Source organism: Arachis ipaensis, chromosome B1 (assembly GCF_059453495.1).
Source record: "Arachis ipaensis isolate K30076 ecotype BB chromosome B1, ASM5945349v1, whole genome shotgun sequence".
Taxonomy (NCBI): Eukaryota; Viridiplantae; Streptophyta; class Magnoliopsida; order Fabales; family Fabaceae; genus Arachis; species Arachis ipaensis.
In genome coordinates, this window is record NC_142436.1 from 90,179,136 (window position 1) to 90,251,224 (window position 72,089).

Here is a 72,089-nt window from a genome sequence, read left to right on the forward strand (position 1 = left end):
CTTGACTTTAACCGCTCAGTCTCAAGTTTTCACTTGACACATTCACGCTACAAGCACATGGTTAGGGACAGCTTGGTTTAGCCGCTTAGACCAGGATTTGATTCCCTTAGGCCCTCCTATCCACTGATGCTCAAAGCCTTGGATCATTTTTATTACCCTTACCTTTTGGTTTTAAGGGCTATTGGCTTTTTCTGCTTGCTTTTTCTCTTTCTTTTTTTTTTGCAAGCTTTGTATTCACTGCTTTTTCTTGCTTCAAGAATCATTTTTATGATTTTTCAGATTATCAATAACATGTCTCATGTTCATCATTCTTTCAAGAGCCAACATATTTAACATTCAAGAACATCAAATTCCAAAGACATATGCTCTGTTCAGGCATTCATTCAGAAGGCAGAAAGCATTGCCACCACATATAAATAATTAGAATTTCTTTTATTAAAAATTCGAAAAGTATTGCCTCCTTATTCTAAAGAAAATCTTCTATTTTATTCATGTTTAATGATGATGAGAAAAATAAATTATAGCTTAATTGGAGATAAAATAACTACTAATTACTACTATAACTTCTAAGGTAAAACTCAAATAAGAACAATTATCACAGAGTTAAGGCTAAGATTAGAACTCAACAACCTTGAGTTTGGGATGTGGATGTTCCTCTAGTTTGTGGCGTGCTTGGTCCTTCAAGAGATAACTTCTGACGCTTCAGTTCCTTTAAGTCACGCCCTTGCTCTTCTTGTTCCCTGAGCAGTTTGCAGAGCATACTGTTTTGATTTTGCTGTTCTTCCTTTATTTGGTCCATAGATTCTTGCAACTTGGTAACAGATGCTTCAAGCTGTTCCCAATATTTAAACTGAGGGACTTCCGGGAGAAATTCTTGCGCCCTCTTCTTGATGGGGTCATCCTGCACTTGTTGTTTTTCCATTGTGGTTTTAGTGATTGGTTGCTCCACTGAGATGTACTCTGTTATTCCCATCCTTACTCCAGCATCTTTGTAGAGCATAGAGATTAGGCTTGGATAAGCCAACCTGGCAACTTTGGAGTTCTTGTTTGCAAGTATGTAAAATTCAGATGGAATCAGTTGATGAACTTCCACTTCTTTTCCCAACATAATGCAATGGATCATCACTGCTCTTTTAACGGTGACTTCAGAACGGTTGCTAGTGGGCAATATAGAACGCCCAATGAAGTCCAGCCATCCTCTGGCGACTGGTTTGAGATCTTCTCTCTTGAGTTGATTTGGGACACCCTTGCTGCTGGTGGTCCACCTGGCTCCAGGGATGCATATATCCTCTAGAATCTTATCCAGGCCCTTGTTTGTTCTCATCATTCTCTTATTGAAGGAGTCTGGGTCATCTTTCAGCTGAGGTAGCTTAAAGATCTCCCTGATTTTGTCAGGGTGGATGTGGACAATCTTTCCTCTGACCACAGTCCGATAGTCATAGAGGGCAGTTCCAGATATTCTCTGCCTGTTTGTTTGCCACAAATTAGCGTAGAACTCCTGAACCATATTCCTTTCCACTTTTGTTTTAGGATTAGCTAGGACTTCCCAGTTCCTGTTTCGAATCTGCTCTTGGATCTCCGGGTATTCATCTTCTTTCAGATTGAACTTGACTTTCGGGATCACTGATCTTAGACCCATTATTTTGTAGTAATGGTCTGAATGTTCTTTGGTTAAGAACTTCTCTTGATTCCAAAGTGGTTTTGGAATACTCTCTTTCTTGCCTCTTGGAGTGGGTTGTTTTCCTTTAGGAGCCATGATCTTAGTGGGTATAGTTTAGAGATCACAGATAAACACACCAAACTTAGAGGTTTGCTTGTCCTCAAGCAAAAGAAAAGAAAGGAGAGGGATAGAAGGAGAGCTAGTGTCGAATGGTGGATGAGAGAAGGGAGGCCGAATGTGGATTTAAAAGGGAGGGGGGTGGGTTTTCGAAAATTTTAAAAAGATAAGATAGAAGATATGATTTATAAAAAAAATAAGTATGATATGAAAAGATATGAAAGATATTTGAAAAAGATAAATTTGGATTTTGAAAAAGATAATGTGGAGATTTGAAAAAGATATTGATGAGTTGAAAAGATTTTAGAAGGAAAAGAGATAGATTTGTTTTGGAAAATTTGAAAAAGAGTTGGATTGGATTGAAAAACGAATTTTTGTTTATAGATTAAGATACAATTGATATTTTTAAAGTAGGGTTTTTAGAAATTAGGGTTTGTAACATGTTTAAGCAAGAAATCATGAATTGAAACATGAAAATTAAAATTAAAATAAAAAATGTGAAGTAAAAACGAATTTACCTCCTCCCCACCATCCTGGCGTTGAACGCCCAAATGCTGCATGTTTTGGGCGTTTAACGCCCAAATGCTGCTTCTCCTGGGCGTTCAACACCCAGCTTTACTTCTTTCTGGCGTTGAACTCCAGGAACTCCTTTGTCACTGGGCGCTTTTCTAAACGCCCAGGATGCTGTCAATCTGGCGTTGAACGCCCAGAAGGTGCTTCTTTCTGGCATTCAACGCCCAGAAGATGCTTCTTTCTGGCGTTTCATGCCCAGATGGCTATTCTTACTAGCGTTCAACGCCCAGTGGATGCTTCTTTTGGGCGTTGAATGCCCAAAACAGCCTTTTACTGGCGTTTTCTTGCCAGTGAGCTCCTTTTTCCTGTTTTGTGCTCTGAATCCTTCTGTAGCCCAGTGAACTTATGCAATTGATTCTTTACCTTGTTAATATTAAGCTCATGCAATTAAAATAAAAAATAGAATCAAATAACAGAAAAAGTTAGCTAATGGCTGGGTTGCCTCCCAGCAAGCGCTTCTTTATTGTCTTTAGCTGGACATTGCTGAGCTTTTAATCTAGCCTCAGCCTTGAGCACTCTTGCTCAATATTGCCTTCAAGATAGTGCTTGATTCTCTGTCCATTAACAATGAACTTCTTATCAGAATCAATATCTTCAAGCTCCACATAACCGTATGGTGATACACTTGTAATCACATATGGTCCCCTCCACCGGGATTTCAGTTTCCCGGGGAATAGCCTGAGCCTAGAGTTAAACAACAGAACCTTTTGTCCTGGTTCAAAGATTCTAGATGATAGCTTTCTGTCATGCCACCTTTTTTATTTCTCTTTATAAAGCTTGACATTTTCGAAAGTAGTGAATCTGAATTCCTGCTCATTCAGCTGGAGCAATCTTTTTTCTCCAGCTAATTTGGCATCAAAGTTTAGGAATATGGTTGCCCAGTAGGCCTTATGTTCTAGTTCCACGGGCAGGTGACAAGCCTTACCATACACAAGTTGGTATGGAGAGGTCCCTATAGGAGTCTTGAATGCTGTTCTGTAAGCCCACAGAGCATCATCCAAGCTTCGTGCCCAATCCTTTCTACGGGTACTTACAGTCCGTTCCAGGATTCTTTTTAGTTCTCTGTTAGAAACTTCAGCTTGCCCATTTGTCTGTGGATGATATGGAGTCGCCACCTTGTGGCGAATCCCATATCGAACCATGGCAGAGTAAAGCTGTTTGTTGCAGAAGTGAGTGCCCCCATCACTGATTAGTATCCTAGGGACATCAAACCTGCTAAAGATATGTTTCTGGAGGAACTTCAGCACTGTTTTAGTATCATTGGTGGGTGTGGCAATGACCTCTACCCATTTTGATACATAGTCAACTGCCACCAGAATATAAGTGTTTGAGTATGATGGTGGGAAAGGCCCCATGAAATCAATACCCCATACATCAAACAGCTCAATCTCCAAGATTCCTTGTTGAGGCATGGCATAACCATGAGGCAAATTACCAGTTCTCTGGCAACTGTCACAGTTACGTACAAACTCTCGGGAATCTCTGTAAAGTGTAGGCCAGTAGAAACCACATTGGAGGATCTCGGTGGCTGTACGCTTACCTCCGAAATGACCTCCATATTGTGACCCATGGCAATGCCATAAGATCCTTTGTGCTTCTTCTTTAGGCACACACCTACGGATTATGCCGTCTGCACATCTCTTAAAGAGATAGGGTTCATCCCACAAGTAGTACTTTGCATCGGTAATTAATTTTTTCTTTTGTTGCCTGATGTACTCCTTGGGTATGAACCTTGCAGCTTTATAGTTTACAATGTCTGCAAACCATGGTATTTCTTGAATGGCAAACAAATGCTCATCCGGAAAGGTCTCAGAGATTTCAAGAGAGGGGAAGGACGTCCCTTCCACTGGTTCTCTGTTCCTTTTCTGTCTCTTATTTCTATATCAAACTCTTGCAGAAACAACACCCATCTTATGAACCTGGGTTTTGAATCCTTCTTTGTGAGTAGATATTTAAGAGCAGCATGGTCAGTGTACATAATCACTTTTGATCCTACTAAGTATGATATAAACTTGCAATGGCATAGACCACTGCAAGTAATTCCTTTTCTGTGGTTGTGTAATTTTTCTGGGCATCATTTAAAACACGGCTAGCATAATAAATGACATGCAGAAGCTTGTCATGCCTCTGCCCCAGTACTACACCAATGGCGTGATCACTGGCATCACACATTAATTCAAATGGTAATGTCCAGTCTGGTGCAGAGATAACTGGTGCTGTGACCAGCTTAGCTTTCAGAGTTTCAAACGCCTGCAGGCACTCTGTGTCAAACACAAATGGCGTGTCAGCAGCTAGCAGGTTGCTTAGAGATTTTGCAATTTTTGAAAAATCCTTTATAAACCTCCTATAGAATCCTGCATGCCCCATAAAGCTTCTGATTGCCTTAACATTGACAGGTGGTGGTAATTTTTCAATTACTTCCACTTTAGCTTGATCCACCTCTATTCCCTTGTTCGAAATTTTATGCCCAAGGACAATTCCTTCAGTCACCATTAAGTGACATTTTTCCCAGTTTAAAACCAGGTTGGTCTCTTGGCATCTTTTCAGAACCAGTGTCAGGTGATCAAGACAGGAGCTGAATGAGTCTCCATATACTGAGAAGTCATCCATGAAGACTTTCAGAAATTTTTCCACCATATCAGAGAAAATAGAGAGCATGCATCTCTGAAAGGTTGCAGGCGTATTACACAGCCCAAATGGCATCCTTCTGTAAGCAAACACTCCAGATGAACATGTGAATGCTGTTTTCTCTTGATCCTGGGGATCTATTACAATTTAGTTGTAGCCTGAATAGCCATCCAAAAAGTAGTAATAATCATGACCTGCTAATCTTTCTAGCATCTGGTCTATGAATGGTAAAGGAAAATGGTCCTTTCTGGTGGCTGTATTGAGCCTTCTGTAGTCAATACACATGCACCACCCTGTAACTGTTCTTGTAGGAACCAGTTCATTTTTTTCATTATGAACCACTGTCATGCCTCCCTTTTTGGGGACAACTTGGACAGGGCTCACCCAGGGGCTATCAGAAATAGGATAAATAATCCCAGCCTCCAGTAATTTGGTGACCTCTTTCTGCACCACTTCCTTCATGGCTGGATTAAGCCACCTCTGTGGTTGAACCACTGGCTTAGCATTGTCCTCCAATAAGATCTTGTGCATGCATCTAGCTAGGCTTATACCCTTAAGGTCACCTATGGACCACCCAAGAGCTATCTTGTGTGTCCTTAGCACTTGAATTAGTGCTTCCTCTTCCTGTGGATTTAAAGCAGAGCTTATGATTACTGGAAAAGTGTCACCTTCTCCCAGAAATGCATATTTCAGGGATGGTGGTAATGGCTTGAGCTCAGGTTTAGGAGGTGTTTCCTCTTCCTGAGGAAGTTTCAGAAGTCCTTTCAATTCTTCTGAATCCTCCAAATCAGGCTGAACATTCTTAAAGATGTCTTCCAGCTCTGATTCGAGACTCTCAGCCATGTTGATCTCCTCTACCAAAGAGTCAATAAGATCAACTTTCATGCAGTCTTTTGGTGTGTCTAGATGCTGCATGGCCTTGACAGCATTCAACTTAAACTCATCCTCATTGACTCTCAGGGTTATTTATCCCTGTTGGACATCAATGAGAGTTCATCCAGTTGCTAGGAAGAGTCTTCCTAGGATGAGAGTAGCACTCGTGTGCTCCTCCATTTCCAGCACTACAAAGTCAGTGAGAAAGAAGAATGGCCCAACCCTAACAATCATGTCCTCAATCACGCCTGATGGGTATTTAATGGAGCCATCAGCAAGTTGGAGACATATCCGGGTTGGTTTAACTTCTTCAGTTAAACCAAGCTTTCTGATGGTGGATGCAGGTATTAGGTTGATGCTTGCCCCAAGATCACATAAAGCTGTCTTGGTGCAATTACCTTCTAATATGCATGGTATCAGAAAGCTCCCAGGGTCTTTAAGCTTTTCAGGAAAGCTTTTCAGAATGACTGCACTGCATTCTTCAGTGAGGAGAACTCTTTCAGTTTCTCTCCAATCCTTCTTATGACTCAAGATCTCTTTCATGAACTTGGCATAAGAAGGTATTTGCTCAAGTGCCTCTGCAAACAGAATCTTTATTTCCAGGTGCTAATGTCAGTGCTGACGTTAGCCACACTAACGCTACAAGTGTGGCGTTAGTGCTGAAGTTAGTGTGGCTAATGTCACACTTGCTACCCAGTTGGTGTTTTTGGGGCTTAAAAGATTCCCCTTGTTTGTTCTTCAATTTCATGTCCACTATAGAGTATCTTATATCGTTGGAAAGCTCTAAATGTCAGCTTTCTAACGCAACTAGAATCACCATAATTGGACCTCTGTAACTCACGTTATGCTCCTTTGAAGTGGACAAGGTCGCTGGTATAGTCGCTAGCGTTAATGGAAAAAGCGAGTCACAATAACGTTAGCGATCAGGGGCTTAATATTGCCAGGTTCTGGAGCTCAAACTTAATGTCTATCCCATACTATTATATATTTTTAAAAAGCCCTGGATGTCTACTTTCCAACGCCTTTGGAAGCGCATCATTTGGAGCTCTACAGCTCGAGTTATTCTTGTTTGAAGAAGGCATGGTCAGGCTGCCAGTGAGACTTTTGTCCACGTTAGTGTAACTAACGTGGCTACTAAGGTGGGTCTTCCTTTGCTTCACAAACGTTAGTGGCACTCACTTTTTCCACTAACATTGGCGTTTTCCTTTCCTTCCACGTTAGTTCCCACGTTAATGTAACTAACGTGGAAGCTAACGTGGGTCTTCTTGCTTCGCTAGCGTTATTGGCACTCACTTTTGCCAATAACGCTGCTCCTTCTTCAAAGTTAATGCCATTAACTTTCTCACTAATGTTGGGGCTTCTCTTTTCTTCCACGTTAGTGCCCACGTTAGTAGAGCTAACGGGGTCGCTAACGTGGGTCTTCTTGCCCTTCGCTAACGTTAGTGGCGTTAACGTTCTCACTAACTTTCTAAGCTTTCCTTCCTTCCACTTTAATGGCCACGTTAGTGGCACTAACGTAGCCACTAACGTGGCTCTTCTCTGCTTCTTGTTACCTGAAATCAATCAAACAAAGTACATCAAAGTCTTGCTCTTAATCATGAGATCATGCATCATCCATTTTATCATTCAATTCATGCATAATTCTCATGAAATCATTCAAAATTCACAATGTTTGCTTGAATCATGGTATGAATGCATTTTCAACCAAATACTTGCTTATTTTCTAAGAAAATGCATGAAACCAACCTAAAGCATACAAAAAATGGCTAGTAAAACTAGCCAAGATGCCCTGGCATCAATCTGCAGTAACAATAATTTTTTTAAGGAGTACTTTCAATAAGTTACGGTGAAACAAAAATTAAAATATGATAATCTCAGCAAATATGTGTACAATTTAAGCCAGTTGTTAAATAAGTAATCATATATTTGAGTACATTAATTTTTTTTTAATTTATATCATATTGTAATTATTTTATATTTTATTACAATTTTTATGGATCGTTTATCAAAATACTTTATTGTATTATAAAATTTTTGTAACAGATTATAGTATGTTATATTCTATCATAACATTTAATTTTCATAAAAATACATCATTTAATATTAGTATAACGTATTAATTAATTAATTAATACATTAAGTTTTTAAATGTTATAATATTTGTAATATTATATTAATTTAATTAATTAATTAAATTTTTAATTATTAATTATATATAAAAGAGTGGTATGTTGAAAAAAAATCTTAAAAACTATCTCTTTATTCTTTTAAAAACGTAAAATGTTTCATTCTACTAGTCATTGTTGAAAAAATACTTGATACTAATAAACTGCAATATTTCAATTAATCGGGCTAGAACTTTAAGATTTACAGATTTGTACATAAATCGCGGATAGGTTTGCTAGTTACATCTTGGTTAAAATTCGTACTATAATAATAATTTTTATTCATAAATTTATTATTTAACCATGACTAAATATTAAAAATTAACAAATATATAATTTTACAATAATAAAAGTCAACTGTCTTATAATTTTTTTAATATTCTTTTATTAGTTTTATTTTTTACATTTTGAGACTATGTAAAATAAAATTATAATTAAATAGATTCTTCTTATGCTATTTTTTTGGTATTTTCTCACAAGTTTAAAACAAAAGAAACTGTTAATTATAATTTAATTTCGCACTTGTGTAGCAAAACTCTTTTCAAGGAGAACATACAAGCCTCCTTCGACAATTTATTTGTCAGCAATCAACATTTCAATTTACTCTCAGATCCTATGTATCAGTGTTTAACTGAATACATGGATGTAAAGATTTTGACAATGAAATAAGAGGTCCGAATGACGATACACCAAGAGTTTCAGAAATTGGTCCAGATATTAACTCCTCCTTCAAACAGGGTAATGTCTACTTCTGGAGGTGAAGAAGCAAATGGCAATAGGATAATTAATACAAATTAGTTATTTTTGTTTTAAGTATTTTTTAAAGTTTGCCAACTGCGAATTTCATGGTTAATAGTAAGTGAATATAGTAACATATGAACAAAAAAACTGTGTTAAATAAAACTAAAAATGCTCAATAAATAATTATAATTTATAAATTTAATATACAGGCAACTAATTGTGATGGACAATTGTTTGAGTTAGATGTTGGCAAATGTGAAGTTGAAAGGTTGCATTCATTGACAATACCAGTAACAATTAATTTATTAGGATTACGTTCAGCATGAATAATTTGCCTATGATTTCATAATTATTTATATTTCAGTTGATGTTTAAAATCCCTAAAGAAATGCTCGTTAATGAAGAAGAAGCAATGGTAGCTATATATTTATATAATGCTAATGGCTCCCCCGAGTAAGTATCCTATTAATATACATAATGATAAAAGTTGTTAGACATTTTATATCATGTGTTAAGATTAGTTATTTTTTTAGCAACAGCGAGGAAATACTTGTACACGAAGGTGTAGATGGTTGTAGAAGATCATTCGACGCGCTTAAGCCTATGCGACCGATAGATGCTAATGTAAAACTGTAAATTGCACTTCAAATTTTTTATTTTAAACCTCTTATACTAATTTTATTTGATATCTTTAATCTTACTAGATATTAACCATGGTTGCATGCACAATGACTCATGAGAAAAAATTTTGTTTCGGAGGTCCAAAGATATGGTTTCTTCCGCCTAGGGTCTCAGTAAGTCATATGAAGTCAATATTTACTGTATATTGTCAGAAAACAAACAATTTTAATCGCAATTTTTCTTTATTGTAAAACTTGTTAGGAAGAAGTACTTTTGTTTTGCTATCCACCAACAGCTGTGGTAATGGACCATTCATCATATTTGTCTAATGTTAGCAGGTTATCAAAGGTAGCTAATGTATTTGTTTTTAATTTAAAACCTACCCATTTGCTATCATTTGCCAGGATATGTTTTTATACTCTTGTTTTTTTTGTAATTTTCAGATTTATGTACCAATTAAGGACAACTATAAACACTGGTACTTATTATGTGTTGGCGTGAAGAAGAGGAAGTTGATATGTGTAGATCCGATGCAGTAAAGATCAAGAAAAACCGTAAGGGAGCGAAAGATTCGACAACTAGTGAGTTATTCATGATTCTTTTTAAATTTTTTGCCTATAACTCATTTAATTTTCAGCAATAATTACTTATAATTATATTTCCTATCAATGTAGGCAAATTTTATTGACTGGATGATTCATGAACAATTGCTCAATGAGAGATTAGAGGGTAAGTCAGATATGGATGAAGTTGCATATCAACTCGGTGAATTTTGGATCTACTATCCACATAATCTTCCACAATAAGAAAACTCGTAAGATAAGTTACTGTATGAATTTTAAAAAATTCAAATAACTATTTACCAAAACTGAAGCTAATATTTAATACGTATGCATCAGGTTTGATTCTGGAATGTGGATTGCAAAATGGCAACTATATGTTGAGGCCAGAAACTCATTTACCATACTAGTGAGTATAAAAGTATAATTGCTTATATTGTATCCTTATTAAATAAAATCTTTACTAATTTATTAATACATGCAGCCAGTGGACGATACTGCACGCATGCGATTGGCCTTAGATTTAGTGCCGAGCAATTACAATAAGGCTAAAGAAAACACCATCGATGCCGCAAAGAAATTGGTCACCCAAAAATAAATTGAAATGCAGCAATTTGTTATCTTCATGATATAAGTTTTATTAATTTGTCTAAGTTTAAGATATTTTGAATTTCATACATTGACAGTGTTTGTTATTTTATTTTAGTAAGACTTTATATTAAAACCGTTTCCATTTATTTGTTTCTAATCCTGCCATTTTTTGGTAGTATTATTTTATTTCCATTAATTTTACTAAAAAGGTAAAATAAAAAGATGAAATGTTGCAACCTCATAATTGAATGAAGGGTTATTAGACTTTGTTATTATTAATATATGATATATGCAATGATTTTATATTTTTGATGATGATGATAGCGGTTGAATACAAGAAGTAAATGTTGATTGCCCGTGGGATTGATATGTGTGGTTGAAAGAATTTGGATTAGTGATTAGTACCTGTGGATTTAATTAAAGTTTTTGTATGTATTGTGAGTTGTTAGTGGTGAAAAAAGTTAGAAAAATGAAGCACACAAAGCGGTAAAAAAATCTTCTTTAAATATCCGATATTGTTTTAGTTCCCTGTAGAGCGCCAAAGCAGGAATTTTTTCGCAAGAATGCATTGTCAAAATCCAATTCCCTCTCTTCCTCAAAAGAAAAATCGAAGTTTCGGTGATTTTCATCATTGAGAAGACAATCTTCCAAGAGAAAGATCTGCTAATTGCAAAAAAAGAAGAGGCTATTCGAATGCATTCCGCCTCTCCTCGTTACTCTCAAGTCTCACCAAATTTTACCTCCCAAATTGTACCACCCACGTCAAGACAAACAATAAATCCCTCGAGACTCCAATTCTTGCTCTGTTAGTTCACTGAGCACTTACAAATGCAACTTCTTCCTCTGCCCTTTATCTTCGTGTGAACTTGATTAGTGACTTTAGGATCCAAAATCGGAAAATCCCTAATCCGTCGTCACAGAATCTCTTCGAGTCTTCCCTGTTGGTCTTCTCATCTTCTGACCCTTCTCATTGTCTGAACTCAGCTGTCGGCGCTTATTATCTCCGGCACAGCCGGCACACGAGCAGACTGATGGTACTGCAGTTTTGAGACTTCCGCCACCACAACACGCGCGTCACGTATCTGGTCGTAGCTGTCACCTCTTTGGATCGTCGTCGCACCGCCGCTCTGTTTTGCCATCTGGCTTTCGTCGTTGTGGCTAGCTCTATTTTTTTTCTATTCTCTGGGCACCCTCGCCTTTCCTCAAGGTTCTTATCTGTTCTCTGTTCTACCGTCTTCTGTTCTTTGAATTTCCTTTATGGGTAATACCGTTCTAAGGGTGTAGGGTGTTTGAGTTTGTATCTGGGATATTAGCTTTGTGAATTTAGTCAGAATTGATAAACCGGTAACACATACCGTTCCTGAAACAAGTAACTGGGGAAATATATATGCTGCTGAAATGGTAGGTTAGTAAGTGTTGTGGATATGTAGTATTTTATAAATGATCATTTGTTTTATTTACTTTGATGCAGTTATAGAATTGTAGTATATGATATTCCATACACATACGATATAACTTTATTGCATTTGAATGATGACTCTCCTATTATTATCTGTAAATGTAGTTCCTAACAATTTTGAAAATTTATCAAACTAAACAGTGCTGCTATCTCTGCGAATCTTATTTGTAAATATATACACTCCATTGAGTCCCATGATCCTTGCTCATTATGATCTTCGAGTTTAGAGCATTTCTTTGACGCTAACTGGTTAATGAATGTGATTCTTATAGCACAAGAAATTCTATGTTTTTACTTCTTAGTTAGCTGTGCTTGCCAATAATTGAGGTACACGTTGTCATTGCTTGTAAATTCATTGTATCAAATGATTGAATGAGAGTAAATTGTAGAATCTAAGGCCTTTTTAGTATCCACTTTCATTTTAGTTTTGATTAAGTTTTCTTTTGACTTTGGACAACTTCGTTATACCATTGCCCTCTTTACATAACAGCGCATTTTAAATTGGGCAGAACTCTGACTGATAAATTGATTGCTACCAAATTTATCTTGTTGGATCATTTTGTCAAGTCTGTGTTAATTTTAATATGTTGGCATCAAATTGTGAGTTATATAACTTCCTTTACATGGATAGCAAGATTACTGATAGATGTAATATTGAAGCAGCATACATGTCTGCTACTGTTACTTTAAAAAGACTTTAGTATTCATTTTATAGTTAAAAAAATATGATTTGAAAATTGAATTTTCAAAATCTTATTTGAAAATATGATGCCTATATGCTTAGTTTATTATTATAATTTTTAACCGAACATCCTTCTAAGTACTAAGTTAATTGAACATGAGACATTTTTCATGTATTTAAAATTTTATAAGGCAATTAGTTCTTTGTTTCTTTATTAAATAGGAGTATATTAGAAGAATTTCTTAGGAGGATCAATAATTTCTTTTTTTCAAATCTGTAAATGTTTAGGGCTACCAACAGATATTGCCTTCGTTTACAAGCTCATTAGTCTTATTCTTGAAAAGTCCATAAGTATTTGTCACAATATTGCAAGAATCATCTGGATTGTACACTTGAGAATACCTTGTCTAGTTTGTATTTAGCTATCAGCGATCTATTTGATTTGAGCAAAGCTCATGATAATAGGAGCTTTTGTACCCTTATCTTATTTTTGGATTTTTTTGTTCTTTTTTGTGACTATTTAATAATTGGGGTTTCAAAACATATAGGTGAAAACCTTTTTCTGAGTTTGTTGCTGTATTAGTGGCTGCTGATTTAGGATTCCCTCCTCTCCGACAAAACAAATTGCCTATATCAGGTTCAGAGAAGGGTACAAATCAAAGTAATCCCAGTAGTCAGATCGATGAACGAGTTAATACAGCTACCGATCACCAGTTATATAAAAAATCTCAAGAAATATCATTAACTCAGAGACCTATTGATAGTAATGGCAATAAGTGCAACAGAGGAAGTGATCCATTTTCAAAGACAGGTAGCAACGTGGTGCCTGTACACATGAATGGTAGTGAGAGGTGCCAATCACTTTCTTATGCAAAGAATGTGATGGTGTATGTAGGCTTTGAGCATGAGCGCTCCCACGGCTATCGTTTTCGCTTAAATGCATACCATCTAATCGAACTTGGATCTTTGTATTCTGTATCCGAAGAATCTCGCAGATCTTCTTCTATGGACCCTACTGGCAAAAATCAGGCTTATCATGATAAATTCAGCATGAATGCTTCTTGGGGCAAAGTGCATCGACGCTTAAATAATATTCATGGTGCTTTCATAAACAAGGAAAGAGATGTGGCCAAATCAAGAGAAATGATTGCTAACGGTAATTTGACTTCAGATGGCCTAATATATACTTCTGTTCCACCAAATAAACACAAATTGGCATCTGTGGCTGAGTTGGCAAAGGCCCTGATTCATGCAATAGAATTTGGGAGGGATCTTCAAGCTTTTAATATGGATGGTGATGATCTTGCATTCTCGATGTTGAACTGCAACTTGCCTATCTACATGATATATCCGCACTACAAGAATTCTAGGAATAAGAAAGATACACCAAAGGGTAAGTTTGCCAGTGGTATCTCACAGCTCAATAGAATATTCATAGTATGGTTTGCTGCTCAATTAAGCATTTTTAAGTTTCACTTAGCATAATTGATTTTTGTTTCCCCTGCTTTAATTTAATGCATATTAATACTTAACCTTCAATGCTAGTTCCGACTAATTTCTCTCCATGCTGAGCCTCTTTTTGGGTGTAATTCTTATTTTACAAATCAGGATCCTGATCTATGTTATTGCTGCAGGTTACACCTCCATTACATGCGATCGTAGCAACATGCCCTAACATACAATTTGAGGTATGTCTTTTTCGTTTCAGTATGCATGTATGGAAAATCATTAATGTAACTATATAATATTTTGTATGTTTTATATGGTAGGCTTTTGGTAGATAAGAGTGAAATATGACGAGAAATGAGTTTAATGATTGACGAAAATAACCTGTTGTGTAGTTATAGGTCCCAGTGGCCTTGTGGTGCACAAAATTGTGATCTCAGAAAACGGCGCCAAAAACTCTGTACGCACGTCTTAATAAATCGTTTTTCATTCACAACTTCGATACAACTAACCAGCAAGTGCACTGGGTCGTCCAAGTAATAAACCTTACGTGAGTAAGGGGTCGATCCCACGGAGATTGTCGGTATGAAGCAAGCTATGATCATCTTGTAAATCTCAGTCAGGCGGATATAAAATAGTCATGGAGTTTTCGAAAGTAAATAATAAACTAAGGATAGAAATACTTATGTAAATCATTGGTGAGAATTTCAGATAAATGCATATAGATGCTTTCGTTCCTCTGAACCTCTGCTTTCCTGCTGTCTTCATCCAATCAGTCTTACTCCTTTCTATGGCTGGCTTTATGTAAGGACATCACCATTGGCAATGGCTACTTTTGATCCTCTCTGGAAAATGGTCCGATGCGCTGTCACTGCATGGCTAATCGTCTGGAGGCATCACCGTTGTCAATGGCTGCATCCCATCCTCTTGTGAAAATGGTCCAAATGCTCTGTCACAGCACGGCTAATCATCTGAGGTTCTCGATCATACTGGAATAGGATTCACCCTCCTTTTGCGTCTGTCACTACGCCCAGCACTCGCGAGTTTGAAGTTCGTCACAGTCATTCAATCCCAGAGTCCTACTCGGAATACCACAGACAAAGTTTAGACTTTCCAGACTCTCATGAATGCCGCCATCAATCTAGCTTATACCACGAAGATTCTGATTAAGAGATCCAAGAGATACTCATTCAATCTAAGGTGGAACGGAAGTGGTTGTCAGGCACGCGTTCGTGGGGAAATGATGATGATTGTCACGTTCATCACATTCATATTGAAGTGTGAATGAATATCTTAGAAGCGGAATAAGTTGAGTTGAATAGAGAAACAGTAGTACTTTGCATTAATTCATGAGGAACAGCAGAGCTCCACACATAATCTATGGAGTGTAGAAACTCTACCGTTGAAAATACCTAAGTGAAAGGTCCAAGCATGGCCGAATGGCCAGCCCCTCTGATCTAAGAACCAGACATCCCAAGATATCTAATACAATAGTAAAAAGTTCTATTTATAATAAAGTTGCTACTATTGTTTACAGAAGTAAGTAATTGATGCATAAATCCACTTCTGGGGCCCACTTGGTGTGTGCTTGGGCTGAGCTTGAATGTTACACGTGCAGAGGCTCTTTCTGGAGTTGAACACCAGGTTGTAACGTGTTTCTGGCGTTCAACTCTGGTTTGTGATGTGTTTCTGGCGTTTAACTCCAGACATCAGCGTAGAACTGGCGTTCAACGCCCTTTTGCGTCCTCTAAACTTGGCCAAAGTATGGACTATTATATATTGCTGGAAAGCCCTGGATGTCTACTTTCCAACGCAATTGGAAGCGCGCCAGTTTGAGTTCTGTAGCTTCAGAAAATCCATTTTGAGTGCAGGGAGGTCAGAATCCAACAGCATGAGCAGTCCTTCTTCAACCTCTGAATCTGATTTTTGCTCAAGTCCCTCAATTTCAGCCAGAAAATACCTGAAATCACAGAAAAACACACAAACTCATAGTAAAGTCCAGAAATGTGAATTTAACATAAAAACTAATGAAAACATCCCTAAAAGTAACTAGATCCTACTAAAAACATACTAAAAACAATGCCAAAAAGCGTATAAATTATCCGCTCATCACAACACCAAACTTAAATTGTTGCTTGTCCCCAAGCAACTGAAAATCAAATAGGATAAAAAGAAGAGAATATACTATAAATTCCAAACTATCAATGAAACATAGCTCCAATCAGATGAGCGGGACTTTGTAGCTTTTTGCCTCTTGAATAGTTTTGGCATCTCACTTTATCCATTGAGGTTCAGAATGATTGGCATCTATAGGAACTCAGAGTTCAGATAGTGTTATTGATTCTCGTAGTTCAATATGTTGATTCTTGAACACAGCTACTTTATGAGTCTTGGCCGTGGCCCTAAGCACTTTGTTTTCCAGTATTACCACCGGATACATAAATGCCACAGACACATAATTGGGTGAATCTTTTCAGATTGTGACTCAACTTTGCTAAAGTCCCCAATTAGAGGTGTCCAGGGTTCTTAAGCACACTCTTCTTTTGCTTTGGACCTTGACTTTAACCGCTCAGTCTCAAGTTTTCACTTGACACCTTCACGCCACAAGCACATGGTTAGGGACAGCTTGGTTTAGCCGCTTAGGCCAGGATTTTATTCCTTTAGGCCCTCCTATCCACTGATGCTCAAAGCCTTGGGATCCTTTTTATTACCCTTGCCTTTTGGTTTTAAGGGTTACTGGCTTTTTGCTCTTGTCTCTTGGTTTAAGAGCTTTTGGCTTTTTCTGCTTGCTTTTTCTTTTTTTCTATTATTTTTTTTTCTGCAAGCTTTGTTCTTTGCTGCTTTTTCTTGCTTCAAGAATCATTTTTATGATTTTTCAGATTATCAAATAGCATGTCTCCTTGTCATCATTCTTTCAAGAGCCAACATATTTAACATTCTTAAACAACAACTTCAAAAGACATATGCACTGTTCAAGCATTCATTCAGAAAACAAGAAGCATTGTCACCACATCAATATAATTAAACTAAGTTCAAGGATAAATTCGAAACTCATGTACTTCTTGTTCTTTTGAATTAAAACATTTTTTCATTTAAGAGAGGTGATGGATTCATAGGACATTCATAACTTTAAGACATAGTTACTAAATACTAATGATCATGTAATAAGACACAAATATGGATAAGCACTTAACATAAGAAAATGAAAAACAGAGAATGTAAGAACAAGGAATGAATCCACCTTAGTGATGGTGGCGTTTCCTTCTTGAGGAACCAATGATGTCCTTGAGCTCTTCTATGTCTCTTCCTTGTCTTTGTTGCTCCTCCCTCATTGCTTTTTGATCCTCTCTAATTTCATGAAGGATGATGGAGTGCTCTTGATGTTCCACCCTTAATTGTCCCATGTTGGAACTTAATTCTCCTAGAGAGGTGTTGATTTGCTCCCAATAGTTTTGTGGAGGAAAATGCATTTGAGGCATCTCCGGGATCTCATGGTGATGAGCTTCATGCGTCTCTTGAGATCCATGAATGGGCTCTCTTGCTTGCTCCATACTTTTCTTAGTGACGGGCTTCTCTTCCTCAATGGGAATGTCTCCTTCTATGGAAGCTCCAACTGAGTAACATAGATGGCAAATAAGATGAGGAAAAGCTAGCCTTGCCCAAGGAGAGGGCTTTTCGGCTATTTTGTAGAGTTCAAGGGAGATGACTTCATGAACTTCTACTTCCTCTCCAATCATGATGCTATGGATCATGATGGCCCGATCCACAGTAACTTCAGATCGGTTGCTAGTGGGGATGATGGAGCGTTGGATGAACTCTAACCATCCTCTAGCCACAGGCTTGAGGTCCAGTCTTCTTAGTTGAACCGGCTTGCCTTTGGAGTCAATCTTCCATTGAGCTCCTTCCACACATATGTCCATGAGGACTTGGTCCAACCTTTGATTAAAGTTGACCCTTCTAGTATATGGACGTGCATCTCCTTGCATCATAGGCAAGTTGAACGCCAACCTCACATTTTCCGGACTAAAATCTAAGTATTTCCCCCGAACCATGGTGAGATAATTCTTTGGGTTCGGGTTCTTACTTTGATCATGGTTCCTAGTGATCCATGCATTGGCATAGAACTCTTGAACCATTAGGATGCCGACTTGTTGGATGGGGTTTGTTAGAACTTCCCAACCTCTTCTTTGGATTTCATGTCGGATCTCCGGATACTCATTTCTCTTGAGCTTAAAAGGGACCTCGGGGATCACCTTCTTCTTGGCCACAACATCATAGAAGTGGTCTTGATGGGCTTTGGAGATGAACCTTTCCATCTCCCATGACTCGGAGGTGGAAGCTTTTGTCTTCCCTTTCCCTTTTCTAGAGGATTCTCCGGTCTTGGGTGCCATCAATGGTAATGGAAAAACAAAAAGCTTATGCTTTTACCACACCAAACTTAGAATATTGCTTGCCCTCGAGCAAGAGAAGAAAGAATAGATGAAGAAGAAGAAGAAATGGAGAAGAGGGAGAGAGAGAGGTGTTTCGGCCAAGAAGGGGAAGAGAGGGTTGTGTTGTGTGAAGTTGAAGAAGAATGGAGGGCTTTATATAGGGAAGGGAGGGGGGTAAGGTTCTGCCATAAGGGTGGGTTTTGGGTGGGAAATTGATTTTGGAAGGTAGGTGGGGTTTATGAGGTAGGTTTATGGGGAAGAGTGGATGGATGTGAGTGGTGAAGTGGTGATAGGGAAGAGAGATTGAGGTGATTGGTAAAGAGTTTTGGGGAAGAGTGTTTATGGGATTGTGTGAAAGAGGGGTGAGAAGAAGTGAGTGGAGGTAGGTGGGGATCCTGTGGGGTCCACAGATCCTGAGGTGATCCAGTGGGGTCCACAGATCCTGAGGTGTTCAAGGATTTACAACCTTGCACCAAATTAGGCATGCAATATACCCTTGAACACAACTCTGGGCGTTCAGCGCCAGATTGGTGCTTGTTCTGGGCGTTGAACGCCCATTTGTTGCCCATTTCTGGCGTTGAACGCCAGAACCATGCTTGTTCTGGGCGTTCAGTGCCAGCTCTTCTCCAGGGTGCAATTCTGGCGTTCAAATGCCCAGTTGCTACCCATTTTGGGTGTTCAGTGCCAGAACCATGCTCTGTTCTAGCGTTGAACGCCAGCCAGATGCTTCTTACTGGCGTTTAAACGCCAATGAGATCCTCCTCCAGGGTGTGATTTTTCTTCTGCTGTTTTTTATTTTTCTTCAATTTTTTTCAGTTGTTTTTGTGACTCCACATGATCATGAACCTATAAAGACATATAACTAATAAAAATATAATTAAATAAAAATTGGGTTGCCTCCCAACAAGCGCTTCTTTAATGTCAATAGCTTGACAGTGGGCTCTCATGGAGCCTCACAGATGTTCAGAGCATTGTTGAGACTCCCCAACACCAAACTTAGAGTTTGGATATGGGAGTTCAACAACAAACTTAGAGTTTGGTTGTGGCCTCCCAACACCAAACTTATAGTTTGACTGTGGGGGCTCTAGTTGACTCTGTTTTGAGAGAAGCTTACTGTGCCTCTTTTCCATGTTTACAGAAGGATGTCCTTGAGTTTTAAACTCAAGGGAGTCCTCATTCAATTGAAGGACTAGTTCACCTCTGTTAACATCAATCACAGCTCTTGCTGTGGCTAGGAAGGGTCTTCCAAGGATGATGGATTCATCCTCATCCTTCCCAGTATCTAGGATTATGAAATCAGCAGGGATGTAAAGGCCTTCAACCTTTACTAATATGTCCTCTACTTGTCCATAAGCCTGTTTTCTGGAATTGTCTGCCATCTCTAATGAGATTTTAGCAGCTTGTACCTCAAAGATTCCTAGTTTCTCCATTACAGAGAGTGGCATGAGGTTTATTCCTGACCCCAAGTCACATAGAGCCTTCTCAAAGGTCATGGTGCCTATGGTACAAGGTATCAGGAACTTTCCAGGATCCTGTTTCTTCTGAGGCAATCTCAGTTGATCCAGATCACTTAGTTCATTGGTGAACAAGGGAGGTTCATCTTCCCAAGTCTCAATACCAAATAATTTGGCATTCAGCTTCATGATTGCACCAAGGTATTTGGTAACTTGCTCTTCAGTAACATCCTCATTCTCTTCAGAAGAGGAATACTCATCAGAGCTCATGAATGGCATAAGGAGGTTTAATGGAATCTCTATAGTCTCTAGATGAGCCTCAGATTCCTTTTGTTCCTCAGAGGGAAACTCCTTATTGATCACTGGACGTCCCAGGAGGTCTTCCTCCTTGGGATTCACATTCTTCTCTCCTCTTGTGGGTTCGGCCATGATGGTCAATTCAATGGCCTTGCACTCTCCTTTTGGATTTTCTTCTGTATTGCTTGGGAGAGTACTAGGAGGGATTTCAGTGATCCTTTTACTCAGCTGGCCCACTTGTGCTTCCAAATTTCTAATGGAAGACCTTGTTTCATTCATGAAACTCACAGTGGCCTTAGATAGATCAGAGACTAAGTTTGCTAAATTAGAAGTGTTTTGTTCAGAGTTCTCTGTCTGTTGCTGAGTGGATGATGGAAAAGGCTTGCTATTGCTAAACCTGTTTCTTCCACCATTGTTAAAGCCTTGTTGAGGCTTTTGTTGATCCTTCCATGAGAAATTTGGATGATTTCTCCATGATGGGTTATAGGTGTTTCCATAAGGTTCACCCATATAATTTACCTCTGCTATTGCAGGGTTCTCAGGATCATAAGCTTCTTCTTCAGAAGATGCCTCTTGAGTACTGTTGGATGCAGCTTGCATTCCATTCAGAATCTGAAAAATCATATTGACTTGCTGAGTCAATATTTTATTCTGAGCTAATATAGCATTCAGAGTATCAATTTCAAGAACTCCCTTCTTCATAGGCGTCCCATTATTCACAGGATTCCTTTCAGAAGTGTACATAAACTGGTTATTAGCAACCATGTCAATGAGTTCTTGAGCTTCTGCAGGCGTTTTCTTTAGGTGAATGGATCCACTTGCAGAAGTATCCAATGACATTTTAGCTAATTTAAATAGACCATCATAGAATATATCCAGGATGGTCCATTCTGAAAGCAAGTCAGAAGGACACTTTTTGGTCAGTTGCTTGTATCTTTCCCAAGCTTCATAGAGGGATTCACCTTCTTTCTGTCTGAAGGTTTGAACATCCACTCTAAGCTTGCTCAGCTTTTGAGGAGGAAAGAACTTGGCTAAGAAAGCCGTGACCAGCTTATCCCAAGAGTTCAGGCTATCTTTGGGTTGAGAGTCCAACCACACTCTAGCTCTGTCTCTTACAGCAAAAGGGAAAAGCATGAGCCTGTAGACTTCAGGATCTACTCCATTAGTCTTAACAGTATCACAGATCTGCAAAAATTCAGTTAAGAACTGAAAAGGATCTTCAGATGGAAGTCCATGAAACTTGCAGTTCTGCTGCATCAGAGAAACTAATTGAGGTTTCAGCTCAAAATTGTTTGCTCCAATGGTGGGGATGGAGATGCTTCTTCCATGTAAATTGGAATTAGGTGCAGTAAAGTCACCAAGCATCCTCCTTGCATTATTATTATTTTCGGCTACCATCTCCTCTTCCTGTTCAAAAATTTCTGAAAGGTGCTTGCTGGATTGTTGTAATTTAGCTTCTTTTAGTTTCCTCTTCAGAGTCCTTTCAGGTTCTGGATCTGCTTCAACAAGAATATTCTTGTCTTTGCTCCTGCTCATATGAAAAAGAGGGAACAGAAAAATAATAATAATAGGGATCCTTTTTACCACAGTATAGAGGTCCCTGTGTGAGTAGAAGAAAAAAAGAAGAAAAGAATGTAATGTAAGGAAAGAAACACAAAGGTGAGGGGAGCAGAGATGTGAGATGAAGAGAAGTGTTAGTAGATGAATAGGTAAATAGAATGAGATGAGAGAGAGAGAATTTTCTAAAATTATTTTTGAAAAAGAGTTAGTGATTTTCGAAAATAGTTTTTGAAAAAGGTTAGTAATTTTTGAAAATCAAAAATTAAAATAATTAGTTAATTAAAAAGAATTTTTGAAAAAGAGGGAGATATTTTCGAAAATTAGAGAGAGAGAGAGAGTTAGTTAGGTAGTTTTGAAAAAGATAAGAAACAAACAAAAGTTAGTTAGTTAGTTGAAACAAATTTGAAAATCAATTTTTTTGAAAAGATAAGAAGATCAGAAGTTAGAAAAGATATTTTAAAATTAAATTTTTGAAAAAGATATGATTGAAATTAGTTTTGAAAAAGATTTGATTTTTAAAATCTCAATTAATGACTTGATTCACAAGAAATCACAAGATATGATTCTAGAACTTAAAGTTTGAATCTTTCTTAACAAGCAAGTAACAAGCTTGAAATTTTTGAATCAAAATATTAATTGATGATGTTATTTTCGAAAATTATGTGATAAAGATAAGAAAAAGATTTTTGAAAAATATTTTTATGACTTTCGAAAATAGATAAGAAAAATGAAAAAGATTTGATTTTTGAAAAAGATTTTGAAAAAGATAAGATTTGTAAATTGAAAATTTGATTTGACTCATAAAAACAACTAGATTTTAAAAATTTTTTGAAAAAGTCAATCCAAATTTTCGAATTTATGAGAAGAAAAAGAGAAAGATATTTTTTTGATTTTTGAATTTTTAATGATGAAAGAGAAAAACATGAAAAAAGATGCAATGCATGAAAATTTTGGATCAAAGTATGCGATGAATGCAAGAACACTATGAATGTCAAGATGAACACCAAGAACACTTTGAATGTCAAGATGAACATCAAGAACTTATTTTTGAAAAATTTTATATGCAAAGAAAACATGCAAGACACCAAACTTAGAAATCTTTCATGTTTAGACTCTATGGATGCAAGAATGCATATGAAAAACAAGAAAAGACACAAAACAAGAAAATATCAAGATCAAACAAGAAGACTTACCAAGAACAACTTGAAGATCATGAAGAACACTATGAATGCATGATTTTTTCGAAAAATGCAAGATGAACATGCAATTGACACCAAACTTAAAATCTGACTCAAGACTCAAACAAAAAACACAAAATATTTTTTATTTTTATGATTTTCTAATTTTTTTTGGTATTTGTTTTTCGAAAATTAATGTGAAAAAGAAAAAAATAAGGATTCCAAAATTTTTAGTATGAATTCCAGGAATCTTGTGTTCTTAGTCTAAAGCTCCAATCTGAGGGTTAGACATGGCTTAATAGCCAGCCAAGCTTTAGAAGATATTGATACTTTCCATGTATAGAGCAACTAAGTGTGTGAGAATCAACAAGCTCTTGTGATGATAAGTTGAAACCCCAGTCCAACAGATTAGACATGGCTTACAGCCAGCCAGGATTCAACAAATCATCATGAAACACTAGAATTCATTCTTAAAAATTCTAAAGAAAAATATATTTTTGAAAACATTTATTTTAAAATATATTTTTGAAAACAATCCCCGGCAACGGCGCCAAAAACTTGGTGCACGAAATTGTGATCTCAGGCAACGGCGCCAAAAACTCTGTACGCACGTCTTAATAAATCATTTTTCATTCACAACTTCGATACAACTAACCAGCAAGTGTACTGGGTCGTCCAAGTAATAAACCTTACGTGAGTAAGGATCGATCCCACGGAGATTGTCGGTATGAAGCAAGCTATGGTCATCTTGTAAATCTCAGTCAGGCGGATATAAAATAATCATGGAGTTTTCGAAAGTAAATAATAAACTAAGGATAGAAATACTTATGTAAATCATTGGTGAGAATTTCAGATAAACGCATAGAGATGCTTTCGTTCCTCTGAACCTCTGCTTTCCTGCTGTCTTCATCCAATCAGTCTTACTCCTTTCTATGGCTGGCTTTATGTAAGGACATCACCATTGGCAATGGCTACTTTTGATCCTCTCTGGAAAATGGTTCGATGCGCTGTCACTGCATGGCTAATCGTCTGGAGGCATCACCATTGTCAATGGCTGCATCCCATCCTCTTGTGAAAATGGTCCAAATGCTCTGTCACAGCACGGCTAATCATCTGAGTTTCTCGATCATACTGGAATAGGATTCACCCTCCTTTTGTGTCTGTCACTACGCCCAGCACTCGCGAGTTTGAAGTTCGTCACAGTCATTCAATCCCAGAGTCCTACTCGGAATACCACAGACAAGGTTTAGAATTTCCGGACTCTCATGAATGCCGCCATCAATCTAGCTTATACCACGAAGATTCTAATTAAGAGATCCAAGAGATACTCATTCAATCTAAGGTGGAACAGAAGTGGTTGTCAGGCACGCATTCGTGGGGGAATGATGATGATTGTCACGTTCATCACATTCATATTGAAGTGCGAATGAATATCTTAGAAGCGGAATAAGTTGAGTTGAATAGAGAAACAGTAGTACTTTGCATTAATTCATGAGGAACAGCAGAGCTCCACACTTAATCTATGGAGTGTAGAAACTCTACCGTTGAAAATACAGAAGTGAAAGGTCCAGGCATGGCCAAATGGCCAGCCCCTCTGATCTAAGAACCAGACGTCCCAAGATATCTAATACAATAGTAAAAAGTTCTATTTATAATAAACTAGCTACTAGGGTTTACAGAAGTAAGTAATTGATGCATAAATCCACTTCCGGGGCTCACTTGGTGTGTGCTTGGGCTGAGCTTGAATGTTACACGTACAGAGGCTCTTTCTGGAGTTGAACGCCAGGTTGTAACGTGTTTCTGGCGTTCAACTCTGGTTTGTGACGTGTTTCTGGCGTTTAACTCCAGACAGCAGCGTAGAACTGGCGTTCAACGCCCTTTTGCGTCCTCTAAACTCGGCCAAAGTATGAACTATTATATATTTCTGGAAAGCCCTGGATGTCTACTTTCCAACGCAATTGGAAGCGCGCCATTCTGAGTTTTGTAGCTCCAGAAAATCCATTTTGAGTGCAGGGAGGTCAGAATCCAACAGCATCAGCAGTCCTTCTTCAACCTCTGAATCTGATTTTTGCTCAAGTCCCTCAATTTCAGCCAGAAAATACCTGAAATCACAGAAAAATACACAAACTCATAGTAAAGTCCAGAAATGTGAATTTAACATAAAAACTAATGAAAACATCCCTAAAAGTAACTAGATCCTACTAAAAACATACTAAAAATAATGCCAAAAAGCGTATAAATTATCCGCTCATCACCTTGATATAAGTAGTATTTTCTATTGTCTCATTTTTGCAAATGGTAGGAACACTACCACCAAAACATTATTCAGTCAGCAGAGGACCAGAAAACCCTTGGAGTTACTTCTTTCTTTTTAGTATACTATCCCTGAAAGGCTGCATTGGTGAAGTTAGATTAATAAGGTGATGGTGTTTGATTAAATCCAGTTGTGCATTGTCATTACCTCTTTCCCCAGCATTTTTATTGGACTTCTATTATTATGTTGTGATCGTTGTACATTCTGCTAAATTTGGTATTATTCTCCTTGTAGACGGATATTGCAGTCTAGCCTTGGATGTCAAGTGATCCTACCACCAGACAGTTTCCTTACCATTAAATTACCATTTATGTGGAGTGTGCAGCTTCATAATGGAATCAAATATCCTCTTAACCCATTTGAAATACAAACAGAAATGACTGCCTGGATTACCAAGGGTACAGTACTGTAGATCTTTTCCAAGGGGATCAATGATAAGAGCACTCAAACACAGTAAAAGCTTGTTAAAATCTTTGGGCGGTGGTGCACGAAATTGTGATCTCAATAGTGCCAAAAACTTGGTACGCATGATTGTAATCTCAACTCCTTTTCACAACTCCGCACAACTAACCAGCAAGTACACTGGGTCGTCCAAGTAATAAACCTTACGTGAGTAAGGGTCGATCCCACGAAGATTGTCGGCTTGAAGCAAGCTATGGTCATCTTGTAAATCTCAGTCAGACAGATTCAATTGGTTATGAGGTTTTGATAATTAAAATATAAATAAAATATAAAATAAAGATAGAAATACTTATGTAATTCATTGGTGGGATTTCAGATAAGCGTATAGAGATGCTTTGTTCCTTCTGAATCTCTGTTTTCCTACTGTCTTCATTCAATCATTCATACTCCTTTCCATGGCAAGCTGTATGTTGGGGGATCACCGTTGTCAATGGCTACCGTCTGTCCTCTCAGTGAAAATGGTCCAAATGCACTGTCACCGCACGGCTAATCATCTGTTGGTTCTCACTCATGTTGGAATAGGATTCATTGATCCTTTTGCGTCTGTCACTACGCCCAACACTCGCGAGTTTGAAGCTTGTCACAGTCATCCCATCCCAGATCCTACTCGGAATACCACAAACAAGGTTTAGACTTTTCAGATCTCAAGAATGCTGCCAATTGATTCTAGCTTATACCACGAAGAGTCTGATCCTTCGGAATGGAGGCTAAGAGATACACATTCAAGCTCTTTTTCATGTAGAACGGAAGTGGTTGTCAGGTATGCGTTCATAGGTAAGAATGGTGATGAGTGTCACATAATCATCACATTCATCATGTTCTTGGGTGCGAATGAATATCTTAGAATAAGAATAAGCTTGAATTGAATAGAAGAACAATAGTACTTTTCTTTAATTCATAAGGAACAGCAGAGCTCCACACTTTAATCTATGGGGTGTAGAAACTCCACCGTTGAAAATACATAAGTAATGAAGGTCCAGGCATGGCCGTGAGGCCAGACTCCATGGTCTAAGAACTTAACATTCCAAAGATGGTCAAAATATGTAAAATAAATCACTAAAAGTAGTTTTTATACTAAACTAGTAGCTAGCGTCACAAAAAATAAGTAACTAAGTGCAGATAGTGCAAAAATCCACTTCCGGGGCCCACTTGGTGTGTGCTTGGGCTGAGCATTGAAGCTTTCATGTGTAGAGACTCTTCTTGGAGTTAAACGCCAGCTTTGGTGCCAGTTTGGGCATTTAACTCCAGCTTGTAACTCAGTTCTAGCGATTAACGCCAGAATAGGGCAGGAAGTTGGCGTTTAAACGTCAGGTTGCGTCATCAAAATTCGGGCAAAGTATAGACTATTATATATTGCTGGAAAGCCCAGGATGTCTACGTTCCAACGCAATTAAGAGCGCACCAATTGGGTTTCTGTAACCCCAAAAAATCCATTTCGAGTGCAGGGAGGTCAGAATCCAACAGCATCTGCAGCCTTTTTTCAGCCTCTGAATAAGATTTTTGCTCAAGTCCCTCAATTTCAGCCAAAAAATACCTGAAATCACAGAAAAATACACAAACTCATAGTAAAGTCCAGAAATGTGAATTTTGCTTGAAAACTAATAAAAATATACTAAAAAGTAGCTAGATCCTACTAAAAACTACCTAAAAACAATGCCAAAAAGCGTATAAATTATCCGCTCATCACAACATCAAACTTAAATTGTTGCTTGTCCCCAAGCAACTGAAAATCAAATAGGATAAAAAGAAGAGAATATACTATAAATTCCAAAATATCAATGAAACTTAGCTCCAATTAGATGAGCAGGACTAGTAGCTTTTTGCCTCTGAACAGTTTTGGCATCTCACTTTATCCTTTGAAGTTCAGAATGATTGGCATCTATAGGAACTCAGAATTTAGATAGTGTTATTGATTCTCCTAGTTCAGTATGTTGATTCTTGAACACAGCTACTTTATGAGTCTTGGCTGTGGCCCTAAGCACTTTGTTTTCCAGTATTACCACTAGATACATAAATGCCACAGACACATAGTTGGGTGAACCTTTTCAGATTGTGACTCAGCTTTGCTAGAGTCCCCAGTTAGACACATAGCTTGTACCTCAAAGATTCCCAATTTCTCCATTACAGAGAGGGGCATGAGGTTTATCCCTGACCCCAGGTCACACAAAGCCTTCTCAAAGGTCATGGTGCCTATGGTACAAGGTATGAAGAATTTTCTGGGATCCGGTTTCTTCTGAGGTAATGTCTGCCTCATTAATGCATTCAGTTCATTGGTGAACAAAGGGGGTTCATCCTCCCAAGTCTTAGTACCAAATAACTTGGCATTCATCTTCATGATTGCTCCTAGATATTTAGCAACTTGCTCTTCAGTGATGTCTTCATCCTCTTCAGAGGAAGAATATTCATCAGAGCTCATGAATGGCAGAAGGAAGTTCAATAGAATCTCTATGGTCTCTGTATGAGCCTCAGATTCCTTTTGTTCCTCAAAGGGAAACTCCTTTCTGTCCAGAGGACGTCCCATGAGGCTTTTCTAACTGGGACTCACATCCTCCTCACTCTCTCCAGGTTTGGCCATGTTGGTCATGATTATGGCCTTGCACTCTCTCTTGGGATTTTCTTCTGTATTGCTTGGGAGAGTATAGGGAGGAGTTTCAGAAATCTTCTTACTCAGCTGACCCACCTGTGCCTCCAAATTTCTAATGGAGGACCTTGTTTCATTCATGAAACTTAGTGTGGTCATGGATAGATCAGAGACTATGGTTGCCAGGCCAGAATGGCTCTGTTCAGAATTTTTTGTCTGTTGCTGAGAAGATGACGGAAAAGGCTTGCTATTGCTAAACCTATTTCTTCCACCATTATTATTGAAGCCTTGTTGAGGCTTCTGTTGGTCCTTCCATGAGAAATTTAGATGATTTATCCATGAAGGATTATAGGTGTTTCCATAGGGTTCTCCCATGTAATTCACCTCTGCCATTGCAGGGTTCTCAGGATCATAAGCTTCTTCTTCAGAAGATGCTTGATGAGCGGATAATTTATACGCTTTTTGGCATTGTTTTTAGTATTTTTTTTAGTAGAATCTAGTTACTTTTAGGGATGTTTTCATTAGTTTTTATGTTAAATTCACATTTCTGGACTTTACTATGAGTTTGTGTGTTTTTCTGTGATTTCAGGTATTTTCTGGCTGAAATTGAGGGACTTGAGCAAAAATCAGATTCAGAGGTTGAAGAAGGACTGCTGATGCTGTTGGATTCTGACCTCCCTGCACTCAAAATGGATTTTCTGGAGCTACAGAACTCAAAATGGCGCTCTTCCAATTGCGTTGGAAAGTAGACATCCAGGGCTTTCCAGAAATATATAATAGTCCATACTTTGCCCAAGTTTAGACGACACAAACTGGCGTTCAACGCTAGCTCTCTGCCCAATTCTGGCGTCCAGCGCCAGAAACAAGTTGCAAAGTAGAGTTCAACGCCCAAACTGGCACAAAAGCTGGCGTTCAACTCCAAGAATAACCTCTCCACGTGTAGACTTCAAGCTCAGCCCAAGCACACACCAAGTGGGCCCCGGAAGTGGATTTATGCATCAATTACTTACTTCTGTAAACCCTAGTGACTAGTTTATTATAAATAGAACTTTTTATCATTGTATTCGGAGTCTTGGTTACTCTGGTTCCCCTCTGGGGCCGAGACCAATGAACTCCATTATCACTTATGTATTTTCAATGGTAGAGTTTTTACACTCCATAGATTAAGGTGTGGAGCTCTGCTGTTCCTCAAAGATTAATGCAAAGTACTACTGTTTTCTATTCAATTCATCTTATTTCGCTTCTAAGATATTCATTCGCACTTCAACCTGAATGTGATGAACGTGACAATCATCATCATTCCCTATGAACGCGTGCCTGACAACCACCTCCGTTCTACCTTAGATTGAATGAGTGTCTCTTAGATCTCTTAATCGGAATCTTCGTGGTGTAAGCTAGAATGATGGCGGCATTCAAGAGAATCCAGAAAGTCTAAACCTTGTCTGTGGTATTCTGAGTAGGATTCAATGATTGAATGACTGTGACGAGCTTCAAACTTGCGAGTGCTGGGCGTAGTGACAGACGTAAAAGGAGGGTGAATCCTATTCCAGCATGATCGGGAACCTCAGATGATTAGCCGTGCCGTGACAGGGCATCTTGGACCATTTTCACAAGAGGAGGGGATGTAGCCACTGACAACGGTGATGCCCTTGCATAAAGCCAGCCATGGAAAGGAGTAAGACTGATTGGATGAAGACAGCAGGAAAGCGGAGGTTCAGAGGAACGAATGCATCTCCATACGCTTATCTGAAATTCTCACCAACGATTTACATAAGTATTTCTATCCTTCTTTTATTATTAATTTTGAAAACTCCATAACTATTTTATATCCGCCTGACTGAGATTTACAAGGTGACCATAGCTTGCTTCATACCAACAATCTCCGTGGGATTCGACCCTTACTCACGTAAGGTATTACTTGGACGACCCAGTGCACTTGCTGGTTAGTTATGCGAAGTTGTGAAGATATGTTTAAACCATGGTTCTGTGCATCCGTTTTTTGTGCCATCCCCAGGGAATCAATTTCGAACAATAATTCACAACCTGAGTAGCAATTTCGCATACGAAGTTTTTGGCGCCGTTGCCGGGGATTGTTCGAGTTTGGACAACTGACGGTTCATCTTGTTGCTCAGATTAGGTAATTTTCTTTTTGTTTTATTTTCAAAAATTCTTCAAAAATATTTCAAAAATTTCTCATTTGTTTTCGAAAAAATTTTAAAATAAAAATGTTTTCAAAAATATATTTTTCTTCAGAATTTTTAAGAATGAATTCTAGTGTTTCATGAAGCATGTTGAAGCCTGGCTGGCTGTAAAGCCATATCTAATTCCTCTGTAGGGCATGTTAGGCTTGTCATGTCTGAGTTACATACTAAAGCTTGGCTGGCTATTAAGCCATGCCTGACCCTTTGATTGGAGCTTTAGACTAAAGAGCATAAGATTCCTGGAATTCATATTAAAAATTTTGGAATCCTTATTTTTCTTTTTCAAATGATTTTCGAAAAAATTAAAAGAAAATATAAAAAAAATAAAAAAAATCATAAAAATAAAAAATATTTCATGTTTCTTGTTTGAGTCTTGAGTAAAGTTGAAAGTTTGGTGTCAATTGCATAATCATCTTGCATTTTTCGAAAAATTCATGCATTCAGAGTGTTCTTCATGATCTTCAAGTTGTTCTTGGTAAGTTTTCTTGTTTGATCTTTGCATTTGCATGTTTTATGTCTTTTCTTGTTTTTCATATGCATTCCTGAATTCTCTATGTCTAAGCATTAAAGAATTCTAAGTTTGGTGTCTTGCATGTTTTCTTTGCATTAAAATTTTTTTTCAAAAATGTGTTCTTGATGTTCATCTTGATCATCATAGTGTTCTTGGTGTTCATCTTGACATTCATAGCATTCTTGCATGCATTCATTGTTTTGATCCATAACTTTCATACATTGCATCATTTTTCTTGTTTTTCTCTCTCATCATAAAAATTCAAAAATCAAAAAAATATCTTTCCCTTTTTCTCTCTTAAAATTTCGAAAATTAGATTTGACTTTTTCAAAATTTTTTTTTTAAAATCTAGTTGTTTTTATGAGTCAAATCAAATTTTCAATTTAAAAAAATCTTATCTTTTTCAAAATCTTTTTCAAAAATCAAATCTTTTTTTTTTTAATTTTTTTAGTTATTTTCGAAAATTTCAAAAATATTTTTCAAAAATCTTTTTCTTATTTTTACATCATATTTTCGAAAATAACATCATCAATTAATGTTTTGATTCAAAAATTTCAAGTTTGTTACTTACTTGTTAAGAAAGATTCAAACTTTAAGTTCTAGAATCATATCTTGTGATTTCTTGTGAATCAAGTCATTAATTGAGATTTTAAAAATCAAATCTTTTTCAAAAACTAATTTCTATCATATCTTTTCAAAAATATCTTCTTATCTTACCTTTTTCAAAAAAGTGATTGCAAAATATCTTTTCTAACTTCCTAACTTCTTATCTTTTCAAAATTTGTTTCAACTAACTAACTAACTTCTTGTTTGTTTTCAAAACTACCTAACTAACTCTCTCTCTCTCTCTCTAATTTTCGAAAATATCTTCCCTCTTTTTCAAAAATTCTTTTTAATAAACTAATTATTTTAATTTTTGATTTTTTATTTTCGAAAATTACTAACCTTTTTCAAAAAAACTATTTTCGAAAATCACTAACTCTTTTTCGAAAATTATTTTCGAAATTCTCCCTCTCTCATCTCATTCTAATTATTTATTCATCTACTAACATCTCTTCCTCACATCACTCACCAAATTCGAACCCCCTCTTCCATCTGTGTTCGAATTTTTTTTCTTCTTCTTTTCTTCCACTCACCTAAAGGGAACCTCTATACTTGGGTAAAAAGGATCCCTATTATTATTATTTTTCTGTGCCCTCTTCTTTGTCATATGAGCAGGAGCAAGGACAAGAACATCCTTGTTGAAGCAGATCCAGAACCTGAAAGGACTCTGAAGAGGAAACTAAGAGAAGCTAAATTGCAACTATCCAGCAAGCACCTGTCAGAAATTTTCGAACAGAAAGAGGAGATAGCAGCCGAAAATAATAATAATGCAAGGAGGATGCTTGGTGACTTTACTGCACCTAATTCCAATTTACATGGAAGAAGCATCTCCATTCCTACCATTGGAGCAAACAATTTTGAGCTGAAACCTCAGCTAGTTTCTCTGATGCAGCAGAACTGCAAGTTTCATGGACTTCCATCTGAAGATCCTTTTCAGTTCTTAACTGAATTCTTGCAGATCTGTGATACTGTTAAGACTAATGGAGTAGATCCTGAAGTCTACAGGCTCATGCTTTTCCCTTTTGCTGTAAGAGACAGAGCTAGAATATGGTTAGACTCTCAACCCAAAGACAGCCTGAACTCTTGGGATAAGCTGGTCACGGCTTTCTTAGCCAAGTTCTTTCCTCCTCAAAAGCTGAGCAAGCTTAGAGCTGATGTTCAAACCTTCAGACAGAAAGAAGGTGAATCCCTCTATGAAGCTTGGGAAAGATACAAGCAGCTGACCAAAAAGTGTCCTTCTGACATGCTTTCAGAATGGACCATCCTGGATATATTCTATGATGGTTTATCTGAGCTATCAAAGATGTCATTGGATACTTCTGCAGGTGGATCCATTCACCTAAAGAAAATGCCTGCAGAAGCTCAAGAACTCATTGACATGGTTGCTAATAACCAGTTTATGTACACTTCTGAGAGGAATCCTGTGAGTAATGGGACGCCTATGAAGAAGGGAGTTCCTGAAATTGATACTCTGAATGCCATATTGGCTCAGAACAAAATATTGACTCAGCAAGTCAATATGATTTCTCAGAGTCTGAATGGAATGCAAGCAGCATCCAACAGTACTCAAGAGGCATCTTCTGAGGAAGAAGCTTATGATCCTGAGAACCCTGCAATAGCAGAGTTAAAATACATGGGTGAACCATATGGAAACACCTACAATCCATCATGGAGAAATCACCCAAATTTCTCATGGAAGGATTAAAAGCCTCAACAAGGCTTTAATAATGGTGGAAGAAACAGGTTTAGCAATAGCAAGCCTTTTCCATCATCCACTCAGTAACAGACAGAGAATTCTGAGTAGAATCCATCTAGCTTAGCAAATTTAGTCTCTGATCTATTTAAGGCCACTGTGAGTTTCATGAATGAAACAAGGTCTTCCATTAGAAATTTGGAAGCACAAGTGGGCCAGCTGAGTAAAAGGATCACTGAATCCCTCCTAGTACTCTCCCAAGCAATACAGAAGAAAATCCAAAAGGAGAGTGCAAGGCCATTGAATTAATCACCATGGCCGAACCTGTGAAGGAAGGAGAGGACATGAATCCCAAGGAGGAAGACCTCCTGGGACGTCCAGTGATCAATAAGGAGATTCCCTTTGAGGAACCAAAGGAATCTGAGACTCATCTAGAGACCATAGAGATTCCATTGAACCTCCTTATGCCATTCATGAGCTCTGATGAGTATTCCTCTTCTGAAGAGAATGAGGATGTTACTAAAGAGCAAGCTGCCAAGTTCCTTGGTGCAATCATGAAGCTAAATGCCAAATTATTTGGTATTGAAACTTGGGAAGATGAACCTCCCTTGTTCACCAATGAACTAAGTGATCTGGATCTACTGACATTGCCTCAGAAGAGACAGGATCCTGGAAAGTTCATAATACCTTGTACCATAGGCACCATGATCTTTAAGGCTCTGTGTGACCTTGGTTCAGGAATAAACCTCATGCCCCTCTCTGTAATAGAGAAACTGGGAATCTATGGGGTGCAAACTGCTAAAATCTCATTAGAGATGGCAGACAATTCAAGAAAATAGGCTTATGGACAAGTAGAGGACGTGTTAGTAAAGGTTGAATGCCTTTACATCCCTGCTGATTTCATAGTCCTGGATACTGGAAAGGAAGAGGATGAATCCATCATCCTAGAAAGACCTTTCCTAGCCACAGCAAGAGCTGTGATTGATGTGGACAGAGGAAAATTGATCCTTCAATTAAATAAGGACAACCTTGTGTTTACAACTCAAGGATCTCTCTCTGCATCCATGGAGAGGAAGCAGAAAAAGCTTCTCTCAAAGCAGAGTCAACCAAAGCCCCCACAGTCAAACTCTAAGTTTGGTGCCAAACCCCCATATCCAAACTCTAAGTTTGGTGTTGGGAGGTCTCAACAAAGCTCTGCACATCTGTGAGGCTCCATGAGAGCCCACTGTCAAGCTATTAACATTAAAGAAGCGCTTGTTAGGAGGCAACCCAATGTTTATTTATCTAATTTTATTTTTGTTTTTCATGTTTTCTTAGGTTCATGATCATGTGGAGTCACAAAATAAACGAAAAATTTACAAACAGAATCAAAAACAGCGGAAGAAAAATCACACCCTGGAGGAAGCACCTGTCTGGCGTTCAACGCCAGAACAGAGCATGGTTCTGGCGCTGAACGCCCAAAATGGGTAGTATCTGGGCGCTGAACGCCCAAAATGGGCAGCATCTGGGCACTGAACGCCAGAATTGCACCCTGGAGAAGAGCTGGCGCTGAACGCCCAGAACAAGCATGGTTCTGGCGTTCAACGCCAGAAATGGGCAACAAATGGGCGTTGAACGCCCAAAATGGGCACCAACCTGGCGCTGAACGCCCAGAGTTGTGTGCAAGGGCATTTTACATGCCTAATTTGGTGCAAGGTTGTAATTCCTTGAACACCTCAGGATCTGTGGACGCCACAGGATCCTCTCAGGATCTGTGAATCTCACAGGATCCCCACCCACCTCACCCTCTCTCTCTCCATTCATGGTCATCCCTTCTGTTTTCCATTCACCACTCACATCCATACACACATCCCTCTATCTCCTCCATATCTTCTTCTTCTTCATCTATTCTTTCTTCTCTTGCTCGAGGGCGAGCAATATTCTAAGTTTGGTGTGGTAAAAGCATAAGCTTTTTGTTTTTCCATTACCATTAATGGCACCTAAGGCCAGAGAAACCTCAAGAAAGAGGAAAGAGAAGACAAATGCTTCCACCTCTGAGCCATGGGAGATGGAAAGATTCATCTCACAAGCCCATCACTAAGAAAAGGATGGAGCAAACAAGAGAGCACTTTCATGAGTCTCAACAGGCACATGAAGAAGCTCATCATCAAGAAATCCCTGAGATACATCAAGGGATGCACTTGCCTCCACAGAAATTTTGGGAGCAAATCAACACCTCCCTAGGAGAATAAAGTTCCAACATGGGACAATTAAGGGTGGAACATCAAGAACACTCCATCATCCTTCATGAAATTAGAGAAGATCAAAAAGCAATGAGGGAGGAGCAACAAAGACAAGGAAGAGACATAGAAGAGCTCAAGGACATCATTGGTTCCTCAAGAAGGAAACGCCACCATCACTAAGGTGTATTCATTCCTTGTTCTTATTTCTTCTGTTTTTCGTTTTCTATGTTATGTGCTTATCTATGTTTGTGTCTTCATTACATGATCATTAGTAGTTACTAACTTTGTCTTAAAGTTATGAATGTCCTATGAATCCATCACATCTCTTAAATGAAAAATGTTTTAATTCAAAAGAACAAGAAGTACATGAGTTTTGAATTTATCCTTGAACTTAGTTTAATTATATTGATGTGGTGACAATGCTTCTTGTTTTCTGAATGTATGCTTAAACAGTGCATATGTCTTTTGAAGTTGTTGTTTAAGAATGTTAAATATGTTGGCTCTTGAAAGAATGATGACAAGGAGACATGTTATTTGATAATCTGAAAAATCATAAAAATGATTCTTGAAGCAAGAAAAAGCAGCAAAGAACAAAGCTTGCAGAAAAAAAAATAGGCAAAAAAAAATAGAAAGAAAAAGCAAGCAGAAAAAGCCAAAAGCTCTTAAAACCAAGAGGCAAGATCAAAAAGCCAATAACCCTTAAAACCAAAAGGCAAGGGCAAATAAAAAGGATCCCAAGGCTTTGAGCATCAGTGGATAGGAGGGCCTAAAGGAATAAAATCCTGGTCTAAGCGGCTAAACCAAGCTGTCCCTAACCATGTGCTTGTGGCGTGTAGGTGTCAAGTGAAAACTTGAGACTGAGCGGTTAAAGTCAAGGTCCAAAGCAAAAAAAAAAAAGAGTGTGCTTAAGAACCCTGGACACCTCTAATTGGGGACTTTAGCAAAGCTGAGTCACAATCTGAAAAGGTTCACCCAATTATGTGTCTGTGGCATTTATGTATCCGGTGGTAATACTGGAAAACAAAATGCTTAGGGCCACGGCCAAGACTCATAAAATAGCTGTGTTCAAGAATCATCATACTGAACTAGGAGAATCAATAACACTATCTGAACTCTGAGTTCCTATAGATGCCAATCATTCTGAACCTCAATGGATAAAGTGAGATGCCAGAACTATTCAAGAGGCAAAAAGCTATAAGTCCCGCTCATTTGATTGGAGCTATGTTTCATTGATAGTTTGGAATTTATAGTATATTCTCTTCTTTTTATCCTATTTGATTTTCAGTTGCTTGGGGACAAGCAACAATTTAAGTTTGGTGTTGTGATGAGCGGATAATTTATACGCTTTTGGCATTGTTTTTAGTATGTTTTTAGTAGAATCTAGTTACTTTTAGGGATGTTTTCATTAGTTTTTATGTTAAATTCACATTTCTGGACTTTACTATGAGTTTGTGTGTTTTTCTGTGATTTCAGGTATTTTTTGGCTGAAATTGAGGGACTTGAGCAAAAATCAGATTCAGAGGTTGAAGAAGGACTGCTAATGCTGTTGGATTCTGACCTCCCTGCACTCAAAATGGATTTTCTGGAGCTACAGAACTCAAAATGGTGCGTTTCCAATTTCGATGGAAAGTAGACATCCAGAGATTTCCAGCAATATATAATAGTCCATACTTTGCCCAAGTTTAGACGACGCAAACTGGCGTTCAACGCCAGCTCTCTGCCTAATTCTGGTGTCCAGCGCCAGAAACAAGTTGCAAAGTGGAGTTCAACGCCCAAACTGGCACAAAAGCTGGCGTTCAACTCCAAGAATGACCTCTCCACGTGTAGACTTCAAGCTCAGCCCAAGCACACACCAAGTGGGCCCCGGAAGTGGATTTATGCATCAATTACTTACTTCTGTAAACCCTAGTGACTAGTTTATTATAAATAGAACTTTTTATCATTGTATTCGGAGTCTTGGTTACTCCGGTTCCCCTCTGGGGCCGAGACCAATGAACTCCATTATCACTTATGTATTTTCAACGGTAGAGTTTCTACACTCCATAGATTAAGGTGTGGAGCTCTGCTGTTCCTCAAAGATTAATGCAAAGTACTACTGTTTTCTATTCAATTCATCTTATTTCGCTTCTAAGATATTCATTCGCACTTCAACCTGAATGTGATGAACGTGACAATCATCATCATTCCCTATGAACGCGTGCCTGACAACCACCTCCGTTCTACCTTAGATTGAATGAGTGTCTCTTAGATCTCTTAATCGGAATCTTCGTGGTGTAAGCTAGAATGATGGCGACATTCAAGAGAATCCGGAAAGTCTAAACCTTGTCTCTGGTATTCCGAGTAGGATTTAATGACTGAATGACTGTGACGAGCTTTAAACTCGCGAGTGTTGGGCGTAGTGACAGACGCAAAAGGAGGGTGAATCCTATTCCAGCATGATCGGGAACCTCAGATGATTAGCCGTGCCATGACAGGGCATCTTGGACCATTTTCACAAGAGGAGGGGATGTAGCCACTGACAACGGTGATGCCCTTGCATAAAGCCAGCCATGGAAAGGAGTAAGACTGATTGGATGAAGACAGCAGGAAAGCGGAGGTTCAGAGGAACGAATGCATCTCCATACGCTTATCTGAAATTCTCACCAACGATTTACATAAGTATTTCTATCCTTCTTTTATTATTAATTTTGAAAACTCCATAACTATTTTATATCCGCCTGACTGAGATTTACAAGGTGACCATAGCTTGCTTTATACCAACAATCTCCGTGGGATTCGACCCTTACTCACGTAAGGTATTACTTGGACGACCCAGTGCACTTGCTGGTTAGTTATGCGAAGTTGTGAAGATATGTTTAGACCATGGTTCTGTGCATCCGTTTTTGGTGCCATCGCCAGGGAATCAATTTCGAACAATAATTCACAACCTGAGTAGCAATTTCGCATACCAATGCTTCTTTAGTACTGTTGGATGCATCTTGTAATCCATTCAGACTCTGGAAAATCATATTGACTTGTTGAGTCAATATTTTGTTCTGAGCCAATATGGCATTCAGAGTATCAATTTCAAGAACTCTCTTCTTCTGAGGCGTCCCATTATTCACAGGATTCCTCTCAGAGGTGTACATGAACTGGTTATTTGCAACCATTTCGATGAGTTCCTGAGCTTCTGTAGGGGTTTTTAGATGAAGAGATCCTCCTGCAGAATGGTCCAATGACATTTTTTACAACTCAGATAGACCATCATAGAATATACATATGATGCTCCATTCTGGAAGCATGTCAGTAGGACACCTTTTGATCAATTGCTTATATCTTTCCCAAGCTTCATAGAGGGACTCACCTTCCTTCTGTCTGAAAGTTTGGATTTTCACACTAAGCGTGCTCATCTTTTGAGGTGGAAAGAATTTGGCCAGGAAAGCACTGACCAGCTTTTCCCAAGAGGTCAGGCTTTCCTTAGGTTGTGAATCCAACCAATTTCTAGCTCTGTCTCTCACAGCAAAAGGGAAAAGCATAAGCCTGTAGACCTCGGAAGCAACTCCATTGGTCTTGACAGTGTCACAGATTTACAAGAATTCAGCTAAGAACTGATGAGGATCTTCCAATGGAAGTCTATGAAACTTGCAATTCTGTTGCATTAGAGAAACTAATTGAGGCTTAAGCTCAAAGTTGTTTGTTCCAATGGCAGGAATTGAGATGCTTCTTCCATAGAAGTTAGAATAGGGTGCAATAAAGTCACCAAGCATCTTCCTTGCATCTCCACCATTGTTATTGGGTTCGGCCATGTCTCCTTCTTTTTCAAAAATTTCTGTCAGGTCCTCTCCAGAGGGTTGTGCTTTAGCTTCTCTTAGTTTCCTCTTAAGAGTCCTTTCAGGTTCAGGATCAGCTTCAATAAGAATGTCTTTATCCCTGTTCCTGCTCATATGAAAAAGAAAAGAACAGAAGAGAAGAGGAATCCTCTATGTCACAGTATAAAGATTCTTTTATGTGAGTAGAAGAAGAGAAGAATAGAAGAAGGAGAAGAGAAAAATTTGAACACAGAGAAGAAGAGGGGGTTCGAATTATGAGTAGAAGAGAAGTGTTAGTAGATAAATAAATAAATAGAAAGAGATGAGAAGGGAAAGAATTCAAAAATTAAATAAAATAAAATAAAAATATTTTTGTTTTTATTTTAAATATTAGTTATAATTCGAAATTTAAAAGAGAAATAAAATAAAATTAAATTAAAATTTAAAACAATTAGTTAATTTGAAAGGAATTTTGAGAAAGTGGTAAGGGATTTTCAAAAGTTAGAGAGAGAAAAGTAGTTAGGTGGTTTTGAAAAAGATATGATTGAAATAGAAAACTTTTTTAAAATCAAACAAAAAGTTAAGTGGTTAATTGAAAAAGAGTTGAAAATCAAATTTGAAAAGATAGGAAGTTAGAAAAGATTTTGAAAATTAATTTTTGAAAAAGATATGATTGAAAATTATTTTGAAAAATATTTGAAAAAGAAATTTAAAAATATTTGATTTTTAAAATTAAAGTTAATTACTTTACTAACAAGAAACAAAAAGATATGATTCTAAAATTTAAAGATGGATCCTTTCTTAATAGGCAAGTAACAACTTGAAATTTTTAAATCAAAATATTAAATGCTAGCGAAGAATTCGAAAATATGAGATAAAATAAGAAAAAGGTTTTGAAAATTAATTTTAAAAATTTCGAAATTATTAAGAAGAAAATTGAAAAAGATTTGATTTTTGAAAAGGATTTGAAAAAGATAGAATTTTTGAATTGAAAATTTGACTTGACTCATAAGAAACAACTAGGTTTTTAAAATTTTTGACTAAGTCAACTCAAATATTCGAAATTTATGAGAAGAATAAGGGAAATATATTTTTTTGATTTTTGAATTTTCAATGAAGAAAGAGAAAAACAACAAAATGACTCAAAACATGAAAATTATGAATCAAAACAAGAAAAATATGCAAGAACACTTTGAATGTTAAGATGAACACCAAGAACACTTGAATGTCAAGATGAACATCAAGAACATGTTTTTGAAAATTTTTAAGAAAAGAAACACATGCAAGACACCAAACTTAGAAATTTTCAATGTTTAGACACTAAAAAATTGAAAATGCATATGAAAAACAAGAAGAGACACAAAACAAGAAAATACAAAGATCAAACAAAGGAAATCATCAAGAACAACTTGAAGATTATGAAGGACACATGCATGAGTTTTCGATTATTTTAATGAAAATTAAAAATACGCAATTGACACCAAACTTAAAATTTGACACTCTACTCAAAGATGAAACACAAAATTTTTTGGTTTTTATGATTTTGTTATTTTTTTTATTTTTTGAAAATTATTTTGGAAAAAGAAAAATAAGGATTTCAAAATTTCTAATGAGAATTCCAGGAATCATGCAATGTTAGCCTAAAACTCCGGTCCAGGAATTAGACTTGGCTTACTAGCCAGCCAAGCTTTCAGTAAAAGCCCCGGTCCAAAACACTAGACATGGCCAATGGCCAGCCAAACTTTAGCATATCATTACGTTCAACAGCAAGATTGATAGAAATCAACAAGCTCTTGTGATGATAAGTTGAAACCTCGTTCCAAAAGATTAGACATGACTTCACAGCCAGCCAGACTTCAACAAATCATCATGAAACTCTAGAATTCATTCTTAAAAATTCTGAAGTCATAGAATAATTTATTTTTTTGAAAATTTTTCGAAAATAAAAATAATAAAAACAAAAAGCTTAAAATTAAAATAAAATTACCTAATCTGAGCAACAAGATGCACCGTCAGTTGTCCAAACTCGAACAATCCCCGGCAACAGCGCCAAAAATTTGGTGCACGAAATTGTGATCTCAACGGCGCCTGATGAGCGGATAATTATACGCTTTTTGGCATTGTTTTTACATAGTTTTAGTATGATTTAGTTAGTTTTTAATATATTTTTATTAGTTTTTAAATAAAAATCACATTTCTGGACTTTACTATGAGTCTGTGTGTTTTTCTGTGATTTCAGGTAATTTCTGGCTGAAATTGAAGGACTTGAGCAAAAATCTGATTTAGAGGCTAAAGAAGGACTGCAGATGCTGTTGGATTCTGACCTCCATGCACTTGAAGTGGATTTTCTGGAGCTACAGAAACCCAATTGGCATGCTCTCAATTGCTTTGGAAATTAGACATCCAGGGCTTTCCAGCAATATATAATAGTTCATACTTTGCCCGAGTTTAGATGACGCAAACTGGCGTTTAACGCCAGCTTTCTGCCCTATTCTGGCGTTTAACGCCAGAAACAAGTTGCAAAGCAGAGTTAAACGCCAGAAACAAGTTAAAAATTGGTGTTTAACTCCAAGGAAGACCTCTACATATGAAAGCTTCAATGCTCAACCCAAGCACACACCAAGTGGGCCCGGAAGTGGATTTCTGCATCAATTACTTAATTCTGTAACCCTAGTAACTAGTTTAGTATAAATAGAACTTTTTACTATTGTACTAGGGGTCTTTTTCCCTATTTTTCGAATTCATATGCCATTTGGGGAGGCTGGCCATTCAGCCATGCCTAGACCTTGTTCTTATGTATTTTCAACAGTGGAGTTTCTACACACCATAGATTAATGTGTGGAGCTCTGCTGTTCCTCGAGTATTAATGCAAAGTACTATTGTTCTTCTATTAAATTCATGATTATTCTTATTCTAAGATATTCATTCGCACACAAGAATATGATGAATGTGATGATTATGTGACACTCATCACCATTCTCACTTATGAACGCGTGATTGACAACCACTTCCGTTCTACATGAAAACAAGCTAGAGTGTGTATCTCTTGGATTCCTGGTCCACGATGCATGCTTGCCTCTCTTGACAACAGAGCTTTCCATTCCGTGAGATCAGAGTCTTCGTGGTATAAGCTAGAATCAATTGGCAGCATTCTTGAGATTCGGAAAGTCTACACCTTGTCTGTGGTATTCCGAGTAGGATCTGGGATGGGATGACTGTGACGAGCTTCAAACTCGCGACTGTAGGGCATAGTGACAGACGCAAAAGGATAGTAAATCCTATTCCTACACGATCGAGAACCAACTGCTGATTAGCCATGCGGGAAACCGTAGAGGACCATTTTCACTGAGAGGACGGGAAGTAGCCATTGACAACGGTGACACCCAACATACAGCTTGCCATAGAAAGGAGTATGAAGGATTGGATGAAGGCAGTAGGAAAGCAGAGATTCAGAATGAACAACGCATCTCCATACGCTTATCTGAAATTCTCACCACTGAATTACATAAGTATCTCTATCTTTATTTTATGTTTATTTATCTTTTTAATTATTAAAACTCTATAACCATTTGAATCTGCCTGACTGAGATTTACAAGGTGACCATAGCTTGCTTCAAGCCGACAATCTCCGTGGGATCGACCCTTACTCACGTAAGGTTTATTACTTGAACGACCCAGTGCACTTGCTGGTTAGTTGTATCAAAATTGTGAAAAAGAATTTAAGATTGCAAATGTGCGTGCTGAGTTTTTGGCGCCGTTGATGGGGAACGAATAATCACGATTTCGTGCACCAAGTTTTTGGCGCCGTTGCCGGGGATTGTTCAAGTTTGGACAACTGATGGTTCATCTTGTTGCTCAGATTAGGTAATTTTATTTTAATTTTAAGTTTTTGTTTTTATTCTTTTTATTTTCGAAAAATTTTCAAAAAAAAATATATTTTAAATTATTCTATGTTCTTCAGAATTTTTAAGGATGAATTCTAGAGTCTCATTGTGATATGTTGAATCCTGGCTGGCTGTTAAGCCATGTCTAACCTTTTGGACCGAGGTTTCAACTATCATGAGAAGAGCTTCTTTGTCTTTTTCAGCAATTTAGCGGTTGTATGTAATGTTCTGCTGAAGCTTGGCTGGCCATTGGCCATGTCTAGTGTTTTGGACCGGAGCTTTCACTGAAAGCTTGGCTGGCTAGTAAGCCATGTCTAATTCCTGGACCGGAGTTTTAAACTAACATTGCATGATTCCTAGAATTCTCAAAAAAAATTTTGAAATCCTTATTTTTCTTTTTCTTTTTCCATTCTCTTGTTTGAGTCTTGTGTCAGTTTTTAAGTTTGGTGTCAATTGCATATTTTTAATTTTCACTAAAAAAATTTCAAAAAAAAAATTCATGCATGGTGTTCATCATAATCTTCAAGTTGTTCTTGATGATTTCCCTTGTTTGATCTTTGCATTTTCATGTTTTGCATCTTTTCTTGTTTCTCATATACATTTTCAATTTGTTAGTATCTCAACATTAAAAGTTTCTAAGTTTGGTGTCTTGCATATGTGTCTTTTCTTAAAAATTTTCAAAAATAAATTCTTGGTGTTCATCTTTATCTTCAAAGTGTTCTTGGTGTTCATCTTGACATTCAAGGTGTTCTTGCATGTATTATGTGTTTTGATTCATAATTTCTATGTTTTAAGTCTTTTTGTTGTTTTTCTCTCTCCTCATTAAAAATTCAAAAATAAAAAAAATATCTTTCCCTTATTCTTCTCATAAAATTCGAATATTTGAGTTGACGTTTTCAAAAAATTTTAAAATCTAGTTGTTTCTTATGAGTCAAGTCAATTTTTCAATTTAAAAATCCCATCTTTTCAAAACATTTTCAAAAAAATCAAATCTTTTTCATTTCTCTTTTATGATTTTCGAAAATTTTAAAAAATTATTTTCAAAATCTTTTTTTTCTTAATTTCATTTCACAATTTCAAAACTTTTACTAACAATTAATGTGATTGGTTCAAAAATTTTAAAGTTTGTTACTTGCCTATTAAGAAAGGTTCAATCTTTAAATTTTAAAATCATATCTTTTAGTGTCTTGTTAGTCAAGTAATCAACTTTAATTTTTAAAATCAAATCTTTTTAAATTTCTTTTTCAAATCTTTTTCAAAATGATTTTCAATCATATCTTTTTCAAAGATCAATTTTCAAAATCTTTTCTAACTTCTTATCTTTTCAAAATTGATTTTCAAAATCTTTTTCAATTAACCACTTAACTTTTTGTTTGATTTTAAAATTCTTATCTTCTTCAAAACCACCTAACTAATTTTGTCTTTCTAATTTTCGAAAAACTCCTCCCCACTTTTTCAAAATTCCTTTTAATTAACTAATTGTTTTAAATTTGAATTTAATTTTATTTCTCTTTTTAATTTTCGAATAATAACTAATATCTAAAATAAAAACAAAAAATATTTTTTTTATTTTATTTAGTTTTCGAATTATTCTCTCTCTCATCTCTTTCTATTTATTTATTTCTCTACTAACACTCCTCTACTACTCAAAATTCGAACCCCCTCCTCTCCTTCTTCTATTCTTCTCCTCTTATACTTACATAAGGAATCTCTATACTGTGACATAGAGGATTTTCTTTTCTGTTCTCTTCTTTTTCATATGAGCAGGAACAAGGAAAAGAACATTCTTATTGAAGCTGACCCTGAACCTGAAAGGACTCTGAAGAGAAAGCTAAGGGAAGCTAAGGCACAACTCTCTGGAGAGGACCTGACAGAAATTTTTGAAAAAGAAGGAGACATGGTCGAACCTAATAACAATGGTGGAGATGCAAGGAAGATGCTTGGTGACTTTATTGCACCCTCTTCCAACTTCTATGGAAGAAGTATCTCAATTCCTGCAATTGGAGCAAACAACATTGAGCTTAAGCCTCAATTAGTTTCTCTAATGCAGCAGAATTGCAAGTTCCATGGACTTCCAATGGAAGATCCTCATCAGTTTTTAGCTGAATTCTTGCAAATCTGTGATATTGTCAAGACCAATGGAGTTAATCCCGAGGTCTACAGGCTTATGCTTTTCCCTTTTGCTGTAAGAGACAGAGCTAGAACATGGTTGGATTCACAATCTAAGGATAGCCTAAACTCTTGAGATAAGCTGGTCAGTGCTTTCCTGGCCAAATTCTTTCCACCTCAAAAGATGAGCAAGCTTAGATTGGAAATCCAAACCTTCAGACAGAAGGAAGGAGAGTCCCTCTTTGAAGCTTGGGAAAGATATAAGCAACTGATCAAAAGGTGTCCTACTGACATGCTTCCATAATGGAGCATCATAAGTATATTCTATGATGGTCTATCTGAGTTGTGAAAAATGTCATTGGACCATTCTGCAGGAGGATTTCTTCACGTGAAAACCCCTACAAAAGCTCAGGAACTCATTAAAATGGTTGCAAATAACCAACTCATGTACACCTCTGAGAGGAATCCTGTGAACAATGGGACGCCTCAGAAGAAGGGAGTTCTTGAAATTGATACTCTGAATGCCATATTGGCTCAGAACAAAATATTGACTCAGTAAGTCAATATGACTTCTCAGAGTCTGAATGGATTGCAAGCTGCATCCAACAGTACTAAAGAAGCATCTTCTGAAGAAGAAGCTTATGATCCTGAGAACCCTATAATAGCAGAGGTGAATTACATGGGAGAACCCTATGGAAACACCTATAATCCTTCATGGAGAAATCATCCAAACTTCTCATGGAAGGACCAGCAGAAGCCTCAACAAGGCTTCAATAATAATGGTGGAAGAAATAGGTTTAGCAATAGCAAGCCTTTTCCATCATCTTCTCAGCAACAGACAGAGAATTCTGAACAGAGCCATTCTAGCTTAGCAACCATAGTCTCTGATCTATCCAAGACCATACTAAGTTTCATGAATGAAACAAGGTCCTCCATTAGAAATTTGGAGGCACAGGTGGGTCAGCTGAGTAAGAAGATTTCTGAAACTCTTTCCAGTACTCTCCCAAGCAATACAGAAGAAAATTCCAAGAGAGAGTGCAAGGCCATAACCTTACTTGGTATGGCCGAATGCCCAGAGGAGGAAGAGGACGCGAATCCCAGTGAGGAAGACCTCTTGGGATGTCCTCTGGACAGAAAGGAGTTCCCCTATGAGGAACCAAAGGAATCTGAGGCTCATACAGTGACCCTAGAGATTCCATTGAACCTCCTTCTGCCATTCATGAGCTCTGATGAATATTCTTCCTCTGAAGAGGATGAAGATACCATTGAAGAGCATGTTACTAAATATCTAGGAGCAATCATGAAGTTGAATGCCAAGTTATGTAGTACTGAGACTTGGGAGGATGAACCCCCCTTGTTCACCAATGAAATGAGTTCATTAATGAGGCAGACATTACCTCAGAAGAAACCGGATCCCGAAAAATTCTTCAAACCTTGTACCATAGGCACCATGACCTTTGAAAAGGCTTTGTGTGACCTGGGGTCAGGGATAAACCTCATGCCCCTCTCTGTAATGGAGAAATTGAGAATCTTTGAGGTACAAGCTGCAAGAATCTCACTAGAGATGGCAGACAAATCCATGAAACAGGCTTATGGACTTGTAGAGGACGTGCTAGTGAAGGTTGAAAGCCTTTACATCCCTGCTGATTTTATAATCCTAGACACTGGGAAGGATGAGGATGAATCCATCATCCTTGGCAGACCCTTCCTAGCCACAGCAAAAGCTGTGATTGATGTTGACAGAGGAGAGTTGGTCCTTCAATTGAATGAGGGCTACCTTGTATTTAAGACTCAAGGTTCTCCTTCTGTAACCATGGAGAGGAAGCATGAAAAGCTTCTCTCAATACAGAGTCAAACAAAACCCCCATATTCAAACTCTAAGTTTGGTGTTGGGAGGCCATAGCCAAAATCTAAGTTTGGTGTTGAGAGGCCCCAACATTGCTCTGAATTTCTGTGAAGCTCCATGAGAGCTCACTGTCAAGCTATTGTCATTAAAAAAGTGCTTGTTGGGAGGCAATCCAATGTTATTTAATTATATCTAATTATTTTCCATTACTATTCTGTGTTTTCTTTAGGTTGATGATCATGTGAAGTCACAAAAACAATTGAAAAATCAAAAACAGAATGAAAAATAGCATTAAAAATAGCTCACCTTGGAGGAAGAGCTTATTGGCGTTTAAACGCCAGTAAGAAGCATCAAACTGGCGTTTAACGCCAGAAAGAAGCATCAAGCTGGCGTTAAACGCCAGAAACAAGCACCAGACTAGCGTTTAACGCCAGAACAGAGCATGGAATTGGCGTTTAACGCCAAGAATGGGAGAAAAGATGGCGTTAAACGCCAGAAACAAGCAGCAAGCTGGCGTTTAACGCCGGACATGCATTCTAAGGGCGTTTTGCACGCCTAAATGGAGCAGGGATGCTAAGTCCTTGGCCCCTCTAGATCTGTGGACCCCACAGGATCCCTTCCTACCCCACCTCTTCTTCTCTCCTCTTCACACCTTTTCATAACATTTTTCCCCAAATACCCTTCACCAATCACCTCCATACCTCTTCCCCAAATACCCTTAACCACTCACATCCATCCACTCTTCCCCATAAACCCCACCTACCTCCAAAATTCAAATTCTTTTCCCTACCAAACCCAACCCTAATGGCCAAAACCTACCCTTCCCCCACCCCTATATAAACCCCTCAACACTACTCCATTTTCACACATCACAAACACTACTTCTCTCCCATGGCCGAATACACATTCTCCTTCCATCTCCTCCATTTTCTTCTTCGTCTACTACTTTCTTTCTTCTTTTGCTCGAGGACGAGCAAACCTTTTAAGTTTGGTGTAGTAAAAGCATTGCTTTTTATTTTTCCATAACCATCAATGGAACCTAAGGCCATAGAAACCTCAAGAAAGAGGAAAGAGAAGGAAATTGCTTCCACCTCTGAGTCATGGGAGATGGAGAGATTCATCTCAAAGGTCCATCAAAACCACTTCTATGAAGTTGTAGCCAAGAAAAAGGTAATCCCTAAGGTTTCTTTTAAGCTCAGAAAGAGCGAATATCCGGAGATCCGACAAGAGATTAGAAGAAGAGGATGGGAAGTACTCTCCAATCCTATTCAACAAGTCGGAATCTTAATGGTTCAAGAGTTCTATGCAAACGCATGGATCACTAGGAACCATGATCAAAGTATGAACCCAAACCCAAAGAATTGGCTTACAATGGTTCGGGGGAAATACTTAGATTTCAGTCCAAAAAATGTAAAGTTGGCGTTCAACTTGCCAATGATGCAAGAAAATGCACGCCCCTACACTAGAAGGGTCAACTTTGATCAAGGGTTGGACCAAGTCCTCATGGACATATGTGTGGAAGGAGCTCAATGGAAAGTTGACTCAAGAGGAAAACCGGTTCAATTGAGAAGACCGGACCTTAAGCCTGTGGCTAGAGGATGGTTGGAGTTCATCCAACGCTCTATCATTCCTACTAGCAACCGATCCGAAGTAACTGTGGATCGAGCCATCATGATCCATAGTATCATGATTGGGGAGGAAGTGGAAGTTCATGAGATTATACCTCAAGAACTCTACAAAGTGGCTGACAAGTCCTCCACTTTGGCAAGGTTAGCCTTTCCTCACCTTATTTGCCACCTCTGCAATTCGGCTGGGATTGACATAGAGGGAGATATCCTCATTGATGAGGACAAGCCCATCACTAAACTAAGGATGGAACACCAAGAGCACTCCATCATTCTTCATGAGATTAGAGAAGATCAAAGAGCTATGAGGGAGGAGCAACAAAGACAAGGAAGAGACATAGAGGAGCTCAAGAACACCATTGGTTCTTCAAGAGGAAGAAGACGCCACCCTCACTAAGGTGGACCCGTTCCTTAATCTCCTTGTTCTTATTTTTCTGTTTTTCATTTACTATGCTCTATGTTTATTTATGTTTATGTCTTTATTAAATGATCACTAGTGTCTAAGTCTCTATGTCTTAAAGCTTTGAATGTCTGTTGAGTTAAGAAATTAATTAATAGAATTGATGATGACAAACATTTGATTAGTAGGCTAATCACCCAATTAGTTTTAATTATTTTTTATAAGTGATGTAGGCTAAAAACAAGTGTTGCAATAGCCCAACATCAAATAAAAGATATATGCTAATGGGCTGAATGGTAAGTGAAAATAAAGACAAGCCCAAGTCATTCATCTCAAGCAAAAATTCTTCAAAGAAGCAAAGCAAGGCACCAACGGGTTGTTGAATGGAAAACCAATCCAAGCCCGTATCCATCCCACAAAGCTTCTCTTGTAAGATTGAAGTCTTCTCTCTTTCAAAGTGCAACGTTCATCTCTCTATGACCAAGTCAAATCAGCTTCAGAAAAGTAAGAAAGAGAAAGAGAGAAAGAGCTTCTTCACCAAGATAGTCACCAAAGAAGCAAGAAAGAGAAACTAAGCTTGAAAGGCAGAAGTCATCTCAACAAATCCAAACCAAATCAAGCTTAGGTTATAGGTAAATCTTTTCCTCATACATGCAACTTGGTTACATCTCTTCTTCCCAACTCTCTGCTCTATCCGAAATGGGATACAAGGGAAAGAGGATTTCTGTTCTTCCCTGCTGTGTATCTACGATCTTAAACAAGACTTGGGGACCAAGTTGGTTTTCAAGGGCTCAGATCAAGTTGACCTTTGGAAGATTTCTATGGTTGCTGTTTCATGGATTTCGGTCAAGATGAGGAAGTCAGAAGGAAAGTTTCCTCTCTAAGGATTAAGGTGAAAAAGTGATTCTGTGGGTTGGTGAAGCTCAAGGCTCAAGGTGTTGACCTTGGAAGAAGAACCAAGCAACATGCAAGGAGATAAAAGAAGCTTGCTGCTCATTCAGAAGGCAAGGAGAAAAAACCAGAGTGTGTGAACAGTGTTATGTTTAGAAGTTCCTCTACATGGATAATGCTTTCTTTCAAAGAAGCATTCGGCCAATACTGAAGAACTGCATTTGAGGTTTGCGAATCTGGTTTTGCACATAGCAAAGAGGCTGCTGATGAAGTCAATCTCCTTCATGTTTTACTGATTGTAATGTACTTTTCTAAGTTTATCTTTCTGTAATTTCTTGTGAGAAAAGACATTGTGAGAAAGCTCAAGTAAAAGCCATGAGTAGAAAAAGGCTGAGTGATACACTTGAGAGAAAAGCCTAGAGTTATTTTCAGATTTCTTTAGGTATGTTTATGTCTTGTATCTTGTACCTGTGAGGTATCCCTTTCTTAGTTGGGTTAGCACTAAGAGTGATTAGTTAGGTATTAACATAGCCAATGTCAAGTTAGGTTAGAACTTGAGTGTGAAAGGATTGGGTCAATCCTTTGAAATTGGTGTATGTAATACTGTTAACTATAGTGAAATTCTTCCATAGTTGTGGAGGAGACTGGATGTAGGTTGCATAGCACAAGGCAACCGAACCAGGATACATGCTGGTGTTAGCTTTTCTCTTCTCTGCTGAGTTCTGTTTTCTGATATTCATGAGACAAAAATAAATTGTTTCATAAATTTCCGCTGCTGAGTTCAAACAAAACCTAAATTGAAAGTTCATATTAAAAGGGTAATAACTGCAACTTAAAAGGAAGGCATAGATTCAACCCCCATTCTCTAATCCTACCACAACCTTCAATTGGTATCAGGAGCTAAGGTCTCAAGAATCAAGCTTAACCGCTTGGAGCAAAGATCCAATGGCGAACAACTTGGGCACAACCACAGTTGCCTACACCCTCACTAAAGGCCAGTCAAACAACCGGCCACCTTTCTTCAACGAGAAGAACTACTCCTACTGGAAAGAAAGGATAAGGTTTTTCATCCAATCCATTGACTACAACATATGGAAGATTGTTGTGAGCGGTCCCAAGATCCCAACAAAAACAAGTGCTGATGGAGTGGTGACTCCAAAAGAAGAAGCTGAATGGAATGAAGATGATAAGAAAAATAGAGCTGAATGCTAAAGTAATCATCCTTCTTCACTGTGCTATCAGCTTTGAAGAGTACCGGAAGGTGTCTAGATGCAAGACAGCCAAAGAAATCTGGGAAAAGCTCCAGGTTACACACGAAGGCACCAAACAAGTAAAAGAAACGAGGATTGATATGCTGCGAAAAGAGTACGAGATGTTTAGCATGAAGGATGGAGAAAGCATTGATGAAGCGTTTGATAGATTCTCAATCATAATCAACAACCTTGATGCTATGGGTACAAACTATGCAGAACAAACCTTGGTGAGAAAACTCCTTAGAAGCCTCACAAAAGAATGGAAAACCACTGCCACTGTCCTAACCGAAAGTAACAACCTAAGTCCCATAACCTATGATGAGCTGAGAGGAAAACTCCTTGTCTATGAAGCCACACACACAAACACAGACTCAAAGAAAAAGGGAATAGCCCTCAAGTCACAAATAGAACCGAAAGAGAGTGAGTCTAGTGATGGTATTTCAGATGACGAGCTTTTGTTTTTTGCTAGGAGATTTAGAAGGATGATGAAGAACAAGGGCAAATACAAAGGTTCAAGTTCAAAGGAGCACAAGATCGACTTGAGCAAAGTGACGTGCCATCACTGCAAGGAGGCTGGACACTTCAAGCTAAACTGTCCAAAGCTCAAAAAGGAGGACAAAGGAAAGAAGGAAAGGAAGAGAGTACTCATGGCAGCTTGGGAAGATCTTGAGAATGACTCAAATGAAGAAGAAGAATCTGAAGGAGATGACAAAGACTACTTCATGGCTGGAAACAACAATCTTGATGAGGTAAACTATTATGATTTGACCATTGAGGACTTGCATGCTATTATTGATGATCTCACTTTAAACACATCAAAACTGCTTGATAAATACAATGAATGCAGATCTGAAAGAGATGTGTTAAGAGCTGAAAATGATTTTTTAAAAGAAAAAGTGAAGGAAACTGAATGTGCTTTGGACATCATTGAAGAAAACAGATTTCTAAAATCTGAACTTGAAAAATTAAAAGAAAAGCACATTGTGGATCCTTCTCATGAGTTAATTGCTGAAAATGAAAGATTAAATGATATGATTAAAAGGCTGAATAGTGACTTAGCAAAATTTGCTCAAGGTTCTAGCAACTTGGACAAATTAGTTGCAAGTCAAAGACCATTGGTTGAAAAATCTGGTTTAGGCTGCATAGCCAAGGAAGATGCAGTTTCTAATACTTTCTCTATAAAATTTGTGACTTCTTCATCAAATACCAAATCCATACCAAGCAAATCAGGTATCGGATATGTTTCAACTTGTGAAGAAAAATTTGATGAAGCATACACAAGTGAAACTGAGCCTTCACCAAGAACTAGTCCGAGTTCAAACAAGCCAGGTTTGGGTTACATTTCGAAAAATGAGGCTGTTTTCAAGAAACCACCATTTTACAACAAAACCTCATATTCGAAAAGTAAAAATGTTCAAAGAAATTCTGGTGAAAATGCTTTTGCAAAGAGGAACAACTTTAATAAAAATTAGTTTGTCAAAAGAAATGCATCTCCTCCAAAAACCAGAAAATTTCAACACTTTAATCATTTCAAGCAATATAACTCACCTCAATTTCAGCGACACACATCTAAAAATCATTGTGTCAATTGTAAGAAATTTGGTCACTCATATGAACAATGTTTCATTGAAAAAAAAGTTGTTGGAAACAAAGTTTACAATGTTGTTTGTGATTTCAATGCACTTGGGCAACCAAGATGGATTAACTTTAAAGGATCCAAATTAATTTGGATACCTAAGGCTACTTGAAACTCTTCATGCAGATTTGCCTAGCATCCAAGAACAAAAAGGACATGTGGTACTTGGATAGTGGATGTTCAAGGCACATAACTGGAAGGTCAACTTACTTCATCAAACTAAATAAGTATGATGGAGGTTTTGTGACCTTTGGAGATGATGGTAAAGGTAAAATCATTACTATTGGAAAAGTAGGTAACGAGCAATCTACTTTCATTGATGATGTACTTTTGGTATGTGGTTTGAAGCACAATCTCTTGAGTATAAGTCAGCTGTGTGATTTAGGATATTTAGTTATCTTCAAAAAGCTTGAATGCTGTGTTGCTGTGTTGTCAATGAAAAGACAAATGAAGTGATGTTTGTTGCCAAGCATTTTAATAATATGTATGGACTTACTCTTGATGAACTAAAAGATCAAAATGTAGCTTGTCTTCACTCTAAAGAATCTGGAAAGTGGTTATGGCACAAGAGATTGGGCCATGCAAGTATGTTTCAAATAAACAAACTTGTAAAGAAAGAATTAGTAAGAGGTCTTCCTTTAATAAAGTTTGACAAAGACATCACTTGTGATGCTTGCCAAATGGGAAAACAAACAAAAAGTTCTTTTAAACCAAAGGAAGACATCTCTACTAAAAGACCACTTGAGTTGCTACACATTGATTTATTTGGTCCAACAAGAACTCAGAGCCTAGGTGGTAAACATTATGGTTTAGTAATTGTGGATGACTATACTAGGTTTGGTTGGGTTTTATTTCTTGCACACAAAAATGAAGCCTTTTCGGCCTTTGAACCTTTTTGCAAGAAAATTCAAAATGAAAAGGATTTGAAAATCTCTTCTATAAGAAGCGATCATGGAACTAAATTTGAAAATAATTTATTTGAATCCTTTTGTGAGGAATTTGGAATATCTCACAACTTCTCTTGTCCAAGAACTCCACAACAAAATGGTGTTCTGGAAAGAAGAAATAGAAGCATACAAGAGATGACAAGAGCTATGCTTTGTGAGAGTAATGTTCCAAAATTCCTTTGGGTTGAAGCGGTTAACACGGCTTGCCACATTTTGAATAGAACAATCATAAGAAAATTTTTGAAGAAAACCCCTTATGAACTTTGGAAAGGCTACCCACCAAACTTAGATTACTTACACATCTTTGGATGCAAATGTTTTGTCTTAAATAACAAGGAAATTTTGGGTAAATTTGATCCAAAGGCTTATGAGTATTTGTTTGTAGGATATTTCACAACTAGTAAAGCATATAGGGTTTATCATCAAGATGCTAGGATTATTGAGGAGTCCATACATGTTACATTTTGTGATACTAACTTTGTACAAAGCATTTTGGAAGATTGTGATGCAGGAAATCAATCTCAAAAGGAAGATGAAGCTGCTCAAAATCATGAAAAAGAAAATTCTGGACAAGCTGAACCAGAAACTGCAAATGCTGAAAATTCAAGAGACAATTCCATTTTGTCTCATGAATCTGAAGGAAATCCTGCAGCCAGCAGCGTTCAGAATCCCTTAGTGACTGAATCTGCCTACAAGTCCACTAGACCTCGTGGATGGAGATTCTTGAAGAATTATCCTGAGGAATTTGTCATTGTGGACGTATCTCATGGAGTGCAAACAAGGTCTTCCACTAGAAAGGCAAATGAAGGATCAAACATTGCCCTTCTTTCACAAATAGAGCCTCAAAACGTCAAGGAAGCACTTAGTGACCCTTCTTGGGTTAAAGCCATGGAGGATGAGCTTCTTGAGTTTGAAAAGAACCAAGTATGGACTTTGGTTCCAAGGCCAAGTGGAAAGAAAGTGGCCGGCACCAAGTGGATTTTTCGGAACAAGTTGGGAGAAGATGGTAGCATTGCAAGAAACAAGGCAAGGCTAGTGGCACAAGGATATGACCAAGAAGAAGGAATAGACTTTGATGAATCCTTTGCCCCTGTTGCCCGAATGGAAGCCATAAGACTTCTCTTAGATTATGCTGCATTTTGTGGTTTTAAATTATATCAAATGGATGTGAAATATGCATTTTTGAATGGAGTAATAGATAGAGAAGTGTGTGTGGAGCAGCCTCCTGGTTTTGAAAATAAAGAGCATTTTGATCATGTTTTCAAATTATCTAAAGCTTTCTATGGTTTAAGACAAGCTCCTAGAGCTTGGTATGAGAGACTTAGCTCTTTTCTTTTGAAAAATGGTTTTCAAAGAGGCACCACTGACACAACTCTATTTATTAAGAACTCTAATGATTCCTTTATTCTAGTCGAAATATATGTTGATGACATTATTTTTGGATCTGCCAATGAATCCCTTTGTTCTGAATTTGGAAAACTCATGACAAGTGAATTTGACATGAGTATGATGGGTGAACTTAATTTCTTCCTTGGGCTGCAAATTAAACAAACTGAAAAAGGTATTTTCATTCATCAAGAAAAGTATGCCAAGGAATTAGTTAAGAAATTTGGTATGGATAATGCCAAACCCATGGGAACTCCCATACATCCTAGTTCTAAATTAGATAAGGGAGAAACTGAGAAAGATGTTGATGAAACTAGGTATAGAGGAATGATTGGGTCTCTTATGTACTTAACTTCCTCTAGACCCGACATTGTGCAAAGTGTTGGATTATGTTCTAGGTTCCAATCCAAACTGAAAGAGTCACATCTTTTTGCAGTTAAAAAGATCATTAGATATGTTCATGGCACATCCAATTTTGGTCTATGGTATCCTAAGATTGATGACTTTTCTGTAGTTGGTTATTGTGATACAGATTTTGCTGGTGATAGAGTTGATAGAAGGAGCACTTCAGGCCTATGTTGCTTCCTTGGAAAATCCTTAAATGTCTGGTCGAGTAAGAAGCAACCAACAGTGGCCTTATCCACTACAGAGGCTGAGTATATAGCTGCTTCTTCTTGTTGTTCTCAGCTTTTATGGTTAAAAACACAGCTTACTGATTACAAATTAGATGCTGAAAATATTCCCTTGATGTGTGATAATATGAGTGCCATTAATATTTTTAAAAATCCAGTTTTGCACTCTAGAACTAAGCATATTGAAGTAAAATTTCACTCAATAAGAGAACATGTCCAAAAGGGGGATATTTGCATTCAATTTGTTAAATCAGAGGAGCAATTAGCAGATATTATTACAAAACCATTAGCTGAGGATAGATTCTGCATGCTTAAGGATAGTCTAGGAATTCTGAGTTATGATTCTTTGTTTGAAAAATGCTAATGTATTTGCTGGAGCTTTTTGTCTCATAAACAGGCATGAGACAATTCTGGGCAGGTGATGAACGTTTCCCTCAAGTCAGCATGTTCTGGGCTTGTTTCAAGTGAAACTCAATCTGGGCCAACTTCAAAATTCAGATCAAGAGTGGTCCAAATGTGTTTCATTAAATCCATATCACCTCAAGGCCCAAATATGAATGTTACAATTCTTTGCTAAAAATTTTTTTTGGTTGGCCTGTGTGTTTAATTTTGTTTAAGGGTTCTTTTAATATTTTTGTCCAAAAAGATTTTCAGTTTGATTTATTTTTTAATTTTAAGGATTTCGAAAATTTAAAATTTAAAATTTCTTTGTTTTTTTTTAAATCAAATCAAATCTTTCTTTTATGAGGTCATGTCTTTTCAAGTCTTTTCAAATGGTAATGCAGTTGCATGGTTTTGGAAATCCACTTTTGGGTATGGTTACCAACACTCCCTCTCTTCCCTCCATAACTTCTCCTCACACTCTTCGGTTTCTTCCCACTTACTTTACTGCTTCTCTTCCCTCAAAAGACTGAAACTAACCAAATGAGGAAGAAAACCATTGCTAAAAGGCCTCCTCGTGAAAAAGTTTACAAACTTCCCTCAAAATCTTCCACTCGCTCCCAAGACCGGACCTTTACTCCATCTCCTTCTCCACCTACCTCTCCTCCTCGCTCTGTTCCCATGGCGCGAACCAAAACCACTCCAAGGTACCCTGCTCCTGCCAAGCTAACGCCACCACCTAAGACGACGCCCTCCAAACCAAGTTCTTCGAAACCTGACTCATCCAAGGGGAAGCGTCCTGCTGTTGAAGAATCTGTTCCTGAGACAGCAAAACCTAAGTCAAGGTCTGTCCCTGTTCGATCACAAAGAGGTAACCCTCATCGCCCTCTCAAATCTGTTAGAGAACCAGACATTGATCCTTTTGCTCACAAATCACACTACATGACATCTCACTCTGACTTTAACCCCATCGTTTCAAATTTGCCATGAACCATGATTTTTATGAGGGAGTTATCCAGTATCGTACTCTATGTCCATCTTTTCTGGCTGATTTACCTGATTTGAAAAAGAAAGGTTTTTATTTTGTTGAAAATTTGGAATTTTTAGACTGGAATCACCTTTTCAAAATCAAAAAACCTGTATATCCTCAGTTGGTCAAAGAATTTTATGCAAACATGACTTACCATAAAGGAAGTGTGTATTCGTATGTTAAGGACAGAGACATTATCTTGAATAATGAAACTATCAGTGACTCCTTGGAGTACACTGATGTTGGGCCGTGTGCTTATACATATGTAAAGTGGGATGATGGGGTTGGTATCTCTTACCATGATGCTTTGGCTCACATTTGTGAACATGTTTCCTTAATTGATGGCATCACACCCACTCACAAAGCCCTAGGATATGAACGTGCTCAGTTGCACTGAATTGTTAATCACATCTTGATTCCTCAAAGTGGTTCATATCAAAGGGTCTCTTACACGAACACACTTGTTTTGTATGCCCTAATCACTAAAACAGAAATCTCTTTTTCCTATTTGATGGCTAGATACATGTTTGATTCTGTTAGAAATGTGAAAGATAAATCACTACCTTATGGCATGTTTTTAACTTGCATATTTGAGAATTTTGGTGTTGATCTGTCAAATGAGGCTTATGAAAACAGACATTCATACCTAAAAGGGGGTGGTTCAGTGAAACAGCAAAAAGGACCAACTAGATCTGAGAGAGTGGTTCTAGATGATGATGATGAAGAGTTCATTCCAGATAACTCTCCTCCTCCTTCCACCGAGGGTACTTCCATCTCCACTGGGAAGAAATCTGCTCTGCTGAATGTGGTCAAGGATGTCGCTCAAGAGTTTGTTTCCCAATCAAATCACATGATTGCCATGAGCAAGGAACAAAGGAAGCTAGCTAGCAAGCATGAGAACTTTCTGAGAAAATTAAGGGACAGGGTGGCTGTGCTCATGACCTTCATTGATAACCTTCACAATGATGAAGACATTGCCACTGATGTTGATGAGGAAGCTGCTTCGGAGGGGAATGGTTCTGATGCCTAGGATTTGTCTCATAAAAACTGCTGCTGCTCTCTTTTTTGTCTGATGAATTCTATTTCTTTAGCTACTTTTGAACTGTTTCATTTTGGATGACTGTAATAACTCTAGATATTGCTGCACCTTTGGTAGTTTAGTCAGTACTTTACACTATGGACTAACTCTTTTCTGCAGGATGTAAGACTTTGTTTTTGTTGGTCTTGCTTATTATCCACCCTTGATGACAAAAGGGGGAGTAATAGCAATAGTATAGTTTGAGTATAGTTTGCATCATTAATACTTGATTTCACCTGCTGATGATATTAGCTTAATGTTGGGCTGATTATATAGTGTTGTTTGTTTGATATCCCTTAGACAAGATAATTGTGAATAGCTCTCTATTGTGTTATCTTTTAGTACAATATAAAACAGGAATAAAGCAGAAAGCATAATTCCAGGAGGAGCTAATCTTGAAAAGGAAAGGGGGAGCAACACTAAAGCAAGAAACATCAAAGGGAAGTTTTCTAACCTTACTAAAAATTTTAATTCCTTTGATCATTGATTGATTATGTTTGTCATCAAGGGGGAGATTGTTGAGTTAAAAAATTAATTAATAGAATTGATGATGACAAACATTTGATTAGTAGGCTAATCACCCAATTAGTTTTGATTATTTTTGATAAGTGATGCAGGCTAAAAACAAGTGTTGCAGCAGCCCAACATCAAACAAAAGATATATGCTAATGGGATGAATGGTAAGTGAAAATAAAGACAAGCCCAAGGCATTCATCTCAAGCAAAAATTCCTCAAAGAAGCAAAGCAAGGCACCAACGGGTTGTTTAATGGAAAACCAATCCAAGCCCATATCCATCCCACAAAGCTTCTCTTGTAAGATTGAAGTCTTCTCTCTTTCAAAGTGCAACATTCATCTCTCTATGACCAAGTCAAATCAGCTTCAGAAAAGTAAGAAAGAGAAAGAGAGAAAGAGCTTCTTCACCAAGATAGTCACCAAAGAAGCAAGAAAGAGAAACTAAGCTTGAAAGGCAGAAGTCATCTCAACAAATCCAAACCAAATCAAGCTTAGGTTATAGGTAAATCTTTTCCTCATACATGCAACTTGGTTACATCTCTTCTTCCCAACTCTCTGCTCTATCCGAAATGGGATACAAAGGAAAGAGGATTTCTGTTCTTCCCTGCTGTGTATCTACGGTCTTAAACAAGACTTGGGGACCAAGTTGGTTTTCAAGGGCTCAGATTAAGTTGACCTTTGGAAGATTTCTATGGTTGTTGTTTCATGGATTTCAGTCAAGATGAGGAAGTCAGAAGGAAAGTTTCCTCTCTAAGGATTAAGGTGAAAAAGTGATTCTGTGGGTTGGTGAAGCTCAAGGCTCAAGGTGTTGACCTTGGAAGAAGAACCAAGCAACATGAAAGGAGTTAAAAGAAGCTTGCTGCTCATTCAGAAGGCAAGGAGAGAAAACCAGAGTGTGTGAACAGTGTTATGTTTAGAAGTTCCTCTACTTGGATAATGCTTTCTTTCAAAGAAACATTTGGCCAATACTGAAGAACTGCATCTGAGGTTTGCAAATCTGGTTTTGCACATAGCAAAGAGGCTGCTGATGAAGTCAATCTCCTTCATGTTTTACTGATTGTAATGTACTTTTCTAAGTTTATCTTTCTGTAATTTCTTGTGAGAAAAGACATTGTGAGAAAGCTCAAGTAAAAGCCATGAGTGGAAAAAGGCTGAGTGATACACTTGAGAGAAAAGTCTAGAGTTATTTTCAGATTTCTTTAGGTATGTTTATGTCTTGTATCTTGTACCTGTGAGGTATCCCTTTCTTAGTTGGGTTAGCACTAAGAGTGATTAGTTAGGTATTAACATAGCCAATGTCAAGTTAGGTTAGAACTTGAGTGTGAAAGGATTGGGTCAATCCTATAAAATTGGTGGATGTAATACTATTAACTATAGTGAAATTCTTCCATAGTTGTGGAGGAGACTGGATGTAGGTTGCATAGCACAAGGCAACCGAACCAGGATACATGCTGGTGTTAGCTTTTCTCTTCTTTGCTGAGTTCTATTTTTTGATATTCATGAGACAAAAATAAATTGTCTCATAAATTTCCGCTGCTGAGTTCAAATAGAACCTAAATTGAAAGTTCATATTAAAAGGGTAATAACTGCAACTTAAAAGGAAGGCATAGATTCAACCCCCCTTCTCTAAGCCTACCACAACCTTCAATGTCCTATGAATTCATCACCTTTCTTAAATGAAAAATGTTTTAATTACAAAAGTACAAGAAGTACATGAATTTTGAATTCATCCTTGAAATTAGTTTAATTATTTTGACGTGGTGACAATACTTTTTGTTTTCTGAACGAATGCTTGAACAGTGCATATGTGTTTTGAATTTGTTGTTTATGAATGTTAAAATTGTTGGCTCTTGAAGAATAATGAAAAAGGAGAAATGTTATTTGATAATCTGAAAAATTATATAATTGATTCTTGAAGCAAGAAAAAGCAGTGAAGAACAAAGCTTGCACAAAAAAAAAAGAAAAAGAAAAAAAATTGGCGAAAAAAATATAATAATAAAGAAAAAGAAAAAGCAAGCAGAAAAAGTCAATAGCCCTTAAAATCAAAAGGCAAGGGTAATAAAAAGGATCCAAGGCTTTGAGCATCAATGGATATGAGGGCCCAAAGGAATAAAATCCTGGCCTAAGCAGCTAAACCAAGCTGTCTCTAACCATGTGCTTGTGGCGTGAAGGTATCAAGCCAAAAGCTTGAGACTGAGCGGTTAAAGTCGAGGTCCAAAGCAAAAAAAAAGAGTGTGCTTAAGAACCCTGGACACCTCTAATTGGGGACTCTAGCAAAGCTGAGTCACAATCTGAAAAGGTTCACCCAGTTATGTGTCTGTGGCATTTATGTATCCGGTGGTAATACTGGAAAACAAAGTGCTTAGGGCCATGGCCAAGACTCATAAAGTAGCTGTGTTCAAGAATCAACATACTGAACTAGGAGAATCAATAACACTATATGAATTCTGAGTTCCTATAGATGCCAATAATTTTGAACTTCAAGGGATAAAGTGAGATGCCAAAACTGTTCAGAGGCAAAAAGCTACTAGTCCCGCTCATTTAATTGGAGCAAAGTTTCATTGATATTTTGGAATTTATAGTATATTCTCTTCTTTTTATCCTATTTTATTTTCAGTTTCTTGGGGACAAGCAACAATTTAATTTTGGTGTTGTGATGAGCGGATAATTTATACGCTTTTTGGCATTGTTTTTACATAGTTTTTAGTATGATTTAGTTAGTTTTTAATATATTTTTATTAGTTTTTAAATAAAAATCACATTTCTGGACTTTACTATGAGTCTGTATGTTTTTCTGTGATTTCAGGTAATTTCTGGTTGAAATTGAGGGACTTGAGCAAAAATCCAATTCAGAGGCTGAAGAAGGACTGCAGATGCTGTTGGATTCTGACATCCCTGCACTCAAAGTGGATTTTCTGGAGTTACAGAAACTCAATTGGTGCGCTCTCAATTGCGTTGGAAAGTAGACATCCAGGGCTTTCCAGAAATATATAATAGTCCATATTTTGCTCGAGTTTAGACGACGCAAACTGGCGTTTAACGCCAGCTTTCTACCCTCTTCTGGCGTTAAACGCCAGAAACAAGTTGCAAAGCAGAGTTAAACGCCATAAACAAGTTACAAACTGGCGTTTAAATCCAAGGAAGACCTCTACATGTGAAAGCTTCAATGCTCAGCCCAAGCACACACCAAGTGGGCCCGGAAGTGGATTTCTGCATCAATTACTTAATTTTGTAACCCTAGTAACTAGTTTAGTATAAATAGAACTTTTTACTATTGTACTAGGGGTCTTTTTCCCTATTTTTCGAATTCATATGCCATTTGGGGAGGCTGGCCATTCGGCCATGCCTAGACCTTGTTCTTATGTATTTTCAACAGTGGAGTTTCTACACACCATAGATTAAGGTGTGGAGCTCTGCTGTTCCTCGAGTATTAATGCAAAGTACTATTGTTCTTCTATTCAATTCATGATTATTCTTATTCTAAGATATTCATTCGCACACAAGAACATGATGAATGTGATGATTATGTGACACTCATCACCATTCTCACTTATGAACGCGTCATTGACAACCACTCCCGTTCTACATGAAAACAAGCTAGAGTGTGTATCTCTTGGATTCCTGGTCCACGACGCATGGTTGCCTCTCCTGACAACAGAGCCTTCCATTCCGTGAGATCAGAGTCTTCGTGGTATAAGTTAGAATCAATTGGCAGCATTCTTGAGATCCAGAAAGTCTAAACCTTGTTTGTGGTATTCCGAGTAGGATCTGGGATGGGATGACTGTGACGAGCTTCAAACTCGCGACTGTAAGGCGTAGTGACAGACACAAAAGAATAGTAAATCCTATTCCTACATGATCGAGAACCAACAGCTGATTAGCCATGCGGGAAACCGTAGAGGACCATTTTCACTGAGAGGACGGGAAGTAGCCATTGACAACGGTGACACCCAACATACAGCTTGCCATAGAAAGGAGTATGAAGGATTGGATGAAGGCAGTAGGAAAGCAGAGATTCAGAATGAACAACGCATTTCCATACGCTTATCTGAAATTCTCACCAATGAATTACATAAGTATCTCTATCTTTATTTTATGTTTATTTATCTTTTTAATTATTAAAACTCTATAACCATTTGAATCCGCCTGACTGAGATTTACAAGGTGACCATAGCTTGCTTCAAGCCGACAATCTCCGTGGGATCGACCCTTACTCACGTAAGGTTTATTACTTGGACGACCCAGTGCACATGCTGGTTAGTTGTATCGAAATTGTGAAAAAGAATTTAAGATTGCAAACGTGCGTGCTGATTTTTTGGCGCCGTTGATGGGGAACGAACAATCACGATTTCGTGCACCAGCGCCAAAAACTTGGTACGCACGATTGTAATCTCAACTCCTTTTCACAACTCTGCACAACTAACCAGCAAGTGCACTGGGTCATCCAAGTAATAAACCTTACGTGAGTAAGGGTCGATCCCACAGAGATTGTCGGCTTGAAGCAAGCTATGGTCATCTTGTAAATCTCAGTCAGGCAGATTCAATTGGTTATGAGGTTTTGATAATTAAAATATAAATAAAATATAAAATAAAGATAGAAATACTTATGTAATTCATTGGTGGGATTTCAGATAAGCGTATGGAGATGCTTTGTTTCTTCTGAATCTCTGCTTTTCTACTGTCTTCATTCAATCATTCATACTCCTTTCCATGCAAGCTGTATGTTGGGGGATCACTGTTGTCAATGGCTACCGTCCGTCCTCTCAGTGAAAATGATCCAAATGTGCTGTCACTGCACGACTAATCATCTGTTGGTTCTTACTCATGTTGGAATAGGATCCATTGATCCTTTTGTGTCTGTCACTATGCCCAACACTCACGAGTTTGAAGTTCGTCACAGTCATCCCATCCCAGATCCTACTCGGAATACCACAGACAAGGTTTAGACTTTCTGGATCTCAAGAATGCTGCCAATTGATTCTAGGTTATACCACGAAGACTCCGATCCTTTGGAATGGAGGCTAAGAGATATGCATTCAAGCTCTTTTTCATGTAGAACGGAAGTGGTTGTCAGGCACGCGTTCATAGGTGACAATGGTGATGAGTGTCACATAATCATCACATTCATCATGTTCTTGGGTGCAAATGAATATCTTAGAATAAGAATAAGCTTGAATTGAATAGAAGAACAATATTACTTTGCTTTAATTCATGAGGAATAGCAGATCTCCACACCTTAATCTATGGGGTGTAGAAACTCCACCGTTGAAAATATATAAGTATTGAAGATCCAGGCATGGCCGTGAGGCCAGCTTCCAAGGTCTAAGGACTAAACATTCCAAAGATGGTCAAAATATGTAAAATAAATCACTAAAAGTAGTTTTTATACTAAACTAGTAGCTAGGGTTACAGAAAATAAGTAACAAAGTGCAGATAGTGCAGAAATCCACTTCCGGGGCCCACTTGGTGTGTGCTTGGGCTCAGCATTGAAGCTTTCACGTGTAGAGACTCTTCTTGGAGTTAAATGCCAGCTTTGGTGCCAGTTTGGGCGTTTAACTCCAGCTTGTAACTCAGTTTTGGCGTTTAACGCCAGAATAAGGCAGGAAGTTGGCGTTTAAACGCCAATTTGCGTCAGCAAAACTCGAGCAAAGTATGAACTATTATATATTGCTGGAAAGCCCAGGATGTCTACTTTCCAACGCAATTGAGAGAGTGCCAATTGGGTTTCTGTAGCTCCAGAAAATCCACTTCGAGTGCAGGGAGGTCAGAATCCAACAGCATCTGTAGTCCTTTTTCAGCCTCTGAATCAGATTTTTGCTCAGGTCCCTCAATTTCAGCCAGAAAATACCTGAAATCATGAAAAAACACACAAACTCATAGTAAAGTCCAGAAATATAAATTTTGCTTGAAAACTAATAAAAATATACTAAAAAGTAGCTAGATCCTACTAAAAACTACCTAAAAACAATGCCAAAAAGCGTATAAATTATCCGCTCATCAGGCGGCATTACTAGAATGAAAAGGAAACGATGTCCATAGCTTCTCCAAAACTCAGGTGAAGTTCAACTCCCATTTTAACTGGCAGAAAAATTTATGGGCAAAGTATACCGAGTTGGGCATCAAATGTTAAGTCATTAATGCAGTTTTTTCATTGATAAAATTAATTACTGTTTCAAATGAAATTATTGTCTGTGACTTTCCCAGGATATTGTTTATATTCTACTGTGCCTTGAATTAATATGTCATGTATGATTTACAATATACTTGCTACATGATATGCATACCAAGTTATGAGGGAGATGTCCTTGCAGGACAAGAGACTTTGTGGATGATGAATGTGGTTAAAGAAAGTGCTTTCAGGTGCTGCAGAAAGTAGGAGTTAAAAAGACAACCTGAAGTGATGGGAAGTTATGTTGAACTTTCTCCATAGTTACTTTAACTTTTCGCTAAAAATTACTTTTAAATTAAGCGCACTTTAAAATTTTAAATCTTAAAATTGTTTAGGTCGTTTTTTAAGTTTCTTTCATCTTAAAAATATTTCTCCCTATTATACTGTTTACTATCTACTAAATATACTTTATATTATTTTAATTTGGTTATAATATTTATTTATTTATTTGTTTTTGTAATGGTTCAATATGATTAAAAATTTAAGTTTAAATTTAAATTTTAAGCCCGTAATGTTTTTATCTTTAATTTTTATTATAATAACAATAAATAAACAAAAAACCACCCTAATAAATATATGACCTTCGCAATTCCTCATTTCTCGCAGATTCAAACAATACACTATTATTTAATTATTTACTTATTATGCACGAAACAATGTAATAAAAGTTGTACATTAAGTCAATTTTGTAAATATTTTTACCTGAAAATTTTAATGTTTAATAAATTTTAATTACTAAGTGAGTTACTAAAATTTTATTTTGTTAGATAAAATAACTATCACATAAAATTGTTATAAGAAGTTTTACAAATCAATTTCTTTGTTACTTAATAAAATTATGAACTTTTATACAAGTGCGTAATTACTCATAAATTAATTAGTATTAATTTTCTTTTGACCAAAAATACTTCTAGAATAATTAATTAATAATATATATCAATTAAATAATTGTATATATAAATATTTAATTTATAATTTTACAAAATAATTTTTAAAAAGATAATTATGTATATACTAAGAGTACAGTACTCACAAAGATACGTAGTGAGTACTAAATCATGTAAATAAAGACTATTTTTTTGTTAAGTTATCCTCATTTTCGAAATCTAACAAATGATAAAATAATTTATTTTTATTAAAAGATTTACTGGAAATTTTTTTTTCTACTCAAAAACTACTGAACTTTTTATTATCTATCCAAATTATATTATTTTAGCTAAATAAATTTTATCTTTTTATGTAGCTCAAATATTAGAATGTTTGAATTATCTTTATAACTTTTTATCTTATCTATATTTATTTTTTTATAATTTTAGATTTAATTTCAAAAATTTATGTTAATGTTAGAATATTTAAAAAAATAATATTATAGCTTAAGAAATTTATTAAAGATAGGTCGGCTATGGCACGTCAACGTGAGACAGGGAATACGCAGAGAAAATAGAGTTAGAAGAGTATAAACATCGAATTCAAAGGATATAAAAAATATTGTTTGTGGCAGAAGGTCAAATTTTAGCCACTATGACCACGTTTGGTGATAAATAGAAGACACGCTCATTTATTTTTATCACGATTTAGCTTCGTAGTTAAAATTTGGTGGCTAAACTCTATTTTTACGATAGTGTACGTGATAATTATTTTAGTAACATTTTAAACATCATATTTTTATTCTAAATGTCTTAGTTTGTCCTATTTTATTAAACGAAAAAAGTGATTATATCCAAAAATATATATTTTTGAAAACAAATTAATTTTAAGTAGAGGACTAAAATAGAATGGACTTAAATATTTGGAACTAAAAAAAAATAATGTTTCAGGTATTAAAGACAAAATTAAGACTGAAGTCAATTGTTAGGGACTAAAATAGTACTTTACTCGTTATTTAAACTGATACTCTAGGTGTCTAAGTCATTATTGAAAAGATAAAATTATGTAGATGCATTAACTAATAATACATAATTTCCGATATGATCACATGTTGATATCCTTGAAAAATAACAAATTCTACAGTGTAAAAAAAGAGTTTGGATCGGGGAATGAAAGTGAGTGTGAAGATGCATAGCAGTCTTGTGAGAAAACACGAGGGTCAGTGTAGTTACTGAATAAACCTTTTGTCTCACTATGTATAGCAAGTCAGATTGAAGAAAAGATGCAGCATTAATAACTAACTAAACAGATCCTGACATAGAAGGGAAAGGGCAAGTAAGAATTAACATAACTAACAGAATTTTGACTTATTATATACATGGATTACTCTCTACAATGAAATGTTTCATTAATTTCAATGTCAAACTTGGCATTATCAATCCCAATTTCGATTAATTAGTTGCGGATACTAAATAGCTTAGAAGTAATGAACTCTCGGTTTTTAAAACCAGTGCATCCATGATCAATCACAACTCGTGCTTATTACTAGTGCACAGATAATGCTCAAATACCCATCAAGAGTCAGGCAAACCTGGATCAAATATTGCATCATATTTTACTAGTAATATAGGTAATTATTTCTTAAAGTACATGGGGACACATCAAATGAACTCTAAATAAGCTCAAGTTCTGTTATTGATAGAATAAGTCAAAAAGCAATTTCAAAAGTTTAATAGTAAATGAGTAAAATGACATAATCTTCCTAGTTCAACAAATTTCAATTCAATCAATGAATGCAAACTATACAAAACATCAATAAAAGGTAATTAGTAAATGGTATAGAATTACCAATCATCCCAAAATCTGGATCATCTTCAATCTGCCATTCCAGTTTCAACGGCCACAACAGGGGACTCAGCTGGTTTGGAACTCATCTCGGATTCTTCGTAACTTGTAGATGCAAAACAGGGATATCGGGACCAGGACTTGATGTTTTCACTTGATTAGTAAAAGTCGGTTTAGCTGCTGAGGTTGGTGTTGTTCCACCACCAATATTCCTACCTTTTTTCATCTTCTGCTGATTTTTCACACTGTGATGTCTTTTGCACTGATCACAAACCAAACATCATCTTCCATTACAACATCATAAAAATAACATAGTTTATAAATCTAACACACAATATGCCGAATCACCATACAGCGAAATTCTTGACATAGTTATAGTATGAGATACCTTAGTAAGGATGTCAAGATGGCTACTGATATTCTTTTCTGTATCATCGTCTACTGGCTCCTTTGGGATTCTACCAGGAACATTAGGACAACTTTTGTTGTAGTGCCCTGTCACACTGCAGTTTGAACACCTTCTCTGTTGTTTAAATTTTGAGTTTTTCTTGGGAGTTCACTTACTCTTCACCACCAATGGGTCAATAATGTAGTCATCGTCTAAATTACCGTTGCGTGAATTTTCACCTCGTTTTTACAGTTTTGTAATTGTGTTGACAGTATCATTCATTGCTTCAACAAAATCACTTGAGTTCCTACATGCAAGAATGCAAATTATCAATAATTAACAATTCAATATATAAACTTGGGCTAACTAATCACAATTCAATCATAACTTAGTGAACAAATTCATTAAATTTACATAAGTATCAATTGTCAAATAGTCGTTACAAAACACAATTTCCACCAAAATCTTCATAACAAATATACTTGATTTTTTTATGCTTTTATACTCATAAAGTTTCATAATGAGGTTTACGTCAAAACACAAGTTAAGAACATAGAGAAGCATCTGAACAGAGTTTCTGTAATTGTAGAAGCAATAGTGATGCAGAGAAAGTTTGGAAATAGAGAAGTATAGCAAGAACGGAAAATAAAACTGGATTGACCAAAATTGACAATGAGTATTGGGCTTATATAGAGGGAGACTATTGATAATAAAGCTAAAGGCTCCCTAATGATCTTTTAACAAACTGAATAATAACTTGACAGCAAAGCTACACTATCTTGAGCTTTCTTGAACTCTAATTGCTCCTGCATTTCATCACTAGCCTTAACAGTACTATCAACAAAATTATACTAGAATCATTAAAATCAAATATCAATAGTTATTTCAGTTTCATAACATTATAGAAACAAAAAGCTTAACAACAGAAGCAGCAACATTATACCTAGTCACTCAAAAAATTTCAAAGCTTAAAACATGTACACATTGACACTAGCCAAGCCATTACCGAAGAAGAAGAGTCTTAGCCACCCAAATAATTTCAAAACAATTTTTACTAGGAGCAGATTTATACTATTCAATTTTTTTTTAAATTTTTAGCCTATTCAATTATTTTTTTTCAATCAAAAGCTTAGTCCCTTAATACTTATATTTAGGAGAAAACAAGCACAAAAAATGCACAAAACAAGCAAAAAGCATGTCGTGGCTATAGAAAATCAAGCAAGGTTCAGAGCAATCAACAATTGCCAATTGGCAATGCATTCATAAAGAATGGCGGATGCAGAAAATCAAGCAAGGTTCAGAGTAATTAGCAATTAGCAAAGCAATCATAAAGAATTACTAATTTTGCCTTATATTTTTTATTTTGCATTTAATACAAGGCAATTAGCAATGCATTCATGAAAGATAACACAAGGCAATTAGCTGTCACATGAAAGATAATACATTCTTTTCTTGATAATTAAGACTTCTTAAGAAACTGTGAACTAATCTGTCATACAGATTAAAAATACTGTGTTTTCATAACCTCATATCTAGCAAGAAAATTAGTGCAACCATAACATTACACTTAAAAATATCAAATTTGATAATAATTTCTTGAATCAAAGATAGGTGGAAGTTTAGAACTCACATTCATGTCATAGAACCAGAACAAATAAGCTATTGTCACCCCTGGTTCTCTACCAATTCCAGTACTACAATGCACATAAACTCTTCCTTTTCCCTCTGAGATTGCCCATTCCAATGATGAGACTGCTTTAGGTAGAATATTTTGCAAGGAGTTTGGATCAAAGTCTATTGCCTAATAAAATAAATTTATAAAATATATCAAGCTATGAATTATAATACAGTCTCAGAAGAGCAAGCAAAGCATTTAACAAACTCACAACTCTTTCAGAAAAAGGTTTTCTAACATATTTAAAGTACAATGTCAATTGCACCAAAAGTATATGGATCCTTGACTTAGCCGTACATTGTATTAACCAGATAGAAAAAATTAAAATTTATATCTCATGACAATGCATTGAATTATCATCATACTCATACCGAAATCAATTACCATTCACTTTCACAGCCAAAATTCCATCACAATCACAGCCAAAATCAAAACTCAATAACATTACAATTTTTAACATACCTACACAACATAGTTAGCTAAAAATTAGAATTTCAGCATTCTCAAAAAATCAAGAAATCAATTATATAACAATTTTATAGAATTTTACAACAGAACATCATCACAATTTTATAGCAGTCATAAATCCAACAATCTAATCAGAACATCATCTCAATTTTACTAAACTTGATTAGTATTTATAAGTTAAAACAATTAATTTTAAAATAAATCACCTACCTCAATCTCGCAATTAGGAGGAATCAGAGGTGGAATTGTTACAGTAGCGGCATCAACCGAACAGTTTGCAATGGTAGTAGCAGTGGCTCAGCCAGAAATTAAAAAGAACAGGGCAATAGGGTGACAGCAGCTTTAGCGGCGACTTCCGACAAGCTTCAATGGTAGCAGTGGCAGAACAGAACGACGGTGACGGTGACGCTAACAGCGCAGTCTCAAACCCGTCTCGCGTGTTCTGTTCCTCGCATCAATGGCGGCTCAGCAGCGACTTCGTGGGCTCCCTCTCTCCCCCTGCGAGCTCGCACTGGTGACGGCGGCCTCCTCGTGGCTCCACGATGGCGACGATGGTGAGCCTGCAGAAGATGCAATGGCAGCTCTCTCCCCCTCGACGATCTCTGGCCTGGCCCACGGCTCTTCTCTCCACGCATCTTCTCCCGGTGAAATCGACGACAACGGCGAGGCATGTGACAACGGCAGCAGTCCCCTTTTCCGTCGGCGACATCCCCCCTTCTCCTCTCTTCCTTCTCCTGGCGCAGCTCTCCCTCTAACCCTCTCTCTTTCCTCTGTTTTCTGTGTTGTGTGTTAGTTAGGTTAAAGGGGAAAGGGGAGTTAGGGTTAGGATTTGTAATTGAAAATTAAAGTTTTTGATTTGGGAATTTAGGGTTAGGTTTTTATAATGTAAAATGGATAAAATAGATATTTTGATAAAATTAAATGATGGAATAATAATTTTAAAATTAAATATACTTCATTAAAAATATTTAAGAACATAATTTATTAACATATTGTTCAGTTTTAATAATTATTTTTAATTTAAATTATTAAATAAACATATTAATTATACTTTATAAAGTATAGTTTGAATTCAAAATATCAATTATTTAATTTAAATTATTTAACTCTTCATTATTTTTTCATTACCAAAAGTTTAATTTCAAATATATAAAATAACCAATTATAATAAAATTCACAAAAATATTAATTAACTTAACTCTAAATATTCATAAAACTAATTTAATTACTTTAGATTAATTTCTAAAAATAAAGAATTTAAATTAATAAAATAAACCATAATTTATTCATAATAGAAATTACTTAAATTAAACTATATAATTATTCTATTATTAAATTTTAATGTCTATCATACAAAATATTAAACTATAATAAAATTACATAAGAATCTTGATTAATAAAATTACATTAGGGAAAATGGCGAGGATTAGAGTTCGGGTTTGGAGAGTGTGTGTAAATTAGGTTATTTTTTATTAGTGAGGGCTAGAATTAGGATTTTTACTTTTTATATTTTTTTATTTTTAAATTTTAACTATTTTTATTTATGTTTAACAATTAATTTTTTTAATTTAAAAAATTAATTTTTAGTCAACATTTATGATTTGATTATTTTTAAAAATTAATCATTTAATCTTTAATTTTTATAAAAAAATAAT

General features: G+C 36.9%; 3 non-coding genes across 3 annotated transcripts; 2 read left to right on the forward strand and 1 right to left on the reverse strand.

The window, feature by feature from the left end:
• The first annotated feature begins 21,195 nt into the window (after positions 1–21,195).
• On the forward strand, positions 21,196–21,299 carry LOC148577426 (small nucleolar RNA R71). The gene has a single exon (XR_015903805.1). It is a non-coding gene; the product is annotated as a small nucleolar RNA R71 (small nucleolar RNA).
• Positions 21,300–32,848: 11,549 nt separating this feature from the next.
• On the reverse strand, positions 32,849–32,956 carry LOC148577427 (small nucleolar RNA R71). The gene has a single exon (XR_015903559.1). It is a non-coding gene; the product is annotated as a small nucleolar RNA R71 (small nucleolar RNA).
• A 5,941-nt stretch (positions 32,957–38,897) lies between these two features.
• On the forward strand, positions 38,898–39,005 carry LOC148577428 (small nucleolar RNA R71). The gene has a single exon (XR_015904136.1). It is a non-coding gene; the product is annotated as a small nucleolar RNA R71 (small nucleolar RNA).
• Positions 39,006–72,089: the final 33,084 nt, after the last annotated feature.